General features: G+C 38.3%; 3 protein-coding genes across 4 annotated transcripts; 1 reads left to right on the top strand and 2 right to left on the bottom strand.

The window, feature by feature from the left end:
- Positions 1 to 4,817: 4,817 nt before the first annotated feature.
- On the top strand, positions 4,818 to 15,809 carry dipk1b (divergent protein kinase domain 1B). The gene is made up of 5 exons (XM_063011970.1): positions 4,818 to 5,017; positions 6,836 to 6,970; positions 10,987 to 11,094; positions 11,184 to 11,327; positions 14,575 to 15,809. Exons 1-5 carry the CDS (start codon positions 4,913 to 4,915, stop codon positions 15,385 to 15,387), a joined length of 1,305 nt encoding a protein of 434 aa, XP_062868040.1. The 5' UTR covers positions 4,818 to 4,912; the 3' UTR covers positions 15,388 to 15,809.
- Positions 15,810 to 20,036: 4,227 nt separating this feature from the next.
- On the bottom strand, positions 20,037 to 27,324 carry mrps2 (mitochondrial ribosomal protein S2). The gene is made up of 4 exons (XM_063011419.1): positions 27,280 to 27,324; positions 24,208 to 24,315; positions 22,195 to 22,324; positions 20,037 to 21,792 (listed from the first exon to the last, which is right to left on the bottom strand). Exons 1-4 carry the CDS (start codon positions 27,302 to 27,304, stop codon positions 21,285 to 21,287), a joined length of 771 nt encoding a protein of 256 aa, XP_062867489.1. The 5' UTR covers positions 27,305 to 27,324; the 3' UTR covers positions 20,037 to 21,284.
- A 4,906-nt stretch (positions 27,325 to 32,230) lies between these two features.
- Positions 32,231 to 54,561, bottom strand: ppp1r26 (protein phosphatase 1, regulatory subunit 26). 2 transcript variants are annotated; one of them, XM_063011846.1, is made up of 4 exons: positions 54,477 to 54,561; positions 48,946 to 52,266; positions 36,305 to 36,401; positions 32,231 to 32,690 (listed from the first exon to the last, which is right to left on the bottom strand). In XM_063011846.1, exons 2-4 carry the CDS (start codon positions 52,206 to 52,208, stop codon positions 32,628 to 32,630), a joined length of 3,423 nt encoding a protein of 1,140 aa, XP_062867916.1. In that variant the 5' UTR covers positions 52,209 to 52,266; positions 54,477 to 54,561; the 3' UTR covers positions 32,231 to 32,627. The 2 variants fall into 2 exon arrangements, with proteins under 2 accessions (XP_062867916.1, XP_062867917.1); XM_063011847.1 differs by lacking the exons at positions 32,231 to 32,690; positions 36,305 to 36,401 and adding an exon at positions 45,556 to 48,693.
- Positions 54,562 to 63,325: the final 8,764 nt, after the last annotated feature.

The raw sequence follows: 63,325 nt of genomic DNA, 5'->3' as shown, positions 1-63,325 counted from the left end.
CATCTGTTTCTCTGCATGCTTTTTTAGCCTGCTTTCACCCTGTTCTTTAATGGTCAGGACTCTCCCAGGACCACCACAGAATAGGTATCATTTAGGTGTTGGATGATTCTCAGCACTGCAGTGACAATGACATGGTAGTGGTGTGTCAGTGTTGTGTTGATATGAGTGGGTCAGACACAGCAGCGCTGATGGAGTTTTGAAATACCGTGTCCACTCACTGTCCACTCTATTAGACACTCTTACCTAGTTGATCCACCTTGTAGATGTAAAGTCAGAGACGATCGCTGCTGTTTGAGTTGGTCATCTTCTAGACCTTCATCAGTGGCCACAGGACACTGCCCACGAGGCGCTGTTGGTTGGTTATTTTTGGTTGGTGGACTATTCTCAGTCCAGCTGTGACAGCGCTGCTGTGTCTGATCCACTCATACCAGCACAAAACACACTAACACACCACCACCATGTCAGTGTCACTGCAGTGCTGAGAATGATCCACCACCCAAATAATACCTACTCTGTGGTGGTCCTGTGGGGGTCCTGACCATTGAAGAACAGGGTGAAAGCAGGTTAAAAAAGCATGCAAAGAAACAGATGGACTACAGTCAGTAATTGTAGAACTACAAAGTGCTTCTATATGGTAAGTGAAGCTGATAAAATTGACAGTGAGTGTAGAAACAAGGAGGTGGTTTTAATGTTATGGTTGATCGGTGTATATAGAACATACAGTGGAATTAGAAAGTATTCAGACCCATTGATGTCTTTGCACACTTGATTGTGTTATGGACTAAAATATTGTGTTATGATTGTGTTATGTGTTATGGTCTAAAATTAAAGTCTCCCAAATCTAACATTAATGTGTAATTGTTCATACTGTACATAGGTTACAGTTAGGCCTATTCCCGACTAAAAAAATAAACTGACAGTTAAAACTGCACACTCATCAGGTTATGCAAAGGGACAGAGTAATGTTCATTACAACACATCAGGTGACCTTTTACCCTATCAGTAGCAAAGCAATGCCCTTTAACCACTGAAACAAACTATGTGTCAATGGTATCTTTGAACCTGATCATACGCTGGCAAAATTTGCATAACTATGGATGTACAACCCTTAATCAGAAAAAGTTGGGACAGCTCAGAAAATGCAAATAAAATGACTAAGTTTTTTACTTTAACTTTTATTTCATTGTAGACAGTATGATTTATACTTATATTATTGAATTATATAGTTAACAATCAGTATGAACCCAAGTATGAACTCAAGTTATTTCATGTTTTGTTTGGTCAACTTTATCTCATTTGTTAATATACAGTGGGGCCAAAAAGTATTTAGTCAGCCACTGATTGTGCAAGTTCTCCTACTTAGAAAGATGAGAGAGGTCTGTAATTTTCATCATAGGTACACTTCAACTATGAGAGACAAAATGAGAAAAAAAAAATCCAGGAAATCACATTGTAGGATTTGTAAAGAATTTATTTGTAAATTATGGTGGAAAATAAGTATTTGGTCAATAACAAAAGTTCAACTCAATACTTTGTAACATAACCTTTGTTGGCAATGACAGAGGTCAAACGTTTCCTGTAAGTCTTCACCAGGTTTGCACACACTGTAGCTGGTATTTTGGCCCATTCCTCCATGCAGATCTCCTCTAGAGCAGTGATGTTTTGGGGCTGTCGCTGGGCAACACGGACTCCACAAATTTAGGCCACTCCAGGACCTTGAAATGCTTTTTACGGAGACACTCCTTCGTTGCTCGAGCGGTGTGTTTGGGATCATTGTCATGCTGGAAGACGCAGCCACATTCCATCTTCAATGCTCTCACTGATGGAAGGAGGTTTTGGCTTAAAATCTCACGATACACGGCCCCGTTCATTCTTCCCTTAACACGGATCAGTCGTCCTGTCCTCTTTGCAGAAAAACAGCCCCAAAGCATGATGTTTCCACCCCCATGCTTCAAAGTAGGTATGGTGTTCTTGGGTTCTTCTTCTTCCTCCAAACACGACGAGTTGAGTTTTTACCAAAAAGTTCCATTTTGGTTTCATCTGACCACATGATATTTTCCCAATCCTCTTCTGGATCATCCATATGCTCTCTGGCAAACTTCAGACGGGCCTGGACATGTACTGGCTTAAGCAGGGGGACACGCCTGGCACTGCAGGATTTGAGTCCCTCTTGGCGTAGTGTGTTACTGATGGTAGCCTTTGTTACTTTGGTCCCAGCTCTCTGCAGGTCATTCATCAGGTCCCTCCGTGTAGTTCTAGGATTTTTGCTCACCGTTCTCATGATCATTTTGACCCCACGGGATGAGATCTTGACCCCAAGGGAGATTATCAATGGTCTTGTATGTCTTCCATTTTCTTACAATTGCTCCCACAGTTGATTTATTCACACCAACCTGCTTGCCTATTGTAGATTCACTCTTCCCAGCCTGGTGCAGGTCTACAATTTTCTGCCTGGTGTCCTTCGACAGCTCTTTGGTCTTGGCCATGGTAGAGTTTGGAGTCTGACTGTTTGAGGCTGTGGACAGGTGTCTTTTATACAGATAACGAGGTCAAACAGGTGCCATTAATACAGGTAACGAAGAAGCTTCTTAAAGAAGAAGTTACAGGTCTGTGAGAGCCAGAAATCTTGCTTGTTTGTTATTGACCAAATACTTATTTTCCACCATAATTTACGAATAAATTCTTTAAAAATCCTACAATGTGATTTCCTGGATTTTTTTTCTTCTCATTTTGTCTCTCATAGTTAAAGTGTACCTATGATGAAAATTACAGACCTCTCTCATCTTTCTAAGTAGGAGAACCTGCACAATCAGTGGCTGACTAAATACTTTTTGACCCCACTGTACATCCATTCCGTTACTTCAATCTTTTGTGGGGAACATTGTTTTTAAACATTATACATTGTCTCAAAGCAACTTTACAGCATCCAGGACCTACAGACCAAAAACCCCTGTTGAGCAAGCTGAGGGCAACAGTGGCAAGGAAAAACTCCCTTAAAATTACAGGAAGAAACCTTGAGAAGATCTAGACTCAGCAGGGACCCCTATCCTCCTTGAGTGGCCTGGAGGATCATTTGAATAAGTAGGATTTACACAAATCATACATACACAAAATTAAATTGAACTAAAAGTTATAACTAACTTGACAGTGTCGAGTCATATGGTGGTCCCTTTTGATTGATAAATGGAGTACACAGGTGCGGAGATGTACAAAGTCCATCTGTATGTTAGATGTAGCTTATAAAACAATCACTATAGCTTATAAAACAATAAATGTATGTGCCAGATGTGTGTACCTAACAAAGTGCTCAGCAAGTATGTGTGTGTGTGTGTGTGTGTGTGTGTGTGTGTATATTGTATGTCCTTTATTCTGCATAGTGATTCTGCATTCTCCTTTTCCATGGACCACAGAATGTGAATTTATGGTGAGAGACCATGTTTACATTATACAGCTCTGGAAGAAAATTAGAGAGAAGTTTTTTAGGTTTTATTGAGTTGGTATATTCTGAGTAAAATGAATATTTTTATTTGATTCTATGAACTACTGACAACTGGTCAAAAATATGCTTGTGTCAGACCTTGAGTAATGCAAAGAAAGTGTTGTATTCATTTTAAAAGAACACAATACTATTTTTAACTTAGTAAGAGTTTAGAAATCAGTATTTGGTGAAAAACCCATATTTTTAATCAAAGCTTTCAAATGTCTTAGCATGCTCACCACAAGTCTTTCACATTGCTGTTGGGTGAATTTATTCTTCGTAGGCTTTGTTTGATGGCTTTTGACCACCCATCTTCATTTTTATGACAATCCAGAGGTTTTAAATGGGGCCAGGTCTGGAGATTGGGCTGGTTATGATCTGGTGATCATACATCCACAGCATTGTCCTGCTGAACAGTAGGAGATGAGGAAAGCAAGTTTTTTTTTCAGTTTAACCTAGTACACGGCTTAATTCAGCTGATCTTCATGAAGACAGCTTACCTGATTTCAGCCTTGCTGAAACCCCCAAGATCATCACCGATTCTCTAGGCCTCTCCAGGTCTCAGTCTAACCATCACAGAACCAGATGTTGGGTCAAGCTGAAAATTGGATGCATCATAGAAAATGTCCTTACTACAGTCCTCTACATTCTGACCCTTATGGTATTTTGCAAACTGCAACCTGGCTCCTTTTAAGTCCGTTTTGATAAAGCATTTTTTTAAAGCTTTACATGACTTTAGCTGTGCCCCTAGGAACCTGTTTTGAACCTCACATGTACTTTATGCCAGCTGCTGTTGGTAATTCTTTTTGTAGGTCATTTGATGTTATCATGTGGATGTTAAGTAACATTCAAATGAGGTTCCTATGCAACACTAACTGGTAATCTTTTGTTCTTTTTATTATTTTCAGCAAGCGCAAAACTATCTTGTGAAAATTTATTTGTGTTCTTTCTAGATTTGCAAGCACATGAGAACAGAACCCCAAATGTGTAAATTTGATTTGAATGTGTTCACACAGAACCATCCCTTTAAGAACATCAGATTTATTCGGAGGTCTCAAATCACCCCTCCCCCGCTAAGCCTCGACTCAGTAGACTTGAGCGAGGCAGAAAGATTTAAAACGTTCGGTCATTCGTTTGTGTGTACGCAGGCAGGGAAGCTTATATTGTATTTAAATTTAAATAGAGACAAAATAATTAATTCATTAAGCAGAGCGCGAAATGAAGGGTCTGTCATGAGCGCGAGAGCTCGTCCTCAACAGGGATGCGAGAGTGGTAAAGGACGGTTGTTCGCGAGGATGAAAAGGACATCGGTTATCCGCGAGCTAAAGGAACAAAGCTCCCTGTAGCATCCCTCTTCTGTTCCACAGGGGTACTGTAAGGTTCGGTGGTTTAAAAGGGGAGGTACCCGATGTCGGCTCGAGCTTTAGAATCACGATGAGAGGCCGCGAGCGGCTAGCGGAGACAGTCTCGAAGATGCCGCGCGCTCTGCGGAGGCTCGTGCACCTGGTGCTGCTTTGCCCGCTATCGAAAGGCTTGCAGGTAAACTAAATTTTTACTCGATTTATTACAGCTTTATGTATTTACATTACATTTTTGTATCGTTAATATACGACATGCAGAATGTATTTACGTTTAATTTACTGAGAACAGTTACATCCTAATAAAAGGCCTAATTGAACCTTCGTAGCAAAACAAAAACAAACACTATGAATGACCACAATGACTGAGTTTATGTAACATGTTAACTGTTTAACACGTATGTGTAATACTTGGGCAGCCACATCAAGTATATAATACAATCACACGTAGGCTTTACTTCACAGTAAAACTGTAACAATTATTTGTACCCCCATTGGAGTAGTACCAATTCTATATAAATTATATGGCAGATATTTGTTGATGAATTAAAGGAAAGGTCACTGATTTTTACTATAATACTGATAACAAAATTGACCTCTTAATTGTTAATAAAAACAAACAAACAAACAAAAAAACCAAATGATTTGCCTAAAATATATTTTAGGATAAATTGGAAAATACATGGTCTATTTACTAATCAACACCCACTAAATCCAGTTAAGGGTTGATGGCCATTGGAATTGGTGGGGCCACCAGAAAACACTTGAGCTTGAGGTAGCAATACACTGCAATGCACCACTCACTTACATTTAGTTATTTAGTTATGAGGAATTCCTCCGGTCCTCCCACCCTCGGGACTAGCCATTTATTGTCCACATAGGTGCCTGGCCAGCTGCAAAGTCAGCACTAGTAGGTTTGCATGCTTTAACGTTGTGGCACCAGAACACCCCTGCAGATATACTTTTTTGTTTATCTGAGTTTCTTTCTTTCCTCTGTTTCCGAAAACTGGTTTGTCGCAGACAAACTTTTGTATCTTTTGCATTCTGCCCTGTTACGGTATGCCTCTCTGTCAATGGTAACTTCACACCTTTGCCATGACAGAAGTTGACTTTCCCTTCTTCTTAACTTAGAACAATCTCAAAGACAAGAGGAAATGTGGCCTCATTTGACAACAGCAATGTGGCCTCATCTGACAACAGCACATTTTCAGTGCCTTTTAGTCCATCCAAGAAAAGCTTTGAGCTTGGGCCCAAAAACTCAGCAATGCTTCTGCATAGAAATAATTTATGGCTTTCTCTTCATGTAGTATAGTTTTGCATGTCTTGATTGATGTCTGTATTAAGTAACAGTGGTTTTCTGAAGTACTTCTAGCTATAATATTCACAGTATCATGACATTTAAGTGTGGTTTTGGCCCTGCCCTACACTTACTGAGATTTCTCCGGATTCCTGGAATCCCTCACAGTATCACATATGGTAGATGGTGAACTATCTAATTTATTTGTAATCTTGCATTTTGAAATGTATAAAGTGATTGACAATTATATATTTGCTTACAATGACTGAGCCTTTCTTGGATCCTCCTTTAATGTCCAGTCATGACAAGCTTACTTATTGCCTGTTACTTATACTTACATGTTCACCTGTGAAATGTTTTAAAACTACTTTAATATTCTGTAAATTTTTCATCTTTTATTGTTCTTACTTGAGTAAGGAATTTATGTATTTCTGCTTACTTGTTATTTCAACTTTCAATTCCCTGTAGTGTAGATAGGAAACCTATTATGTTACTGTCCCAAGCATTGAAACAACACAGCTGGCACTGTGTCTCAGTAAGTTATTGCGTTATTCACTGCTAGTATATCACCTTGTGTTTATTAGTGTGTTACTCTACTCTAGAGATGCATGTAGTAAAAGGTGAATTTGTAATTGTGTCATCTGCTTTTCCATGATTTTTTCCTCATAATTTGTTGTCTTTTTTGTATTTCTTTTTGCTTAGACGCGTCTGACTGCAGTTAAAGTAAAGTACCTGGTGGTTGCGTGGTTGGGTATATTGGTGGCCAGCTGGGTTGTCTACATACAATACTCCTCCTACTCAGAGCTCTGCAGGGGTCATGTCTGCACCATGATCATTGTAAGTTACATCACTATATCCAAACAGAAAAGTTCATGCAATTATGTTGTTTGCCCTCACTTTGTCTGTTATATTTCAATATTAGGACACTACTGGACACATACTGTAGTATGAATATTACAGGGCCATACACAAAAGGCAGGACAAAAAAACAAGATACATAAGGCTCAGAACTTGCTGTGGTATCACCCAGACATCACCAGGCTTAATGGCAGCATGGTCCTTATATACAAGTGTTAATTAAGTCATACACTTTTAATAGTTACTTAATTTTAAATGTTAGGCACTGAGTTTTACCATTAAAATTACATTTAAACTGTAAAATACGGCCTTTAGTGCTTTTCTTATAAAAGAAATAGGGAATTTCACTGTATGCACAATGTGGCATGCATGTCTGTACAGTGTGATATTTTCAAAATTGGCATAGCTTGGAGTGGTGAGGCCCAGTATGATATTCTTTTATGAGGCCAAAAACTTGGCAGTACCCATGTACATCATACATACACATTTTAATTTTGTAATAATCATGCATTAATATTAAATAAACAAGAAATAAATCTTTTTTGTTCTGGTGAAGAGTGTTTGCTAAATGCCGTAAACATGAATGTCAGGTGATGTGAAGAGTATTATGGGGCTCGTAGTTCTTACAATGATAAGCAGAGTTCTACTTTTATACTTTGGCATTGGGCAAAGATCTTATACTTTGGCATTAGGCACACAGATCCACATGTGCTGAATGTGCAGAGCACATACAGCCTGACTTACATCTTCCATTTTTTATTTTAGTGTAACAGTTTATAATTTAGATCATATAAATGCATAAAGTTTAACTGCTCAGGTCAGAACACCAGAATGCTCTCTAAACATCATTGAGCATGCATTAAGGTTGTGTTTATACTTGTCAGCTAAGGTTTGATTATAGCAAACCCTAGTACGATTGCTCTGTTAATGTGGTTTGTTACAGTAAGTGTGAATGCTTCTATTCGAATTCTGGTGCGCACCAAATAAGCGGATCAAGACCGCTGGAGCAGGGGTTTTCTAAATGAATTCTGGTGTTCTAAACAAGTCGTTTCAGGGGTGAACACAATACAAACCAACGGCATCTAGACGAACCAAACACAATACAGTGTTACAAGATGCAACACTAAAAACGTCATGAGAGATCAGTGTACATTGAAAACAATTATTGTTATTATAAAGTTAAATATGCAGTATAGGAATTTCTGGCCATGTATTGACTCTTTTGTCCATTTTACCACCTCTTGCGGTGTTTCCAGTTGGTAAAATACCACCAGGTAAACACAACTCCGATAAGCCCAGCATGGTGCATTGTTTTGACTGAAACTGACCACATTTAGGATTTGCTGAACTTATAAAGTAAGAAAAAGTGTATTGAGTTATGGGGAACAGAACTGTTTTTTTTAATGAATATGTTAAGGCGCAAGACAGAATACAGAGAGAGAGATGAACACACTTTTCCATTATTTGCATTTTTGGAAACCCCAAAGGGACAAAATTCAATATTCAAGCTCATACAGTAAACATTCTCAGTCTACTGCATTATAGAAAAGTCTGTTACACAACAACAGGCTCACAAAATATGTCATACATGTGACATGTGACACTTTTTTGGTTTTGGTTTGAGAGTAACTTTGTAAGTATAATTGCTAAATGAACAAGGACTAAAATGTAACAATGTATCATTTTCTTGGTTGGTCCAGAGCAAGGGAACTAAACTGCAAATATAAACACAGCCTAAGGGTGGCTTAGTCTTAAGTCTGCTTTTGTTTTTCAAAACTGATGTGAAATCTAGTTTCACTCTTGATTTAAATCAACACCTCAGCTGCTGGAAACAGGGGCGTAACTACAGGAGGGGCAGGGGGTGCAGGTGCACTGGGGCCCATGGCGGGGGGGGGGGCCCATCCACGACATGAACTCAACCACCCACCTCACTGCCCGCCCATTGGCTGCACTCACCAAGTCGTTATTATTATATTACAATATTTTCGTTAAGTAAAATTAAAATAACTAAAACTGTGCATTGAAAATAAATTTTTTTTGCACTGGGGCCCATGAGCTCCTAGTTACGCCACTGGCTGGAAATAAAATAAATTTTTGTTTTCATTTCAGAGCCTTATTTGTCCATTATTGGTTAATCAAACCCTAATTAACACACATTGGGTGTGTTCGAAAACCTAGGGAGCTCTCTACATAGACAGCATTTTACGTCATCCTACGCATGCTCCCGAGAAGGAGGCTGTTTGAAATCGTAGATGCCTTAATATGCTCACTAGTATGGTATCTTAAAATTTCAATGGTATTTTGACTCAAGAACGAGTGAGCCTCCGATGCTGCCTTAGCGGTGAAGACAATCCCAGCATTCAGTGCGGCACAACTTTTGGCGGACGGTGTGGAGAAACAAACTGAGTTATTTTCAAATGTAAATAAATTATTATTGATTTTTAATTTGTATAAACTTCACAAGTGTTTTTATTTGCAAATTCGGGCTTGTCAGCGAATTTAACTGTTTTCAGTACACGGAGGGAGATTGACATGCTAGCGCGTTGTGCCACCCCATCCCTTTGGTTTGAATGGCATGAGGCTAACTGTGTTAGCTTAGTTAGCGAAAACTGATGAAATCGCCGTCTAAGTTGCGCGTTCGAATAACCTGACTTATAAGTCGATGACTTATTAGAATTCTCTCTAATTAGGCAGCTGCCTATGTAGGCAGTAAGACAGCAAGGCAGCTCACTAGGTTTTCGAACACACCCATTGTGTATGACAAAAGAAAATAGTTCTAGACTTTAATTGTAAACCTACAATGAGTACTAACTGTATGTGTTCCTCATAAAGAGGCCAGCAGGTTTAAACAATACAATATTAATTTAAAACTATAAAACTGTTATGAGTGTACCTTTACCTGGTACTCTCATAACAGAACAACACATACTTCCATGTCATTGGCATGTTAGTGTATAGCAGTGATGGGAATTTTACCTTCCAAATATTATCTGGTTAGAGTTATTTAATAGTGGATCTTTTTGATTAATAAATGGGGTACAGGGGTTGACAGAATGTACCGTCAGTCAGTAATTGTATACCCACAAAGTTAATCTGTAGAGTAGATATAGCTTTTAAAATAATCAATTAATGTACTTACCAGTTTACCTACAAAAGTTGTCTGTGCATGTATTTTAGTAGGATTTTTTTCCTTTTGGTACTAAAGTAGTCTTCTCCGTGTCCACTACTCTACACCATTCTAAATAGAGTCTAAATAAAGATAACAGCAGCTAATGCAAACCCACAGTTATTTTTATTTTGTTTTGCTGATAGCTAATTTGTCGATCATTTGCAAAACATTTGGATGGAATCAGAGCGTGACCTGTTTGGCATTTATGATTTAAATACAAATTACAAAGGGAAAACAGGCTGTCAGACACAAGAAGCAAAAAGCCCTATGATGCCGCTCAGGTGGCGCAGCAGTAAAAACACACGCTAGCGCACCAGAGCTGGGATTTTGAATACATCGTATCGAATCTCAGCTCTGCCATCCGGCTGGGCTGAGCGGACACATGAACAACGATTGGCCTGTTGTTCATATAGGTGTGGGGATTTAAGCCGGATAGGGACTCCTCATAACTGATGCACTACTACCTCTGCTGGCTGGTTGATGGCGCCTGCACAGAGGCAGGGAAAGAGTGCTGATCAGGGTGTGTCTCTTCGTACACAAGGCTGATTCGCATATATGCACTCGCCTAATGTGGGTGACAAAATGCATACAGCTGCTGCCCATGTGTCGGAGGGAGCGTGGGTTAGCTTCGTTCTCCTCAAATCAGAGCGGGGGTCAGCATTAGTGGAGAGGAAGCGTGATGCAATCGGGCAATTGGACGTGCTAAAAAAAGTCGGGAGAAAAAGCATGCATAAACAAAATATATAAAAATAAATAAATAAATAAATAAATAAATAAATAAAGCCCTATGATGTATTAACATTGTGTCTTTATGTGTGTATTTCAGTGTGACCACTACCGCAGGGGGATTATCTCTGGTTCTGCTTGTAAGTCTTTGTGTGAAGAGAAAACTCTGACTCTAAAGCACTGCCTTTCAACTTCTCCTACCCAGCAGGTAAGCACACACACACACATACACACACACACACACACACACACACACTTTTTAATCCTTACAAATGTGTGTGTGTGTGTGTTTTGCAGGTTTACAGTGCAGTGTGGAAGGAAAAAGCAGTGGTATTGAAGTGCGCCCTAGGAGAGGCTCAACGTGATGCCAGTCTTTACAAAAAGCCCACTCGGGGCACGTCTATGGATGAGTTCCATGAGATGCTCCACTCGTTTCTTAAGGTTCTGTCTATCCTTTGATAAAACATGTTCCATATGGTCTATCAAATTGCTTTTGCAGACATGACCTTTTGAGTCTGTTACGCAAATGACCAGGCCAGGGGCACTGCTGAGACATAAACTTTGGTCTCTGTCGTGGTGGGCCACATCATTTGACTGCTGCACCACCTTAGTTCCCCACCCACCTGTTGTTATTTGAATGAACCATTGAAATTACAAAAAATTAAATGCTTTACTTACACTTACACACTGGCAAATTGTATTATCATAGTTTTTTTTCTTTTGGCTGCTCTCATATTTAGGAGTAACTACAGTCCACATACCTCAATTGGCACAGTTTTTATGCCGGATGCCCTTCCTGGCACAACTTCTCTTGTTTTTTATTCAGGCTTGGGCCAAATAAGAGTGTACTAACACGTGCACCTTTCAATGGCTTGGCTGTTTGTCCACCTTTCCCCCCAGAGATTGCCAATCATGTCTGTGTAGATGCCTGAGTGGCCGATAGTGCAGAGATTCGGGGTTTAAATCTCAGCGGTAGTTGGAAAGCATATTTTACTGCTGAGCCACTCAAGTACCCATTTTATTATCATTTTATCAAACTGATTTATTAGGTTTCCCCACTAAAGGCATGGTTCCCCCACATTTTCACTCACAAAACAACTTAACAACCTCAACAATGTTTTAAATTAATTCATTTAAATTCAGTTACTTTTTGAAGTCCCACCCAACATGGTGGTAATAGTGTGATTGTACTTTAGGGCCTGATTTTCCAAAAATATATATTCAGCTTTAGTTCTTTTAAAAGTTTATTGTTTTTTTTTTAAATATTACATGCCCTGCTGTTGCTACATGCAGCAACTTAGATTTTTTATTTTAGACTACTATAATGTTGAATTTTAACTTTGTGCCATGGCCTTAATTTTTGACTACAGTTGGTGACTTATGTGCCCAATGATAAAGGGATGGTTTGACTGAACCTATTAGATTGAGCCATGGTAATTACAAGCTTTGTAATCTTGGGATGTGGACTTTATATTGTTAGTAAGTCAGGGACATCGCTTGGAGCTAGTTTTAAGTAAGTTTGGATCCCAGGATCAATTGCACAAACAATTGTCCACGTGTTCAAAGTACAGTTTTTTTCCACCAAAGTAACGTAGAAAATTGTTTGCAGCTTTGCTGAGAAGAAACAAACTGTGGGACATTTAAAATAATAGGTTTTGTATGCATATTTTTGACTTTTCAGATTGTCACATTTTAGAAAACCCACAAAAGTTCTATGATATGATACACTATATTGCCAAAAGTATTCGCTCAACTGCCTTCACACGCATATGAACTTGAGTGACATTCTTAATCCATAGGGTTTAATATGATGGCAGCCCCCACTCTTCTGGGAAGGCTTTCCACAAGGTTTAGGAGTGTGTTTATGGGAATTTTTGACCATTCTTCCAGAACGCCTGGCTCGCAGTCTCCGCTCTAATTCATCCCAAAGGTGTTATATTGGGTTGAGGTCAGGACTCTGTGCAGGCCAGTCAAGTTCTTCCAAACCAAACTCGCTCATCCATGTCTTCATGGACCTTGCTTTGCACACTGATGTGCAGTCATGTTGGAACAGGAAGAGGCCATCCCCAAAGTGTTCCCACAAAGTTGGGAGCATGAAATTGTCCAAAATCTCTTGGTATGCTGAAGCTTTAAGAGTTCCTTTCACTGGAACTAAGGGGCCAAGCCCAACTCCTGAAAAACAACCCACACCATAATCCCCCCTCCACCAAACTTTACACTTGGCACAATGCAGTCAGACAAGTACCGTTCTCCTGGCAACCACCAAACCCAGACTCGTCCATCGGATTGCCAGACGGAGAAGCGTGCTTTGTCACTCCAGAGAACATGTCTCCACTGCTCTAGAGTCCAGTGGTGGCATGCTTTACACCACTGCATCCAACGCTTTGCATTGCGCTTGGTAATGTAAGGCTTGGATGAGCTGCTCGGCCATGGAAACCCATTCCATGAAGCTCTCTACGCACTGTTCTTGAGCTAATCTGAAGGCCACATGAAGTTTGGAGGTCTGTAGCGATTGACTGCAGAAAGACCTCTGCACACTATGTGCCTCAGCATCCACTGACCCCGCTCTGTCATTTTACGTAACCTTGCTGTCATTCCCAATCGCTTCCACTTTGTTATAATACCACTGACAGTTGACTGTGGAATATTTAGTAGCAAGAAAATTTCACGACTAGACTTGTTTCAGAGGTGGCATTCTATCACGGTACCACGCTGGAATTCACTGAGCTCCTGAGAGCGACCCATTCTTTCACAAATGTTTATAGAAGCAGTCTGCATGCCTAGGTGCTTGATTTTATATACCTGTGGCCATGGAAGTGATTGGAATACCTGAATTTAATTATTTGGATGGGTGAGTGAATACTTTTGGCAATATATGATTTGATATATTTTCCACTGCACAGTATCATGTGGTATGGTATTAAATCCATGACCCCAAATCGCAAATGTACCTAATCACCCGTGCTAAATTTGGTTAGTGTTCTAAACCAGTCAAAGTGTACTGATGCAAGCGATATAGGTGAAGCAGGAAACACGAGTCATATTTAAACCCAACTCCATTTAATTTTATTAAAACTGTGAAAAACATAAAACTTAAACATGGCTACAGAAAATTACATTTTACAATTTAAATTTTACAGTTACTGTGACAGTTTTACTCTTAGCTGAAGCTATTATGTCACAACGTCAACGTTCAGGGAGCTCCTACTTTCATGGATAACCAGTGCATCTGGAAAACAACAGACAACAGCACAATAGGTACAGTACAAATACAACCCCTCACCATGGATGCGAACTGAAGCGTACCCTGCAATAAAACGGGTGTAAGGAGACCTCTATGGTAGAAAGGTGCTAATGGAATTTGTGGGGGAACACTTCTAAATATGTTGTGCAACAAGCTTTCTTTTTTATGTGGTTAAATGTGATAGCCGGTCTTGCTATGCACCAAATGATTAAACCTGTAAGGTGTAAACCTGACATACTTTGATACAGTAGTACACGTTGATATGACACAAGAAACCATACTGTTTAGACTTGATTAAATCCTGTCTTAACAAATAATCCTACATACTGCAGCCTTAAACAGGTTAGTGACACGTCTAACCTGCTAGTGGCTTTGACTTCTAGTGACCATGCCACACAACACTTCTTACATGCTTACCTGTGCATTTCTCTGTCTTTAATTTAGGAAAATCTGGGTGAGCAGCTGTCCCTTGGCTCGCTTGTCTTGCGTGTAATCTCTCTGGCTGATGTTAACGCTGATGGTAAGGTCTCTCTAGCTGAAGCAAAGTCTGTTTGGGCCCTGCTGCAGATTAACGAGTTCATGCTGACTCTGGCGCTACAGGACAAAGAGCATGCCCCTCGTCTGCTGGGCTTCTGTGGGCAATTGTATGCCACAGAGCATGTGGTCCATGGTGCACTTTTTAGTCTGGAATTGCCATCCTGGCTCCATCCAGTGGTGCCTGAGGCCGTGAGCAATGCCCTGAACCACTGGTTGGCGCCCGCCTGGCCACGTCGTGCCCGTGTTGCCATTGGTCTGCTTGAAATGGTTGAGGAACTATTCCATGGAACATATGGAAGTTTCTACATGTGCAATGCCACTCCACAACAAGTGGGCTACAGCACTAACTACGACTGCAAGATAGCTGACCTGGGAAGCGTGGTGCCAGAAGCAACTGTGCGGGCGTTTTTACGCGGACGAGCTTGCCAAACCAACACAGACTGCACATTTGGACATGACTGCACGGCCACGTGTGATCGCCTGGCTAAACAGTGCAACACAGAAGTGGTGCGGCCAAATTTGGCCAAAGCCTGTGCCCTTCTAAGAGATTTTCTCTTATTTGGGACTCCTGTTGACTTGATGGATGACCTGGACAAGCAGCTGCGCACTTGTGTGACTTTGAGTGGCCTGGCCTCACAGATGGAGGTTCACCACTCACTCGTGCTTAACAACCTCAAAACACTGCTGTGGAAGAAAATCTCTAATACTAAATATTCCTGATTAAGAATTATACTAGGTTTAAGGTCTAATAGTGACAGTGGTAAAAGGAAGGTATTGAAAGAGATTGCTTCAGTATGGTTGCCAGTAATGTACATGCAACTGTGAGTGTGGCAGAAATTTTTTTAGTCCCACAGAACAACAATACAGGGAGGAACACAAAGACTGAGTGTTCTGTACACTAGTTATAGCCACTTACCCTTACACACAGTCTTAAAAACAAACTTTCAGGAAATGTCTTTAATGGAACACCGCAGCATTTTTCAGCATAATGTTTATCAGCATTATGCATTTTTTTCAGCAAAAATATCCAATATGTATATTACCGTGGGCAATGTATATCAACAAGTGCAAAAAGTTTCTTCCTGTACTGAGAACTGAGAAAATAGCAGAAAGCCTGCTTAAATGCTATTAATAATTTAAGCCTGAGGACATAAATATTACAGTGTAAATGTAAAACAAATGTACATATTACTTTTTTTATCTAAAATCCATTGTGGATGTGAATCTTTGCACTGCAAAGATTCACATCCACAATGGATTTTAGATGAAAAAAGTAATATGTACATTTGTTTTACATTTACAGTTATTTTAGAGTTGGCTATTATAGAAAAGTGTCAGTACACATAGTGCATCACAGCTTGCTGAGTATGTGGCTGCAAAGCCAGTGCCCTTGTTGGCACATCCACTGCTGAATGTGCATACAATGGGCACTTTTTGAGCATTTTTCTTAAATTTACTGCAATGTGTTTATTACAAAACCTATAACCAGCATAACAATTTGGCACTGAACGTTGCTAGCCCCATATCTACTAGGTTGCTATTGTTGGGCCCCTAAGCAAGATCCCGAACCCTCAGTTGCTTGGAATATTTTCACTCACAATTTAAAATTCCTTTAAATAAAGTGTGTTAAAAGCTATAAATGCAATGTAAATGTATTAAAAAAGCAATCACATTTGTGAAATTGACCTTGGCAATTCCTTTTTTTTTTTTTTTTTTTTTTTTTTTTTTTTTTTTTTTTTTTTTTTTACAAACATCCACATTTCCTTGAGTCCTTTATTAAAACATATACTTAGATAAAGCTGACTGAACTCTCATGCTGTTAGGACTTCTATTTGCATCAGCTAGGTTTATCATACCAAGTCATAACTCTCATTTACAGGTATTTGCAGCTGTGTCTTAATCAGCTTCACAGGGTTTAAAATCTGATCCCATAGATTCTGTTAAGTGAGATTATATTCCAAACCCTATCATTAGTCATCTAGATTTTATACAACCCCAAATCAGAAAAAGTTGGGACAGTATGGAAAATGCAAATAAAATAAAAATGCAATGTTTCTTACATTTACTTTGACTTTTATTTGATTGCAGACAGGATGAACCTGAGATATTTCATGTTGTCTGGTCAACTTAATTTCATTTATTAATAAACATCCATTCCTGCATTTCAGGTCTGAAACACATTCCAAAAAAAGTTGGGATTGGGGCAGTTTAGGGCTAGTAATGAGGTGAAAAAACTACAACTCCAAATCAGAAAAAGTTGGGACAGTATGAAAAATGCAAATGAAATAAAAATGCAGTGTTCCTTACATAAAGAAACTCTGTGTTTTTTTATTATTTGCATTTTCCATGCTGTCCCAACATTTTCTGATTTAGGGTTGTAGAAAAGGTATGGGTTTTATTCATTTATATATTAAAAATACAAACTAAATTTCCAGAAAAGTTAGAACACTTGTGTCCTAATGTAATAAAAACTTAAAACTCTAATTTGTTTACTTGAATTTTTATTTAACCAATAAAAGTACAAATTTAATTGTATTTTGTAAACATTAACACACTAAAAAAGTTGGCACAGAGCAAAACAAGGTTAACATTATCCAAGTAACACTGTTCCAGTAGGTTCCACAATTAGCAGTTTAACTGGTAAAACAGGTCATCAAGATTAAGTATAAATGGAGCATCCACCAAAGGCTTAGTCTTTGCATGCAAGGATGGGTCATGGTTCACTGCTTTGTGCCAAACTTCATGAGAGAATTCAGTCAGTTCTAAGACAATGTTTTTCAGTGCAAGATTCTAAAGGATGTACTTTCACGGATGACTTTCATCATCTATAGTTTTAAATATCATAAAAAGATTCAGCGGGTCAGGAGAAATTTCAGTGTGTAAAGGCCAGGGGCAGAAAACGCTGCTGAATGTGCATGATCACCGAGCCGTTAGGCGAAAGCGTCTGAGAAATTGGCATGCTGCTGTGATGACCCAGTGGTAATCATGCTATTGGGGTTTTTTTTGTGTGATGCAGGCATCCATTTCTAAATTTGTTTATATTTAACACAATTGTTTGTCCTTGAAAACACTGAAAATCTTTTCTTTGTACTTTTGTCTGTTAAATAAAGGTTTTTATTGCATTGGAAAGTGTACGAAAACTTTTAAAAATGCCGTTTGTATTATTTAGCAAGAAAAATTAGCTTAACTGAAAATCTTGATACCTCAAACAGACCCTCATATTGTGGTACTATCTGAAACCTGGTTTAGATGCACGCTGAGCGATTCTGAGGTAGCCTTGACTAGATGACTAGAACCTTTATAAAATGGCCAAAAAATTCAACAGGAGGAGTGGTAGCTTTTTACACAAGAGCTTGCTTTACTTGCACTGCTCTTAATTCAGTAATAATAGAAAAATACACTGATCAGCCATAACATTAAAACCACCTCCTTGTTTCTACACTCACTATTAATTTTATCAGCTCCACTTACCATATAGAAGAATTGTAGTTCTACAATTACTGACTGTAGTTCATCTGCTTTTACCCAGTTCTTCAATGGTCAGGACCCCTACAGGACCACCACAGAGCAGGTATTATTTAGGTGCTGGATCATTCTCAGCACTGCAGTGCCAATGACATGGTGGTGGTGTGTTAGTGTGTGTTGTGCTGGTATGAGTGGATCAGACGGTGTCCACTCACTGTCCACTCTATTAGACACTCCTACCTACTTGGTTCACCTTGTAGATGTAAAGTCAGAGATGATTGCTCATCTATTGCTGCTGTTCGAGTTGGTCTTCTTCTAGACCTTCATCAGTGGTCACAGGACACTGCCCACAGGGTGCTGTTAGCTGGATATTTTTGGTTGGTGGACTATTCTCAGTTCAGCAGTAAAAGTGAGGTGTTTAAAAACTCCATCAGCGCTGCTGTGTCTTATTCACTCATACCAGCACAACCACCATGTCATTGTCACTGCAGTGCTGAAAGGGATCCACCACCCAAATAATACCTACTCTGTAGTGGTCATGACCATTGAAGAACAGCATGAAAGGGGGCTAACAAAGCATGCAGATGGACTACAGTCAGTAATTGTAGAACTACAAAGTGCTTCTATATGGTAAGTCGAGCTGATAAAATGGACAGTGAGTGTAAAACCAAGGAGGTGGTTTTAATGTTCTGGCTGATCAGTGTATGTACCAAGTGTACCAACCTCATTTTGCTTCCTCTTTTGCTATTGACCAAACAGCTGACCGTTTATGGAGCCAAATCAAGTACAAAAATTCGTTAATTTGAGAAAAAAAAAACCCTGAAATTAAAGTTTAAATCTTGAGCTTGTACTTCAAAAAATACAACAATGTAATCAAATAAAAAAAAATTATTTTAGTTTAAATATAATGTTGATAACTCAATTGATAAAATTGAATGTTGTTAATTCTGGGATTATAATTATTAATTATTATAAGTATTTTATTTTGATTTTGCACACTGATTTTTTTTTGTGGCTATTTCATGTGTTAAGTTTTTAAGTTTTTTTTTTTAAAGTTTTTGCAAGTTTTCTGTCCCGCTTCTTTATTGACACGTCAATATATTTTCTAATTGGCTGAAAGATGCCAATACACATGAATTTTTGCAGTCTACAAACTTAATTCATTTACATGTGGACACGTAATACTTTCACGTGTCCAGGTGAATGAATCCAAAACCTTTGGCTTCAATTGTAAAAAATGGGGGGAAACAGCTTAAAAATACTCGAAAGTAAAACACATGGCCTTTCTGGGCCTCTGTAGAAAAAAAGCAGCGTCCTTTAGTGTTTTTCTGTGGCAGCATGAGCAGCCAGGTTAATTCACATTTGCAAATGCCGTTTTCTAATTATCCAGTCAATCAACCATTTTTCTCTCTCCCAGTCTCTATAATACTGTCTCCCTTATCCCCCCCCATTTCTATTTAAAAACATCTGCAATGGAGGGCAACACGGTGGCTGAGTAAGTAGCACTGTTGCCTCACAGCAAGAAGGTCCTGGGTTCGATCCTCAGGTGGGGCGGTCCAAGTCCTTTCCGTGTGGAGTTTACATGTTCTGTCTGCGTGGGTTTCCTCCGGATGCTCTGGTTTTCTCACACAGGACAAAATTGTCCATGACTGTTCGATATAACCTTGTATACTGATGAATCTTGTGTAATGAGTAACTACTGTTTTTGTCATTAATGTAACCAAAGAGTGTAAAACATGACGTTAAAATCCTAATAAACAAACATCTGCAATGGAAAAATATAAGACCTCATATCAAAATATACATCAAAACCTAATAAATATTATTAAAGATAATTCCAAAATAAATCCAAATGTATGAAAATATTTCAACTGAAAAAAAAAAAAAGATTTATTTTGAATACATTGTATTTTTTATTTTATTGTAAATGAGGTCTGTATCTCAATGTATTTCAGAGTTTAAATAAAGATTTAATTATGTGGATTTAAGCTAGAGGTTTGTTTAAGTTTATTTGCAGCCAAAGGTCACCTATTATAAATGTGGCTGCACAAGTACAATTTACTGATAAATCCAAGTTTGAGATTTATGGCAGTAACAGAATGGTTTATGAGTGCAAGAGAAACATTGATACCACAGTGCATCGAAGCATTAGAAGCATGATGATGGGAATATTAAAATCCAAACTATTAGGACAATCAGGAAACAATTAGGATCCAAACAATCAGGATGCCCGTATAAAGAATATAGTGAAATCATGCCGGGATTACATGGATCATATATTTCTGAAATGTATGTACATTTTTCAGAAATGCAACAATTTAATCATTTTTATATGATTTTGAAAACAAAATATAGCATTTTTGGGTTAGGTTTTTTAGCCCCCATTGTGCAAACATACAAAAACACAAAATCTCACCCTCCAGCATCATTTCACCAATTTTACCAGTCCTCTCGCTAAAATCTAGTCCTCTTGCTAGATGTACATACTCGCTTTATTATTAACATGTTTTACACACAGTGTGTTCTACTAAGACAAGTTAAGTTTTTTAATTAAACAAAAATATTCAAGGAGATTAAACAGCAACAGTCAGCATTGAAAACAAACAGTAAAGTTTACTTTCAAGGACAGGAAAACAATGACATGCTTATTAATTCATTTAAGGATCCTGTAAGTCTGTATATTTCACTTTTTTTCCAGAGTGTAACCAGTCAAAATCAGGCTTACTAAATAGATAAACACAGTAAAACTATAATGTGATTTGTACATTACCGTGAAAATGAATGTTACAGGTTTTTGGTAACGACACACAAAGCATGACACATTTAAGGGGCTGGTTGGAGTGAAATCGGTACAAAAAATACTGTAATGTCCAATTAAGTACAATGAATGACTAATACATGACAGCCATACTTAAACATGACAATGTTAACAATAGTATCACACTGTTAATTTGACATAATATGACAGTACTGGTGTCCAGATCTATTTACATTTTAGCTGTGATAACTGTTAACATTATCGAATTTTAGAAATAAAGCTGAAATGTTGTACTGATTGTGGTATAAATTGATAATCAACCAACTACACTACAGCACATGGTACACAATTTAATTTTTGTCTGACTGCCTACCTCTTTGCCTATCTTACTCATTTATAACCCTTTTAGCAGCTCCATTTGTTTCCTCTTGTCCTTAGCACGATTGATGGCTGTCCTGAACAGCCGGCAGTACAGCTCCACTGCAGCTGGTGTGTCATCATTGCCTGGTACAGGATAAGTGATGAGACTTGGGTCACAATCGGAGTCGACAATGCCAACCGTCGGTATATTGACCTTAGCAGCGTCACGCACACCCGTGTGTGTCTGGAAGACGCTGTTTTGAGTGCAGAAAAAAACGATGAGGTCGGGAAGGCGCACCCCGGCAGCGTTGGTGAGGACACCTCCCTGCCAGTATCTTGCATGAGAATACTCGTCACACTGATGTGCTGTAGATTCAATTAGATGTGCAAATTGACGCCGGCGACTGACGAAAAGCACAATGCCGCCTCGGTAAGCAATGTGGGCTGTGAAGTTCAAAGCCTGCTGCAAGTGGTACGCAGTCTCCTCCAGGTTGATGATGTCCACGTCTAAACGTGTGCCAAACAAGTAAGGCTCCATCAACCTATTAAAAGAAACAGAAAAAAAGTTATACAGATCACAGACACAAGGACAACAAAAAGAAATTTACAATACAATAAATCCTGTGCTGTTATCCCGTAATACTCTTCATGACCAGCAGTGGGTGTTGTACGATTTATTTATCTCTTTCTTTCTTTCTTTCTTTCTTTCTTTCTTTCTTTCTTTCTTTCTTTCTTTCTTTCTTTCTTTCTTTCTTTCTTTCTTTCTTTCTTTCTTTCAATCATTCATTCATTCATTTGTTCACTCGTCTGTTTTACCACTGCTTTATCTTACTCAGGGTAGCAGTGAGTGAGTTAGCGCATTAGAACACTTCAGATTAAACTGCAAAATACAGCAATAATGTAAACATTTAAATAACTGAGTAAAGTAAAAAAAATCTGTCTACCTGTTTCTGCAGCCTTTTTTGTGGCCAAGGTGCACGCGTGCATCAAACAAGTCCTTAATGGTAAATAGTTCAGACACACTGAAGAAGTCTGGCTGTGTAAGTGGATAGTTCAGATGTTTCTCATTTACACCTGTGTGCAAAGACAATATACACAGCAAAGATAAGATCACAAAAAACTTAGCATATTACAAACATATTAAACATGTTTCATCATCCTACTTGTACCAATACACAAAAAAACATTCTTCATAAATTGTCAACATTTCTCCTATGTAAAATATATGGAATGATAAACTGTGTGTGTACAATGAAATTACAGAAGGTAATGTGTTATTTCTCTGTCATTGTAGCCCTGAGGCAATTTATTTTTCACCCACAGGAGGCATATTTGATAAGACTCGCTGACCACACATACACGCAATGGTAGTGTTATCCAGCTCAGTTTGGAAAATGTGGCTAGCAAAATCTAAAAATAGGGCTAACAATTTTTGGTAAAACAGACGCTAACAATGAAGATAAATTAGTGACAAAAACAAAGACTGCGCTGCTTTAGCCGAGGACTCCATTAGCAAGGCCACCCATTCCTAAACCATTGATGCCGATGAGCCAGACGAACCTAGCAATTGATGTACTTTTGCCTCAACTTGGCTCTGTGAAGCAACATTTTCTGCATACACCAACATCAAAAGCAGGTACCGCTCACGTTTATTGACGGTGGATGACTGTCGTTGCATTGAATAAGGTAGGGTTGTATAATCTTTTTGAAGCAAATATTTAAATAAGCAAAATTGAATAGTATGTATAATGTGCACAACGTAAAATTATATTATTCTAGCATGTCAATAGCTTTCATGAAGGTTTCTAGACGAGGGTTGGTGGTGGTGGTGGTGGTGTTGGTGGGGGGGGTAGTCGAGGGTTGGTGGTACGGGGTTGTTTGGCAAGTTCAAGGTCGGCACAAGGGGGCGCATGTCCAAAAAAGTTGAAACAGCTTTATGGCTACACTTTTTATTCCTTTATTTCACCAGTGTATTTAGGTCATTTATTATTACACATACTTATTTAAATATAGAAAAATTTTTAATCAAGATACATTTTGTTGCTCCATTTTAAACATTTATTAGCATCTGCAGATATGTATTTGAGGGCCACTTATTCAGGATTTAGACGGGTAAAATTAAACATGAATGCATTTACCCTTATAGTGTGATTTGTTTAAGCGTGCAATAAAGAAGCAATCACAGACCAAAATAACCAGAATGTGAGCACTTTAAAGAGGAAGTTTTAAACAAACAAACCCTGTTGTGGTTTGATTGCAAGTAAAAAGTTATTTAAATGCAAAATGGGTTGCATCCATTACGGGTTGCAGTCAGACGCTGTCTTTGGCTGGTAAGAACAGACAGAGCACTGTGGAAATGAAATGTCTTCTGGATATTGTTAACCAGTGTTGCCACTCTCCACTTTTAGAAGATCTTGCAAAAATCCCTAGATTGTACTAAAAATGACAAAACTGTGAAGATTTATATAAAGTACTTTCACAATTATTCACAAATATGGCCTGCAACAACCAAAGGTTATTATTAAGTAGTAGTACGCTTTGTCATCCTTATTTATGACTGTAGACCATAAAATTGCATGCAGATTTTAATTGCTTTAGTGCAAATTAAAAATCCTAATATTGCTTGGCAAGATCCCCAAATCCCAAGTGGATCCCCGAAATCCTAAAATCTTGGGAAAAATCCCAAGGAGTGGCAACTCTGTTAACCCTAGAATCATTCATGTTATTTATTTGCAAATAACAATTTACCAATGCTATTATTTTGCTGTTATGGTTTTATACTGTATTACATTTGTTTTAATGTCTTATGCACTATCCCTTTTTAGTGTGGCTTAGAAATTGTTTAGTTACAAAAATTGCAAAAAAACAAGCTATATAAAAATGGGACCAAAGTAAATTTATGGTGTGTTTTTTGACATCACAAAAAATGACAAATACGCAAATTATTGAGCTCCTACCAGTATCCTCATTTTGAATTACAGGTGCAGAGTAGGGAGCAGCTGTGAATGTTCTGCCACAGGATAACCCTGCTCCCACGTTCCGAGCACTGCAGATACTGTGGACCACTAAAACAACAAAAGACTTTATTAATGCATTGTCAATATGCTATTGTTTTTTATATGTGCATTTTTGGAAAGGTGTGGATTGGTACAACTGTTGTTACAGGACAGATTTTAATGTTTCCAAAGAATTATTCTGTATTATAAAAACATAATAGTGTGCTGTTTAATTTAATATTAAACATTTAATGACCAAATGATTTTGTTGCCTTTAAACATTTTCAGTGTTAATACAAACATGTTTTCTTTGATCCAGCAAAACTGGAACAGTGAAAAAGTGGCACAGCTATTTAAACCACGAAAACAGGTCAATTCCATTTTGTGTTTATAAAATTAAAAACGTTTTTTATATATTTTTATAATTACATTATTTTTGGAAGAAGCATAGATGTTTAGTACAAAGTAGGGCTGGGCGATATGGATCAAAAGTAATATCTCGATATTTTTTCGCTGAACCACGATTTACGAAATATATCTCGATATTTTTTCATCCCATAAGGTAATAACAAAAAGACACTTCTGAGACAAAGCTACATGTTCAAAATTTTTTACAGGCACTTTTTTTAACATTCATGCTGGGGAAGCTTCACACAAGAACTATTTTTCCTTTAAAAAAAAAAAAAAAAAAAAAAAAAAAAAAAAAAAAAAAAAAAATATTCTAAGAAAAGGTTTGTTGTTTTCTAACGTCTCATCTGTCGTGTAATGTGAATTACAAATATATTGTCTGGCCCTTTAAGAATGTTAAGTGCACTATAGGGCGCAGGGAGCGAGTGTGTAGGGAAGGTGTCGGAATTTATCGTTTCCCTCTGTGCTCGTGTTCTTCTGTTGTTTTGCACTGAGCTTGTGTGACATTAAATATAGCGTTCTCGTTAAAGGGGGTCACATCTTTGGACTTTATACATTATTTTATGTATATGTCGCCACAACATTAACATTAATATTTTTTTTACCATATAGAACTCAGTTCTGTAATACAGGCAGAACTAATCCTTCATGTTACTGTGTAACTATTACAACATTTCATGCATTTTAATCAGCGTTCTGCTTAATGCACTTTATTATTATTTAACAGCTTTATTTGTTGTTTAATTGCTGTTTGCTCCTTGTTTACTGCAGAGTTAGTTAATGCAATTTTATTAATTTTTGGTTGTTCATTGGCCAAGAACAAGAAATATTATAATACATGATAAATAAATAAATGAGTCTCGGACATCGGGCAAATAACGACTCGTTTTCTTGTTTATCAACTTTGGGATTTGAAGTGAAAAACGAATGATCAAAGGTACACGGAGCTGGAACCTTTTGTCTGGACTTGTTTTCGACGTTCTCTACAGAATACATTATTCTGCTGCTCATCTGACACTTCTCCACCACTGAATCCGAACCATCTCCAAATAACTGAGCCATTATTATTCTTTCTACTAAGCAGCTCCTCCACCGTCTCCATGCTATCATGGGAGTTTTACTTACAGAAATGTGTTCTGAGGGCAGAAAGAATTGGCGGTGGGGAGGGGCGAGTTGTGTTCAGTGAGGGAGAGAGGCGGGGCAGGTGAACATGTGCAGAGACAAACTGGGAGAAGAGAAAGACGAACTGTCGGATCTAACTGGAACGCAACTTCTATATCGATATTGTCTTATCTTATATCGCGTATGAAAATATATCGATATTTTATAAAATCTCGATATATCGCCCAGCCCTAGTACAAAGCATTTTAAATGGTAAAAGAAATGCAAAAGGTAAGCCATACATCAGCTCTATGCATAAATACTAGTGAGTTCTGTGCCCAAGCTCATCTAAGATGAACCAAAAACAGATACATCCGTTTAGCTTGGGAATAAAGATGTCAAGTTCTCGCTGTCAAAGCCAAAAAGGACCACTCAAACTGTTATTAGCAAAAGTGCAAATGCCAACGTGTGTCATGGTGGTGCATCAAGGCCCATACCATTAGTGCCTTGCGTAGTATACAACATAAATTTATATATTACAAAGACATCTACTGCCATTAAGATTTTAACATCATGTTTTTACACTTTTAGGTTACATTCATGACAGGAACCGTAGTTACTCATTACACAAGGTTAATCAGTTATAAAGGTTATATCGAACACAATCATGGACAATTTAATGTCTCCAATTTACCTCACTTGCATGTCTTTGGACTGTGGGAGGAAACCGGAGCACCGGAGAGACATGGGGAGAACATGCAAACTTCACACAGAAAGGACCCGGATCGCCCCACCTCGGGATCAAACCCAGGACCTTCTTGCTTCTAGCCACCGTTCCGCCCTTTGCCATCAAGTCGACAGCATATTATTCCAGAAATTCTGTGGGTATTTCAGCAAGATAATACCAGACCACATTCCGCACGCACTACAACAGTGTATCTTTGAGTGCTTGACTGGCCTGCCTGCAGTCCACATCTGTCTCTTATTGAAAATGATTGGTGTATCATGAAGAGCAGAATCATAAAAAAGTGACCACGGACTGTTGACAAGCCCAATATCAAACAGAAAAGAAACGTTCTAGATGTTTTATAACAACGTAACTAAAGCGTTAATCCAGGTGTACACAATCCAATTCATTTTGCAAACTTGGCAAATCCATCTCTTCCCAAACCCTATACCGTGACCTTACTGTCTGTCAGAAACTGAAACAGACTTATTTGCAGTAAACTGTTTATTTAGACCAGACCTAAACATCGTATAAGAACGGAGCCTAAACGACTTCTCTGTCGTCTTTCTTATTCATGTTTCCTTTTGCAATTTAAAACTAGAGCTGAATAAAACTCAGATTTATCGACTGCAGATTAGCATACGCCGCTAACAGTTTGTTAACCTAGGCTATATAAATAACTTTATATTAACAAAAAATATGTATTTATAACATTTCTTATTGGACCATATTTAGGGCCATAACGAAATTTATACTGTAACACATTTATAGTAATAAATACAAAGTTAGCGTTTTACCTTTGCCGAGTATCCTTGTAGCCATGCTTGCGATTTCACCCTCTGTCTCCTCCCACTGAAGGTCAACAAAATGGGCTTATGGGTAATGTTGTCAAAATTGAGACTACAAGTACGACATACACCGCTAGTAGTTCATTTTCTGTAAACCTGTACGTATTTATTCAAATACAGAAAATACAGCCGTATTGAACTAGCCTAATTTACCAGACTAATTTGTCTAACTCTGCAGCAAGCAGTACCACACTCAATTCTTATGCGTTTTTAGTTTAAATACAAATAACAATCGCTGGGCACCACATTTACTGAACATAGATAATAAATGTACAGTTGGAGTCAAATGTTTAAATACACTTGTAATCGACATATGTATCATTAAAATTCACACAAATTTTTCTTTTGTGATAAAATGATTAAAACGTTTTCAAAGACAACGTTCATACATTTAAAGGTTTTGCATGCACACACATTGGTTTTGCATTGTATGGTGTCAGTGCCTAAGTGGTACCTGCACGTTCTGCAAGGCCGGTGTTACGTAGAATTCAGTTCCCCGTTTCCCCTTTAACGCGCATGTGCAAAAATCATGACGTTTTTCTCAGTCGCTTCGTTGAGCGTCGGTTTATTTGGAATATGTGTTTATAGCGGTATGTTCTTTTTAAATTTCATGTTGTATGTTAGGTAGTTTGTGATTAAATACATACTTTAAAGTACTGAGTGAACTACTGTCAGAGGTTTTATTGCTCCACCGCAAGTCAGAGGTTTTCACACTGCTGTCTTCAGCCTTGCTGTCAAACAACTAGAATTAACGTGAATTAACAGCTGCACTACCATTTACTTTCAAAAATAGTATCATTCATGGTGATCTCTCTTGTTCATTTAAACTTCACAAACTGCATCCATGTGATTTTAAAATTAACAAACAGTATGTAGAACAAGTTTAACCTATAGACCAGTCCATTACACTAAAGACCTGGGGAATATGGTTCCCCACATGTATATCACTGTGTGTGTAATTATAAAACACTACAGTGATGCTGGTGATGTATTTACCTGTTGTCATTATGTAGAACAAGTTTAACCTATAGACCAGTCCATTACACTAACAACACAGGGGGGAACACATTTACCTGGAGACCTGGGGAATATGGTTCCCCACATGTACTGTATATTACTGTGTGATGAATCTTTTTTTTTTTAATTGCAAACTACAGGCACACACATTTTAAGAACAAAATATCTGTATTAGAAATTAGTGTTAAACTAAATTATGCATATATTACAATTATGCAAATATATAATAAAGAAATCCACCTCAATGCAAAGTAAAACTTAAATACTTGAAAAACTAACATATTTATAGCTTAATAAAAAAAATTTTTTTTAAACGAAATAAAATAAAATCTGACGTGCAAATTTATTTGGGGATGGTGCCCTGAGATTGACTAGCATCACATCCATAGTGCACTCCTGCCATACGTCCAGTTTCCCCAGGAACAGTTCTGGATCCTCCACGGCCATGACCAGGATAAAGCAGTTACTAAACAGAAATTAATGATTAATTTACTATCTACTTTTTAAATAAACTAAAAAAGCAACATAAAATAAAATACAGCAACAAGCAAACTTTTTAGAAATAACGTCCCAGTTAACCTTGGTCTAATCTTCAGTACATGCCGGACAATGAAGGTCTTCCTCTACTGGTGGGTTGCCAACACATGACTGGTGGTACCATCTGTCACATCCATCACAGGCAATCTCAATGATCACACAGTCCTTCAATTGATCAATAAAAAGTCACACAATAGTTTTATGGTTACATTAGACTTCTCAATTACAAGTGTAGCTATAATAGATAGATCACTTTATTAATCCCAGAGGGAAAGTCAAGGACATATATAATAGCATGGTGCAATGAAAAAGCCAATAAAATTAAGGCATTATTACTATTTCTTTGGTACCACCAGTCATCTGTTGGCAACCCACCAGTAGAGGAAGATCTTCATTGTCCGGCATGTACTGAAGATTAGACCAAGGTTAACTGGGACGTTATTTCTAAAAAGTTAGCTTGTTGCTGTATTTTATTTTATGTTGCTCTTTTAGTTTATTTAAAAAGTAGATAGTAAATTAATCATTCATTTCTGTGTAGTAACTGCTTTATCCTGGTCATGGCCGTGGAGGATCCAGAACTGTTCCTGGGGAAACTGGACGTATGGCAGGAGTGCACTATGGATGTGATGCTAGTCAATCTCAGGGCACCATCCCCAAATAAATTTGCACATGTCAGATTTTATTTTATTTAGTTTTTAAAAAATATATATATTTATTAAGCTATAAATATGTTAGTTTTTCAAGTATTTAAGTTTTACTTTGCATTGAGGTGGATTTTTTTATTATACATATATTTGCATAATTGTAATATATGCATAATTTAGTTTAACACTAATTTTTAATACAGATATTTTGTTCTTAAAATGTGTGTGTGCCTGTAGTTTGCAATAATAAAAAAAGAATCATCACACAGTAATATACATGTGGGGAACCATATGGTCTACAGGTAAATCTGTTCCCCCCTGTGTTGTTAGAGTAATGGACTGATCTATAGGTTAAACTTGTTTTACATATTGACAACAGTTAAATACATCACCAGCATCACTGTAGTGTTTTATAATTACACACACAGTGATATACATGTGGGGAACCATATTCCCCAGGTCTCCAGGTAAATGTGTTCCCCCCTGTGTTGTTAGAGTAATGGACTGATCTATAGGTTAAACTAGTTTTACATATTGACAACAGTTAAATACATCACCAGCATCACTGTAGTGTTTTATAATTACACACACAGTGATATACATGTGGGGAACCATATTCCCCAGGTCTCCAGGTAAATGTGTTCCCCCCTGTGTTGTTAGTATAATGGACTGATCTATAGGTTAAACTTGTTCTACATACTGTTTGTTAATTTTTTAAATCACATGGATGCAGTTTGTGAAGTTTAAATGAACGAGAGATCACCATGAATGAAACTATTCTTGAAAGTAAATGGTAGTGCAGCTGAGATGAGTAACCTTAAATAATAACAGACTACTTATTGTCCTGTACCATATAGTTTATTTGTATCTGCACCAAAACTTTATCTTGTGCGACAAAACGAGAATAAACAGACTAGTGTGTGAATAAGAGCATGTCCTGTATTAGGATTTATTTACAAAAAAATCTGACACGTTCATTATAGTTGATTGACAGCAAGGCTGAAGACAGCAGTGTGAAAACCTCTGACTTGCGGTGGAGCAATAAAACCTCTGACAGTAGTTCATTCAATACTTTAAAGTATGTATTTAATCACAAACTACCTAACATACAACATGAAATGTGAAAAGAACATACCGCTATAAATACATATTCCAAATAAACCGACGCTCAACGAAGCGACTGAAAAAAAGTCATGATTTTTGCACATGCGCGTTAAAGGGGAAACAGGGGGAACTGAATTCTCCGTAACACCGGCATCTTTTGTTTCAGCTCTTATGTCAGCAGTTTTTGATCTTTTCCAAGGAACTCAGCTGTCAGCCATCAGTAAGTAACCACCCTGGATAGGCAAACTGCCTGGAGCGGGTACTTCACTGTACACCGATTAGGCATAACATTATGACCACGTTTCTACACTCACGGTCCATTTGATTAGCTCCACTTACCATATAGGAGCATTTTATAGTTCTATAATTACTGACTTTAGTCCATCTGTTTCTCTATATACTTTTTTAGCCTGCTTTCACCCTGTTCTTCAATGGTCAGGACCCCCACAGGACCACTACGAAGTAGGTATTATTTGGGTGGTGGATCATTCTCAGCACTGCAGTGACACTGACATGGTGGTGGTGTGTTAGTGTGTGTTGTGCTGCTATGAGTGGATAAGACACAGCAGCACTGCTGGAGTGTTTAAACACCTCACTGTCACTGCTGGACTGAGAATAGTCCACCAACCAAAAATATCCAGCCAACAGTGCCCCCGGGCAGCGTCCTGTGACCACTGATGAAGGTATAGAAGATGACCAACTCAAACAGCAGCAATAGATGAGCGATCGTCTCTGACTTTACATCTACAAAGTGGACCAACTAGGTAGAAGTGTCTAATAGAGTGGACAGTGAGTGGACACAGTGTTTAAAAACTCCAGCAGCGCTGCTGTGTCTGATCCACTCATACCAGCACAACACACACTAACAGACCACCACCATGTCAGTGTCACTGCAGTGCTGAGAATGATCCACCACCTAAATAATACCTGCTTACATTTTGTGTCCTTTATTAATTTATGTTATTTTTGCCACCTTTTATTTTGTAGTTTTACTTGTTTGTGGCTACCTTGTTCAAGCATTCAACATGATGAGCTCATCCTCCCTATTCTCTCAGGTACAGAGCTATACCTGACAAGTCGTGAGATGCGACCCACACTGTTAAAATTTAAAACTTACAATTTCTGTTTTGTTACATTTACATACAGTATATTCATTTTCATTTAGTGACTGAACACCTTTTAACATACCTTTGACCCTCATGTCTTTTTTTAATTAATTTTGCTGTAGTGAACCAACCTATAACAAAAATGTTAGGTGGGAGGAAGGTGGAAGGAAAAAAAGAGTACTGTGATAGAAAAACCCATACAGTCACAGGTTGAATGTGCTACAATATGAGCAGCACAGCAGCAACTAATTGTGCTGTACAGAGTCCTTACTTAATGTTACTGTCTGTGTGGAGCATGTTAATTTTAGGTCCACAAAGTTTTCTTTTCGTAGTACTTGTTTTGTTATAAATCTACAAAATGCAAGTTGATGGTAAATGAATGTGTGATTTTATGAAATATATGATTCAACCTTGCAACCTGTTTTCTAGAATAGACCCTAGTTTAACATCAACCATGATCAATTAAATAAACTATTTAATTTTAGTGCAGGTCAAATAGAACTTTATTATAAATCAAAATACAATAAGAGCAAAATAAATAAAAAGTACAACCAGCCCTTCTATGAACAAACAATTTTATGGCATAATAAAAAAAAAACAGAAAAATACATTGTAAAAAGACAATGAACATTCTAACTGCTACCATTAATGCTAACTGAAAGTTGTGTTCTAAAATAAAGACAAATAATGAGTGAAAATCCAAAAAAACGAATTTAACTAAATGCCCACTCTACAGATTTAACTTGATTATAAACGAGTCTCTCTAATGTGTAAACTCCAGCACTGAGCACTGCCTTATGAAGAAGCTAATCTGCAACAGCTAACAATGAGCTTTAACCTTGAACAAAAGGATAGATATAGATGATGCTGTACTGCTCCATAATTGTGTTCACCAGGGTGTGCTTACCACATACTGCAGTTTCCTCTTGATGCCATTTAGCACTCTTTTTCTCTGCAATATATATACACACAGACAGTCTTAACATTACTCAGAACTCATCCTCAATCACTGACTAGAAAATGGGCATAGAATAGTATGATTCATTGCATAATTATCAAAATAAATCTAATGACACTCTAAAACATGAAAGGACAGTTGGTAGCAGTGAATAGTGGTTGTCCCAACCTTACATTGATAAACAAAAAATGTAAATTGTTTTTCTGTTTTTCCAGCCTAGATTTAAACTGTGATGCCAGTAAGAAAATCACTATATAAAATACTAGTTTTATAACAACACTTGGCAGGCAGAAAAAAAATTCAAAATTACTTCATACAGAAATACAATTTTAGCAGACTGATCATTAGCATGCATGCAGTTTAGTGTCAGTTGTGTATGTGTGTTTGCATGTCCTAAGATTTCATTGTTTGTGTGTTGTAATGTGTAACTTAAAGGTACTACAGTAAGTCTTGTAAAAATTCAGCTAAATGCCATAGTGGTAGACAAGTCTAAAACAATATAGTGCTGTAGACATTGCAGTAAAAAGTAGAATCTGTGATTTGTTAATTCTCTTTGATCTATATTTGACTGGCAAAGGTAGAAAGAAAAGATTTCCAATGTTTTCACTGATCAACTACACTGTATTTTGTAAATATAAACACATTTAGAATGTAATGCCTGCAACCCAATCCAAAAAGTAGTGAAAAGTTAGAATATCCAAGTTACAGTGCTTCACAATAAGCACATAAATTGTTAACAGGTGAGGAAATCATGATTGGGTATTAAAGGAGGATCCACCAAAGGATCAGTCTGCACAAGCAATTATGGTTTGTGGTCAAACTTCATGACAGAATTGTCAATCATTTCAAAAAGAACATTTCTTCATGCAAGATTGCAAATAATTCAATCTTTTGCCATCTGCTGTTCATAATATCGTCCATGTTTCAGCTTGTTTTTGAGAAAAAATGACAGTTATCTCTACCAAAGATGAGAAGAACCATCCTGACTGTTACCAGTAAAAGGTGCAAAAGCCAACATAATATGGGGGTGCATCAGTGCCCATGGCATGGGGCACCACTGATGTGAAGGCATATGTCAGAACTTTTAAAGAGGGACACATGCTTCCATCAAGATGACGCCCTTTCCGAGGAAGTCCAAAATTATTTTAGCATTACGATGCCAGCCTGTAGGTAGTACAACAGCGTGGCTTTGTAGACACAGAATGTGTGTGCTTGACTGACCTGCCTGCAGTCCAGATTTGTCTCCAATTGAAAATGTATGGTGCAGCACAGGGGCGGCTCGTTCCTTAGGGCGATCGGGCGACCACCAAAGGGCGAAAGGGAAGAAATTTTTCTATCACAGCTGTGACTGTTCTGGATTTAGTCTTGCCTCGGAATAATGTAGTCCAATCAGCGTCAAGTTGTGTTCCGTACAGTACCGCCCCTTTCGGGGCGACATCAGCCTGAAAATCGCCCCGGATTGCTCTCATAGACTCTCATGTTAAGGCTCTTTTTTTTTAACTGCAGGCGCTGCAATACATTCTGAAAGGCTTCTGGGAGGGCACGCACTTACGTGCTTGCGTCACACGTAACCTGGTGTCGCGATCTCGTCACTATGACTACCATTACCTCAGTTCTGAGCAACTCCATCGTGTAATCAGGATAAATTAGCAACTTCAGAATTAGGGCCACCCAGACCAAATTTAAACATCAAGTGTCTACAAAGGGGGGAAAATCATATAAGTTACAAGTAAATTTCAAGTAAGTAATGTAATTTTTAAATTGTAAATTGTGATTGCACTTATTGTATCTCCCCAATTGTTTAATTGTACTTCTTTATTGATTGCACATCAGCCCCGATGCCAATCTTTATTCTGGATCTGCTGCACCTAAAATAAAATGCTATCTGATGAAGGCTGAATTAAATTGTTAGTGTAAAGTCTTTACTTAATTTTATGATGAATGGTTAAGCTGGTCTCTCTCCATGTTCAAAGTTATTTGTGAGGGCAAACTGACAGATGACTTAAGATGTTAATTATTTAAGCTTTAATTTACCCATTGAACGTGTCACCTTGGCCATCATCGCAACAGTTGCCCCCCCTGAGAGATTTGGCAGGAGCCGCCACTGGTGCAGCATATGAATAGACAAAAATTCCACTTACAAAACTGCAACAATTATTGACCTCAGTTAACCATTAAAAAGTCTCATTAAGTCTCATTAACATGTCCAGGTGGCACAGCGGCCCAGGTGGCGCATAAATGACCGGACTATGTGGGTGGGGTCTTAAAACACTGTGTAAGGACCCTGATTGGCAGATAGAGAGGCGCCTGTGCAGAGTACATGGGTGAAAAAGGGTTCTGCTAAGGGCTGCGCGTAGGTCGGAGGAGGCGTGAGCAACAATATACCCACCTCGACTGCAATCAGGGATCCCCCAGCAGCGGAAGACAAACTGACCAAGCTAAATTGGGAGAAAATGCATAACTAAAATAGAAAAAAAAAGTCACATTAACAGAAAACGGAAAGGTGATGGAACACAGGGGTAAACACACCTCTGTCCCAACAGTGTGCTGGAGCAGGGGTTTTCAACCTGTGGGGCGCGCCCCCGAGTACTTGTCTGGGGGGGCGCGAGTGCCTGACCGGGGGGCGTGGCATTACGAGATTTTTTTACTTCTAAAACTAAAGCAATTCATTTTTCTCCCACAGGAGACATATTTCATTACTCTTACTGACCACGCTCACACCACACGTTTAATGTTATTCAGTTCCGTCTGAAAAAAACCTTCAAAATAGGGCTCACAGCGAAGATAACCGGTGTCAAAAGCAACGACCGCTGTTATAGGACGTGTTTGTGTCTTTAAGAGAGACGCTCTGTTCACAGTATCGATTATAAGTGACTCGGGAGTCAATTCATTTTAAGCGCAGCGTAAGTTTCTTTTCTCAGTCATCTCTCCGTGTTTACTGTTATAATGAATGTTGCGGTTGTAAATAAACACCAACTACTACAGAACATTTTGTGTGACTCGCTTACCTTAAAAAGCTCAGGCTTAATTATACTGAGTATTACCACAGAGTCAGAGTTGTTCTGCCTGTGGAGCTAAACGTTTTCAGTCAGAGCAGATGATCCCGAACTAACCAACTTAGTAATTGATGAACTTTTGTCTATGCTCTGTGAAGTAACGTTTTCTGCTCTCATCTACATCAAAAAGCAAGAACCGCTTATGATTTACCAAAGTGAACCACAAATTTATATAATGTGCTGATAGAATCGGCTCAGATGGGGTCGGACTGTATTATCTTTTTAAAATAATATTTTCAATCAGCAAAATTATATAATGTGCACAACATTAATTACGTTCTTTTAGCTTGTCAGAAGCTTTCTCAATGATTTCTGTGTGGTGGTTGACGAAGGGGGAGGGGGGCGTGGTGCAAGTTGGGGGAGGGGGCGCGCAAGTTCACGGCTGGCACATGAAGAGGGGAGCATGTCCAAAAAGGTTGAAAACCCCTGTGCTGGAGTGTTTTGCAGGCACCAGAATCTAAATGTGTTTATATTTACAACATACAAGTTGTTAAGTAAAAACATTCTACTTTTATCAGTATAAAAATATAAGAGAATTACAGTTTTCTTTACCTGGTTAATGGACATGAATTTTTGCCTTCTTTGCTCTGTATTTAGGGTAATGTAGGGACTAATAATCTTGCCTGGATCAATGCAGGTCGACAGAGTTCTGTAGAAGCAACACAAACACAGAGGATTTAAATTTTTAAGTATTGGTTAACTGTTTAAATTCAGCTTTAGGCACCCCTATTAGTTTCATTTAATCTGGTTAAAATATTTTGCTACTACAGTTTTACTAGTTTTCACCCAATAAACACATAAAAAAGTAAAGCTGGACTGTCACAGTACATACACAAACATTTAGCTTTGTTATACAACAATTTTAGTTTTTACATGTAGAATTAAATTTATGTCTGGTCTTGAGTGCATACAAAATGATTATTAGTTATGAAACACCTACAGCTTCATCAAAACTATTCACTTAAAAACAATAAACAATGACAATATTTATCATTTTATTTAGTGGTTACAATTTAATGATTGGGCCACTCAAAAAATCACCTTTTTTCTTTAGTCTGCAGTGTTAAAATGTCTTTTAAGGAATCACTGTTAAACAAATGAGGAGCAAGGGCACCTTATGCAGCAATTCATTTAATGCACTGAAAACAGCATCTAAGAGGTGAAAGGAAATGAAGCTGCAAGAGACACAGGAAGATCGTGCCTGTGTGGAGCTGTGCAGTGCTTACACTATCTGCTGCATAGCTGTTTAATGCTGCATAATATTTTTAAATGAAAGGTGTCCTTCTTAACTTTTAAAGGTTAATGTGTAAAATTAAACGTTTCATTGAGTCTTGTGTACAATATCTTTTACACACAAGATTAATATGTTAACAGACCAGTATTCAGTTTTATAAAGTAAACCTCAGCACATTTTCATACATTTCCTTATAAATGTATGAGTTAGATTTTGTACCATCTTATCCTGACCAGGTTCATGGTCACAGAAAAGCTGGAAGAGAAGACAGTAATAACCTCCATGTGTATGGTGGGAGGGGGGCGGCACGGTGGCTAAGTGGGTAGCACTGTCGCCTCACAGCAACAAGGTCCTGGGTTCGATCCCCAGGTGGGGCGGTCCGGGTCCTCTCTGTGTGGAGTTTGCATGTTCTCCCCGTGCCTGCGTGGGTTTACTCCGGGTGCTCCGGTTTCCTCCCACAGTTCAAAAACATGCAAGTGAGGTGAATTGGAGATACTAAAAAAATTGTCCATGACTGTGTTCGATATAACCTTGTGAACTGAAGAACCTTGTGCGAAGATAAACTACCGTTTCCTGTCATGAATGTAACCAAAAGTGTAAAACATGACGTTAAAATCCTAATAAACAAACAAAAAGTATGGTGGGAGGATATATGAAGCTTTATGCTGACTGAAACAAAAGCGGGAATTGAACCCAAGACTCGAAACTACCAGTTGTTACTGAGATTTGCTAGTCCTGAAGAGCCATATTTTATGATTTCCACATAACTACGATGCATTTGTCTGTGAAACAAAATTGTTACGACAAATGACTTTTCTACTTGTCCTATTTTATACATTAAACCTTGATAATGTCATTGACAAGTGCATTTTTTTTGTTGCATTGCAGTAATCAGAGTTTATTTACTAAGTAGTTGTAGTAATTTGACAGTGTTGTTACACAGGCAGGTACAATGCTAGAGGACATCTGGAAATGTTTAGTATGATTTTATTAAATCCGAAATGCAATGCATCATGTGAGCAATTATACATTTTAATTCTTAAAAACAAAAACAAATACAGTATGTTTAACATTATGTGGAAAAATAGACCAGCAACAAAAGAATGAATTGTCATTATTTGACAAAACAAATGGCAACCATATGGATGGTGTTTCTCCAAAACATTCTGTCTTCTGTTTGGGTCTTTAGGCTTTTAAATGGCTTATACATTGTTCCTCTAAGTGTATCCATCCATCCTGTTTCTGGCTTCTTTCTCTCTTACCTTTAACTGTTCCAAGCAAAACTGTCTTTTATACTAGGACTTCAAATCTTACCATTTTTTTTCAACAGGTAACCAACCAATCATTAAACGCTGACTGACAAGCTTTGGCTAATTAAAATATTATTGTCACAATGCATTACAGAGTCTTTATGCTTTATTAATTTAAACAACAGTGTAATGTAGTGAATGTGGCAGTAATGTACTGTAGAACAGTACTACTACGAGCAGAACACTTTTAAAACATAGATTTTACAGTAGTGTTCAAAAAAATAGCAGTGATTTTAAAAAAGAGAATAAAGCACAAAGTCATTATAATAACTTTTATTTCCATAAATGCAAATGCACTGAAAATACTACACTTTCAATTCTAAATCAAAACATTAACAAAATTTAGCCAGTTTGTGTTAATCCTTTACAGAAAGTTAAGAAAAATGAATATTAGGCTGTTCAAAATAATAGCAGTGCCAGCATTTTTCTTTAAAAACTTAAAAAATTTATGTATAAACTGAAAAAAATGTTTGAGGTTTCACTTTACTTTAAATTACTGAACTAATATTTAGTGGCATAACAATTGTTTCCAAGATCTGTGTTGTATGGAGTCGACCAACTTCTGGCACCTCTGAACAGGTATTCCAGTCCAGGATGATTAGACTACATTCCACAGTTCTTCTGCAATTTTGGGTTTTGCCTCAAAAGAACGCATTTCAGATATCAGCCCACAAGTTCTCTATGGGATTGAAGTCAGGGGATTGGGCTGGCCACTCTATTACCTCAATCTTGTTTGTCTGTAACCAAGATGTTTTGGGTCATTGTCATGTTAAAACACCCATTTTAAGGACATTTCTTCTTCGACATAGGGCAACATGATCTCCTCAAGTATTCTGATATATTTAAACTGATCCATGATCCCTCGTATGCCATAAATAGGCGTAACACCATGGTATGAAAAACATCCCCATATCATCATTTTGTACCACCATGATTTACTGTCTTCACAGTGAACTTTGGCTTGAATTCAGTGCTCGAGGGTCGTCTGACATACTGTCTACGGCCACTAGACCCAAAAAGAACAATTTTGCTTTCACCAGTGCACAAAATGTTGAGCCATTTCTCTTTGGACCAGTCAATGTGTTCCTTGGCAAATTTGAACCCATTCAGGACATGTCTTTTTCTTAACAACGGGACTTTGCAAGGAGTTCTTGCTGGTAAATTGGCTTCACTTAATCATCTTCTGTACTCACTGGTAACTTCAGATGTTCCTTGATCTTTCTGGAGGTGATCATTGGCTGAGTATTTGCCAATTTGGCTATTCTTTAATCCTTTCGAACAGTAGTTCCACGCTTCCTTCTGCGTCTTTCAGGTTTTGGTTTTCACTTCAAGGCATTTGAGATAATTTTAGCTGAACAGCCGATAATTTGCTGCACTTCTCTGTATGTTTTTTCCATCTACAATCAACTTTTTAATCAAAGTACGCTGTTCATCAGAACAATGTCTGGAACAACCCATTTTACCCAGTATTTCAGAAGGAAATGCGCTATGACCAACCTGTGCAACATTTGCCACCCTCCTACCTTAAATAAGGGCCAAAATTGACACCCGTTCTTCTGCAGAATGAATGACTTCACCATCTGAACTCCTCACTGCTATTATTTTAAACAACCCCCTTTCAATCAATGATTCGATTACTCAGAATGAGCGGCATGCATGTCCTAATTGTTGGGTTTGTTTTGTTTTCATTACTCTACTACACTTTCAAGTAAATTATTTGCTACAGTGTATCACAAAAGTGAGTACACCCCTCACATTTCTGCAGATATTTAAGTATATCTTTTCATGGGACAACACTTGACAAAATGACACTTTGACACAATGAAAAGTAGTCTGTGTGCAGCTTATATAACAGTGTAAATTTATTCTTCCCTCAAAATAACTCAATATACAGCCATTAATGTCTAAACCACCGGCAACAAAAGTGAGTACACCCCTAAGAGACTACACCCCTAAATGTCCATATTAAGCACTGCCTGTCATTTTCCCTCCAAAATGTCATGTGACTCGTTAGTGTTACTAGGTCTCAGGTGTGCATAGGGAGCAGGTGTGTTCAATTTAGTAGTACAGCTCTCACACTCTCTCATACTGGTCACTGAAAGTTCCAACATGGCACCTCATGGCAAAGAACTCTCTGAGGATCTTAAAAGACGAATTGTTGCGCTACATGAAGATGGCCAAGGCTACAAGAAGATTGCCAACACCCTGAAACTGAGCTGCAGCACAGTGGCCAAGATCATCCAGCGTTTTAAAAGAGCAGGGTCCACTCAGAACAGACCTCGCGTTGGTCGTACAAAGAAGCTGAGTGCACGTGCTCAGCGTCACATCCAACTGCTGTCTTTGAAAGATAGGCGCAGGAGTGCTGTCAGCATTGCTGCAGAGATTGAAAAGGTGGGGGGTCAGCCTGTCAGTGCTCAGACCATACGCCGCACACTACATCAAATTGGTCTGCATGGCTTTCACCCCAGAAGGAAGCCTCTTCTGAAGTCTCTACACAAGAAAGCCCGCAAACAGTTTGCTGAAGACATGTCAACAAAGGACATGGATTACTGGAACCATGTCCTATGGTCTGATGAGACCAAGATTAATTTGTTTGGTTCAGATGGTCTCAAGCATGTGTGGCGGCAATCAGGTGAGGAGTACAAAGATAAATGTGTCATGCCTACAGTCAAGCATGGTGGTGGGAATGCCATGGTCTGGGGCTGCATGAGTGCAGCAGGTGTTGGGGAGTTACATTTCATTGAGGGACACATGAACTCCAATATGTACTGTGAAATACTGAAGCAGAGCATGATCCCCTCCCTCCGGAAACTGGGTCGCAGGGCAGTGTTCCAGCATGATAATGACCCCAAACACACCTCTAAGACGACCACTGCTTTATTGAAGAGGCTGAGGGTAAAGGTGATGGACTGGCCAAGCATGTCTCCAGACCTAAACCCAATAGAACATCTTTGGGGCATCCTCAAGCGGAAGGTGGAGGAGCGCAAAGTCTCGAATATCCGCCAGCTCCGTGATGTCGTCATGGAGGAGTGGAAAAGCATTCCAGTGGCAACCTGTGAAGCTCTGGTAAACTCCATGCCCAGGAGAGTTAAGGCAGTTCTGGGAAATAATGGTGGCCACACAAAATATTGACACTTCAGGAACTTTCACTAAGGGGTGTACTCACTTTTGTTGCCGGTGGTTTAGACATTAATGGCTGTATATTGAGTTATTTTGAGGGAAGAATAAATTTACACTGTTATATAAGCTGCACACAGACTACTTTTCATTGTGTCAAAGTGTCATTTTGTCAGTGTTGTCCCATGAAAATATATACTTAAATATCTGCAGAAATGTGAGGGGTGTACTCACTTTTGTGATACACTGTATGTAGACATATCACTTCTACTAAAAACAGTGATTCATCAAGTTAATGGTGTTGGACTGCTATTTTTTTGAACACACCACTGTAAATAGTCATTCTGGATCAGTCCGTAACTTAACATGCTGATCTGAGAACAGAAAGGCTTCAGTTACAAGCTCATCCTGACAACACTAGTCTTAGATGACAACACTAGATGATAAAAAGAGTTTCTAGCTTCTGTTATAGCTTAAAAGATTACCCAGAGGTCACTCTTTTTTAATACCATTTGTTTTTTAAATGGAATATCCAATAAGCTTATGGTCAGGTGTCCAAATATGTTTGGCCATATAGTGTGTGTGTACATTTATATACAGTGTATCACAAAAGTGAGTACACCCCTCACATTTCTGCAAATATTTCATTATATCTTTTCATGGGACAACACTATAGACATGAAACTTGGATATAACTTAGAGTAGTCAGTGTACAACTTGTATAGCAGTGTAGATTTACTGTCTTCTGAAAATAACTCAACACACAGCCATTAATGTCTAAATAGCTGGCAACATAAGTGAGTACACCCCACAGTGAACATGTCCAAATTGTGCCCAAATGTGTCGTTGTCCCTCCCTGGTGTCATGTGTCAAGGTCCCAGGTGTAAATGGGGAGCAGGGCTGTTAAATTTGGTGTTTTGGGTACAATTCTCTCATACTGGCCACTGGATATTCAACATGGCACCTCATGGCAAAGAACTCTCTGAGGATGTGAGAAATAGAATTGTTGCTCTCCACAAAGATGGCCTGGGCTATAAGAAGATTGCTAACACCCTGAAACTGAGCTACAGCATGGTGGCCAAGGTCATACAGCGGTTTTCCAGGACAGGTTCCACTCGGAACAGGCTTCGCCAGGGTCGACCAAAGAAGTTGAGTCCACGTGTTCGGCGTCATATCCAGAGGTTGGCTTTAAAAAATAGACACATGAGTGCTGCCAGCATTGCTGCAGAGGTGGAAGACGTGGGAGGTCAGCCTGTCAGTGCTCAGACCATTCGCCGTACACTGCATCAACTCGGTCTGCATGGTCGTCATCCCAGAAGGAAGCTGACTCACAAGAAAGCCCGCAAACAGTTTGCTGAAGACAAGCAGTCCAAGAACATGGATTACTGGAATGCCCTGTGGTCTGACGAGACCAAGATAAACTTGTTTGGCTCAGATGGTGTCCAGCATGTGTGGCGGCGCCCTGGTGAGAAGTACCAAGACAACTGTATCTTGCCTACAGTCAAGCATGGTGGTGGTAGCATCATGGTCTTGGGCTGCATGAGTGTTGCTGGCACTGGGGAGCTGCAGTTCATTGAGGGAAACATGAATTCCAACATGTACTGTGACATTCTGAAACAGAGCATGATCCCCTCCATTCGAAAACTGGGCCTCATGGCAGTTTTCCAACAGGATAACGACCCCAAACACAACCTCCAAGATGACAACTGCCTTGCTGAGGAAGCTGAAGGTAAAGGTGATGGACTAAACCCAATTGAGCACGTGTGGCGCATCCTCAAGTGGAAGATGGAGGAGTTCAAGGTGTCTAACATCCACCAGCTCCGTGATGTCATCATGGAGGAGTGGAAGAGGATTCCAGTAGCAACCTGTGCAGCTCTGGTGAATTCCATGCCCAGGAGGGTTAAGGCAGTGCTGGATAATAATGGTGGTCACACAAAATATTGACACTTTGGGCACAATTTGGACATGTTCACTGTGGGGTGTACTCACTTATGTTGCCAGCCATTTAGACATTAATGGCTGTGTGTTGAGTTATTTTCAGAAGACAGTAAATCTACACTGCTATACAAGCTGTACACTGACTACTCTAAGTTATATCCAAGTTTTATTTCTATAGTGTTGTCCCATGAAAAGATATAATGAAATATTTGCAGAAATGTGAGGGGTGTACTCACTTTTGTGATACACTGTATATGAGCAGCTCAGTGGTTAAAGTATTGGACTAGTAATCAAAAGGTTGCTGTTTCAAGCCCCACCACCACCAGGTTCCCACAGTTGGGCCCCTAAGCAAGGCTTTTAACCCTTTATTGAGTTTAGTCATATTTGTAAGATGCTTTGAATTAAAGTGTCTCCTAAATGCAGCAAATGTAAAAAATACACATACATACATACAACTACACCAATCAGGCATAACATTATAACCACCTTCCTAATATTGTGTTGGTCCCCCGTTTGCTGCCCCATACGCAACAAACTGCGATGCACTGTTTATTTCTAACAGAACCAGCATTGACTTCTTTAGCAATCTGAGCTACAGTAGCTCGTCTGTTGGATCTGACCACACGGGCCAGCCTTCGCTCCCCACGTGCATCAATGAGCCCTGGCCGCCCATTACCATTTTGATAGATATTGACCACTGCAGTCCGGGAACACCCCACAAGAGCTGCAGTTTTGGAGATCTAGCCATCACAATTTGGCCCTTGTCAAACTCGCTCAAACTCATTTTTTCTGTTTCTAACACATTAACTTTGAGGATAAAATGTTCACTTGCTGCCTAATATATCCCACTAACAGGTGCCGTGATTAAGAGATAATCAGTGTTATTCACTTCACCTGTCAGTGGTCATAATGTTATTCCTGTTCGGTGTATATCTATAAAACCACTGACACCAAAGTTTTTTTTTACCTTAATATTATCATTATTATTGTTGTATTGTGCTTAAGGTTTAATGATGAGGCTGGAAGAGCACTTTTTATATGAGCAAAAAATATATTAACCCAGTGTACAGTGGGACTTATGAGAGACAATGCACTCACATCTTAGGTCCGAATATCAATTGAAAGTTTATGGCGGCCCTAACTGTGATGACACTTGTTTTTACAGTTTGAGTAGGGCAGTCTCTTAGATGTATTTTCTGGATGGCAGTTTATACCTGGGCTCCAAGTGCTGTGAAATCAGACATTTTTCACTATAGAGAGGGGTTGGTCATTGAGCTTGGCTGTAATCCCTTCAACCTTTGGGTTGTCTACTGGGAGTCTGCTGCCTGGTGCTGTCTTCTGTCTAACAGCTAGCATAAACTCCTAGTTCTCTTCAATGTAAAACATATGCGGGTGCTTGATCAAACTGGTTGTACTGTACAATGCAACCATACTTCCACCCCTCGGCACACTGGCTTTACTCACATTAGCGGTCATGCTTTTTGGCATTTCCAGACCAAATATCTTCAAACAAATTACATTTTACTCAAACCAAAAGCTAATGTTACTTTCTCAGATACAGACTAAAGTTCACCACTTCAAAATTCAGTCCCATACACAGAAGAGTGTGATAAAGTGCAGTTTTCATTTAATTTTCAAAACTGAATTTTTTTTCTTCAGGTATAATAATTTAATTTTAGTAAAAATATCCTCTAAGCCACCCAAAGAGGGTTTCTTCCTTGTAATATTTAGGGAGTTTTCCCTCTGCTTATTTGGGTGTTCTTGTCTTAGAATCTGTAAAAGATGCTTTGAGACAATGTATATAGTAAAAAGTGCCATACAAATAAATTTGACTTGAAAAACCATAGTGTCCAACCATCCTAGAATGCAGTCATCCAGTCTACTAAATGTAGTTTGTAATAATAGTCTTAGTCTATCATCAAGATACCCAATTATTTGTTCTTGCTCGTTCACAGAGCTAATCATTGATGTAAAACTGATATCCTGTGCTGACTAAGAACTTCTTGGGTTCTTCTGGAAAAAAAACTTTCTCTGCCTAAAAGCTTATCAAAATAACTACTCTTAGTTGCCTAAAATGCAGAAGAGTGCGCTAAAACCAGCTGACTTATTCACTCCATAACATCTGGCACTGTAACAAAAATGTATTAAACCAAGAGCAACAATTTATTTACAACTTTATTCCTTTTATAAAAAGAGAACACAATAAAGATGCAGATTTCCTGCTGCAGTAACATGCCAGATAGGGATGCATTAATCTTAACTTTTAGATATGATTATTTCATAAATATTCAAGGTCTATGTAAAATATCAAAGGCATGACAGTTATAAGCTATACCTATGCCAATTAAATACATCAGCTGCAACAGCACTACTCCATATCAGATTGGTGCATCCCTAATGCAAAAGAATCACTTCTTTTTAATTATTGGCTTTGACATTTTATACAAAGCTTTGCAAAATTCATTACTTAAAGCAATATCATGGTTTGCTGTTTACAAATCAAATAATTGAAACAATGTGTACTTGAAATGTTTAATGTAAAGCACAAAACATAAACTTATTTAAAAAAAACTACCTATGCCATCAAGGCAGAAAAATAGATGTTGAAGCAAACAATTGGGATTCTTACAATTCTTAAGCCTATGTAAGGAACTCATACATTAATGTATGCAAAACCCAGCCTTTAAAAAAGAAAAAGCACAAACATAAAATGCAGATGGAACAATACAGCTACACAGAGCAAACATGGACTCGATGCTTTTGCTTTAGTCAAACATTTAAAAACACTTTCAACCAATATAAAGATATGTGATGCATGATACATTTATTTTTAACAGAATCATTTTTAAAATGGCACATTGTTAATATTCAGTTCTCTAATTTAACAACTGTGCCAGCAGCAACCAAATCAGAGCATGTCTACAAATAAAGTACCTGGAAATTTGCATCGTCAACCAATCTAAGAGACTGGATTACAAACCCAATTTTGTAAAATTTAATAAAAACAAAAAACAGTGATTGTGATTGCTCTCTTGAACCTTTATTTAACAAAAAAATTTTTTGTTACTGTTTTGGATGACCAACTTGCTTTTAATTTACAAATATAAACTAAACAAATGTTAGGACAGGGGTAAAATGACATTAAAAGTCAATCAATTTCATAACATTCTACAATAAACAAGTGAATCGGTAACAGGTAAAGTTATCATGTTGTTATACATAATATTTTGAAACAATTCAGGAAATTAAAAAAAAATAGGGCAAGGCCAGAAAACACTGTCACTGTGCAAGACCTCAAGTGGCACTGCATTAGAAACTGTCCTGCTACTTTAGTAGCCATCTGGGCTCATAAGTACTTCGCTAAACTGTTGTCACTTACTACAGTCCACTGCTGAATAAAAAAAAATGCAACATCACACACAAAGAGAGAGTCATACATCAGTTTATGCAGAAACACTGCAAAGTGTTCTGGACTGAAGCTTATCTCAGATGAAGTGAAAAACACTAGTCAAATAAGTTGGTGTTTTAGCTTGTTTTCAGGAAAAATAAACATCGAGTTCTCTGTGCCAAAGACAAAAAAAACCCATCCAGGCTGTTATCAGTGAAAGGTTATGTTATCGGTCATGGTATGTATTTGCATTAGTCCCCTTGACAGAGCTGACCATTGAAAATGTATGGTGCATCATGAAAAGAAGCAAACAACAGCAACCGGGGAATGTTGAGCAGCTGAAGTCTTGTATGAAGCAAGAATAGGTATTAACTCCACTTGCAGAATTGTAACAATTAGTATCATCAGTTCCTAAACACTACACTACTACTACTACTACTAAAGTGTGATTTATAGGCAAGACTATCCCAGTGGTAAACATGCCCCTCTCCCAACCTTTTGGAGTGTGTCACCAGCATCAAATTTGTTTAACTGTTGTTTACATTAACAAAAAATAATCAAGTTGGTCAGTGGAAAAAAATGCAGCTATTTTCTTTGTACTTAGTTCAGTTAAATAAAAGTTCAAAAGAAACAACAAATCACATATTCTAGTTTTTATTGAATTTTATAAAATGTCCCCACTTTTCTGAAAACAAACATGTTCCACAAACATAACACGTGTTTTGTTTTACTACCTATAAGTGCCAAGTTACCTTTTCTGGCCAACAACCAGGTTGGCAAGTGAGTAAACAAACTTTGAAATGTATAAAACAGTGTATTTATAAGATGACATTTAGTGCCCGAATCTCATTTTTAAAAGTTCAATTGCATTTATGAAACTGCTCAGAACTAAAATATGAGTAATTCACAAACCAACAGCTGACAATTTGCAGTTATAACAAAGCCCACACACTTCTTGAAAGAATTTTGGAGAATGTCTTACATTTATACATTTATTTATGTGCCCAGTTATTAAAAAAACAGATTTAAAAGGACATTAGGATATTAGATGACTTGCAATCAACATTTTTATTTTCAAAACATTTAATAGGTTTGATGTCAGTGTTCTGTGGAGGGCACTGGAGTTCCTCCACACCAAACTTGCCAAATTGTGTTTTTACAAACCTCATTGTTTGCAAAGTGGATGCTGGATTGGGCCTGTTTTAAATAGTTGCAACAAATTTAAAGGCATATAATTTATTTTGTATAACTGATGTAATGCAGTGGGTTAGCAATAATTCTTTAACAACAATACCTTCATGTGTTCAACATTTGAGTATATTATTAACTGTAAGACTGGGCATGCATGCTGGAGTATTTACTTGCCTGAAAGGCTAGCTTATGATTTTGTGCCAACTCATGTACACACATATTAAAAAAACATTGTGTGACAAAATGAATAGTTGGTAAGCATCTTTATTCTAATTGTCATCACATAAGAAGTTTCCTAATTCACATTTTCCCATATTTTGCCCATCTCATCAAGTAAACCAAGAAAGTTGGGCTGCTGATCTGCTAAATGATTTGTGCAGGTAAAAATACATGCATGGGCCTATGCTGTCCTTTTGCAGGTTAAGGTAATCAACACCTGTTAGAATGCCCTTATAGGACATACCATAATGATCTCTGTGCCTAACCTGGAAACTGTTCCACACTTTTCCACTGCAAAAGAGTCAGATGCTCAAGGGAGTCATTTTTGACATGACAACTTAAGTTATTGAAATGACAACCAAAGTAGTGCAAAGATTTAAGACTGTTGGGTGGAGGGGAGAGAGGTTTTAATCATAAATCAGAGGTCTGGCAAAGAAACAATTAACAGCATAGCTCTATATTTTAACCATTCATACTTTGATCCAACAGTGAATGGACAGAACGGGAAAGAAGATATTTGGTTCAGATCATGTGCCATTTGGTTCTGCAACAGAAAACATATTGTATTGTGGAGCAAAAATAATAATATCTATTGTATGGCATAATTTGTGTATCATTACATCCCTAACAAAGCAATAAAACTATTGCCATTTTAATATGGCATATTAGTAAACTGGTTTGACTCTTCAGCAAGTGGAAATGTGGGTCACTTCTCCAAATGATTCCCTAGTGTTCCACTGTCTTAATGAAAAAGTGGTAAAAAAGCAGAAGGTGAAGAAAGAAAACCTGTACTCACTGGCTGGACTTTTTATCTGTTCTCTGCTGCTCTGGTCTCCTTTCTTCACCTGACTCTACATCTGTCTCATCTATGCACTTCTCCTGCTTTTTCTCTTTCCCTTCACTCATCCTTTCAGTTTCTTCCTGCACGTTTCGGAGCTGCACATGATTGGTCTTAATAGCAGGCTGTGCTAAGACTGTAACCTGATCTCTCCGCAGTCGTTTTACACTAGCACCGAAATGTGGCTGGGACAGAGAAAGGGGCAAGGGAACACATGAGAGGTGAGAGGGGTTAGAGAGCGGTTGTACAGACTGGTGTGGGGGTTTTGAGGATGAGTGTCTGGACAAGCAAGTTGGTTGGTCCCGTTGTCCTCTCTGTACACAACTGTGTAAACTGTGCTGGTCGTACGAATCTGTTGAGGGTGCCCAATGTTCCCTTGCAGCTATAGGTGTCTCTAAGGGGAAGCTAATAGGTTTATTTACAACAAGAGGGGAAGGACATACAGTACTTATAACCTCTTTAAGAGGAATTCTATCTCTGTTCTGAACGTTGCTTGGCAAATCCAGTGGTGTGGTTTCCCTAACTTTGTCAATATTGTAGTTCTCAGGCTTCATCAGAAAGAGGTTCTGGTGCTGTGCTTGGCATTCAGGCTCCTGAGGGGCCATAGCACAAATAACTGGTGAGTCAGAACTTGTTCTGTCTCTTTGTCTTTCTGATTCTGAAGCCTTATCTATGTCTAAACTGTTACGTCTCTGCTCATTGAAGGCCTTTTCCACTTGTCCACATGTCCTTTTCTCCTTTGTAACACAATAATTGGTTGATATTGGTCCTTCAGTCTTCACCTTATTGTTATAAAATGATCTCGGCTGGTTTGCAGGCACTGATGTGATTTGTTGTGGTCGCTCTTGCACCAGCATTGGGTCAGTGTGTTGGAGTCCGTGTGTGGTCTCAGAAGTTTCCTCCTTTATTCTAACATTATTTTCTTCATGTGTGGTTACTGTTTCTTTATCTTTATTCTGTGAACCTATTGATAATTGCATAGGTGACACTTTTGCTTTTTCAGCTAAGAACCGACGAATCTCTTGCTCAATGCTGTCATCACTATCCACTGAACTACTGTCCTCTTTCACTTGCAAAGGCTGGATAGAAGACAGAGAGACTGTCATCTTAGATCGATGTTGGTCTCCAGGGCCCTTTACGGGGTCTGTTACACTTTGTTTAGGCATTTTGCTGCTTTCCTGCGATATAAGAACTTTGTGTTTGTCATCTCCTGATATGCTTGCTGCAGATTTGCTGCATTTCAGAGTTTTTAAGAGTTTGGTCGTGACAGGTTTATGTTTTTTGTCAGGACCCGACAACTGTGTGGCCATCAGACATTTTTGTGTCTTCAGTTTTAAGTCTCGTACTTTCTTTTTTACTTTCTTCTTTGTCTTAAGCAAATCTTTAATCGCTGCGTCGAGATCTTCGTCACTATCCAATGAGCTGCTCTTATCGCTGCTATCTTTTAAGCCAATCAGAGCCCCTGAAGAATTTAAAGTGCCAATAGAGACAGAGCTAGAATCCTTGTCCTTGGTTGTGGAGTCTTCTGTCAGAGAGCATGTGGACTTCTGTTTGGGCTTGCTATGCTTCAGCATGACTGGACTACTGGTGCTGGCTTTCATAACAGGAAGATCAATCTGGGTAATGTCCTTTGGATGAGCTTCCTTTTTAAGCATATTACCAGCAATTTCTTTTTTACCACTCCTGCTATCTACCTCTCTGTGCTTTCTTTTCCGTGAGAGAGACAGCCTTAGTGCTTTGCTTTGATCCTTCACATTCTTGTTCTGTGAGGCTTTAGCACCTGAGAGTACTTTGGAGCAATCAGAGGTGGGCACCACCCCATGTTCATGCAGCTTTGCTTTGTGCTCCAGAAATTTTCTGATCTCTTGCTCGATTCCATCCTCACTATCCACAGAGCTCTCATCAGTCTTTTCATCTGGTTGGGGCAAAAGATTTGCAGAAAATAATGATGAAGTCTCTGCTACAGAGCTTTTAGCTAAGTTCCCAGTGGGTTCAAATGCTGCAGGCATGACAGTCTTGGAAATGTCCAAGATAGCCTCAGCACACATCAGCTCAGCTGTGGTGGTAACCATAAGAGTGGAGTGGATCTGCTGCTCAACAAACGGCTCTTTAACTTTTTCTCTAGCTTTTAGACAGTCTGTGGATGACATGTTCAAAGAGTGGTTTACATGTCTTGGTGAAGCACACTTCACCTCTCTCTGTTCTATCACATTTTTCTTCCTATTGTTGCTGCTCTTTTTCTTTACCAGGTTTTTATGTGGCTGAATGCTGGTGTGCTGCGTAGCCAACTGAAGACTTGGTTTGGTTTGAAGTTTATGTTCCTTTTCTTGTTGGTAGTGCTGAATGGCCTCCTCAATGCCATCATCACTGCTGGAATCTTGGTGCAAAAAGTTCTCGTGACGTTCTTTCTCCTTTTGCTGAAACTTTTGAATGGCCTCTTCAATACCATCATCACTGCTAGAATCAAACTCCTCCTGTTCCACTTTTAGCTTAATGTGAGGGGTTGTTTTGTCCTTACAGGGCAAAAAGGATGTAGATTCTCTCTGTACCCAAGAACAAGTTATAGCTTTTGAAGGCAAGATTTTAGCTCTATGAGTTTTTTTATACTGATTTTCTTTGCTTGACTTCTTTTTTAAGTCCACCAAAGGCTGAATTCCTGTTGAACCTTTCACATCACTGTTGCTAGAAGTCTGCTTGTTGATATGTAAAAGCTGTTTAGGAGAATCTGGCATACAGGTGCCTCCCCGCCGAACCTTAGTTATCTGTCCAGAACTTGCTTTTGGATCCGTTTTATGCTTGTGGTCCACTTTCTCTTTTAAGTACTCCTGGATAGCCTCCTCAATCCCCCGGTCTACAGAATCATCACTGTCAGAGCTTTCACTGGCATCTGAGCAAGATGTCTGAAGCTTAGCACTGTCTTTATCTGTTCGATGGGGCCTTGTTAATGCTTCCATGAGGTGAGGTGTACGGCCACCGTGCCTGGGCATTTCAAAGCCGGACTGGGCACTGGCATCTGCTGGCACTTTATCACTCATGTCTGAGGACTGTGTACTTCGAAGGCCATCAATGATCATCTGGACTTTGTGAGCAATGGGAGAACCACTGGAGGTGGCAAAATCACTGTCTGAAGTACTGTCATTAAAGCAGAAAGGCAGGCTTAAGCTCTTAGCAGACCTCCATTCTGAGTGAACTGCCACTGGAGGAACTGTCTTCAGAAACATTATAGACTGAGAGGAAATGAAAGGGGTTTAGGGAACCCTTTTTCTGATCGGTCACATCCTGGGGAAAAAATACAAAAAAAAGTAAGTTAGCCAGTTCAATTCTCCTTCATTCTGTAGCTGTTACAATAGTATTTCAGTACCAGCAGCAGTGTCCCCAACTAATTATCATAATAAATTATGTTACACAATTAAAAGAGAGCACTAAATTTACACGCAACTAGCAGGCCTAAGCAACAAGTAATAAATGACATGATTGTTCCTTTACTGATGAAAAAATAACTAAACATATGTTCTCTATGGGCAAAAATTTGTCATGCAGAAGTAGCTGCATTTCTTGTAGTTATTAGTTAACAAATAAAAATAATAACAATTCCAAAAACTAAACTTGCATAAATCTGTTTTGCATAAATCTATCTGTGAATTAGTTTTTCTTTACCGGGGTGGTTTTTGTCATGTAAACATTCAAAATATGTGTCAAATGGTTGCTACAGTAACAGTAATAGTAACAGGTTCATTGCTTGGATGTAGTTCAGCAGTTGGTAAGGTGTAGCTACGTGAATGCCAAGGTGCACTTGGATTACTATGCTGTAGCAAGGTGGTTGCTAGGGTGTGTCCAAGTATGCATGTGTGGTGAGGGACGTCAAGGTAAATGTGTGTGCAAGCTTGTTGTTGATGGAATTTGAATACTTTTGCTCAGATGGGTGACTGAATATGTATGCTGGGGTAAGTACTTTCCTTCACATAAGTAATAAAAATCAAGTTCATGACACGATAACGTCACAAAAAATTGTTCAATGAAAAACTACAACTAAAAGGTAACTGTATGCATAATAATGCTACAAAAATACTTACACCTTGAAATATTTCTAAAGATCTGATATTCAGGTGCATGTCTAGCAGCAGAATTCTAAGTGCCCTGGCTCAATTCCTAAAATAAAAACATTGTGATTTTGCCATTTGTAGGTATGGCACAACAGTATACAAATCATTTTAACTGCACACTTTATAATACTAATTTTATTATTACTATTGTTATTGATGTTGTATCATAGATATTTTAAATATTATTTAAAATGTATTAACTTTATGGTTAATTAACATCTTCTTGCTATTTTTACTTGTTTACATATATTAAGTCCTCAAAGCTTTAAGAGTCTCCTCCATTCAAATCAGTTTATACAAATTGCACAAGTATCGCTATGCACTCACTCTTGTTATACTAATATCCTTATTTTTATGTCTTCTAAAGCAAAAATCAGTAGCCTACGCTTTATTTATGACCGGAACAAGAAAATTATTAAATGTTATATTCAAATAGTCACGCAAAAAGACATTAACATGTTGCAACCCGCAACCCTCACATGGCTAGAACCAAACAGGTGAATCAGTCACGTGTAAAGCGATGCTTCTGTGTGTAACGAGTTTTGAATCGACAAAGCAGCACAAGTGCAGTTTTTATCATGTTATCTGTTCCTACAGACGCGGCGACCACTGGAGAAACAACAACTTGTCTAAAAACATATTCTACATTCTACACGTCAGTAAAAGCCACGGGTCATTTTTATGTCCTAGGAAACAAAATTGCTATATTTTCCTCACAAAATCGCAACTTAGATGTTACAATCTAGCAATTACATTGTGTTAATGTTCATCATTCGCACGCCATTAGCATCCGCAGCTTCGGCTCCAAGCGTCCGAAAAGCATCAAAACATCGATATTAAATTAGGTATTTCTATATATAATTGTAACACCAAAGTTGTTAAGTATTTATAAGGAAAATATCGCATAACTGATTTGTCATAACTCTAGCTTCATTCAATACCTCCAAATTGCTAGGCTTCGAAGTCTAAGCGTCACACCGCGCTGTCCGCGCATTGCTAGCGGCTCAAGCTGCACGGCTCACCGCGGAACTGAGCTAAGATACACCGCAGAGAAGCCGGCTTCCGTTTCGCTGCCTGTTCGCTCATCCAAAGATTCTAGTTTAAGGGTTTTTCTAGCCCAAAAGCGGCCACGTTCAGTCAAATCCCAGACCACAGCCTACTAACAACGTCAATGTTAAAAAATAACAAAAAAGAAACAAAACACCGACTTAGAAAAACGACAACTTTTGCTTCGTCCTCCTAGCGAGAGTCTCGGGGATGCAAGGCTCAGCGCGGGCCTCTAAGCCACTCGCGAGCCGGTTGGGTGTTTTAGACTCTTTTTGTATCGTCCACATTATGAAATTAAAAATAATACACATCATTTTCACAACCATTCAGCGTACTCACCTGTAACTGATAAAACAGCTGGTTTTTGTGCTTATTTATTAAACAGCCGCTTGCAATATTATTTCTTAAATATTCCGGTTTCCACACGGCACTATCGCGCGCAGAAAATGAACGTTCTCGCGCAGCCGTGGCTTCCTCCTTACCATGGAGAGCTCAGTTAAAGCTACAGTACCCTTTAAAACCAAGGGAATGCGCTATATTAAAGACCACAATCATTTTACTTAGAACAAAAAGTTTGCTAGCTGTTAAATGCTACATAAGGTGTTGATACAATATAATTGCTATATTTTAGACTAAAATATAAATATATACTCATATAAAGAAAATGAGATACTGACACATCACATATAAAATATTACAAGACTTGGCAATTGGCAAAAAGTTACAGCGATTACTTAATTAACTGACAATCAGCATTTTGACCCATTCTAATGATTTAAAAGTATTTTAACATAAATTGGACTTGCACTCCTGAAAAAAAACATTCTAAATGGGACTCATTTGGTGAAATAGCATTGGGTAATACAGTAGACCCTTGACTTGCAAATTTAATTGGTTCCAAAGGGCTGTTCTTAAGTCAAAATGATCATTAGTTAAACCTATTTTTCCCATAAGAAATAATGTAAATAGAATTAATCCGTGCCAGACCTCCCAAACCACCCCCTTTCTAATGTCTTAAATGGTCTTTTTTGTTAGAAAACAAGTATATTTTCCCTTAAATCTTAAATTATAGAATAGACATTCCTGTAATAAACAATAATAAACAACAATACACAGTAGTACTGTACATAAAAAACACACATCTCAGTACAGTACGTGTGCTGTACTATACACCATAATAAATTTCCTCCTTTTTTTTAATAAAATGTATCTACCAGAAACAACAATAACTCTCTATTATTTTCTTCTTTATTTCAATAGTGTTGTATTTTGTAGGTGTAATTGCATGAAAGGAACGGCCTTTCCCAAACCGTTCCCTCCTCACTAACACTCCACTACAGAGTGACACTCCATATGAAGTCACACTTTGTGCTGTGAAGGGTGCTTCCAATTAAGGGGAGGGTCTAAATTCAGGAGTCCACTCTTTGCTCTCGAGCGGAACAAGGAAGCTGCCGTCACCATGGCTAGAGATAGACGCTTTTCTCGCCTTGCCGTCATGTCTTGCGCTCCGTTATCATTTCAGCATCTCCAAGCGGAAATACGAGCTTAGGAGACGCAAGCACCTGCTACTTTATAACTAGTATAAATGTATAGTTATGTTTTAATTCTCCAAAAAATGGTGTTACATATGATAATAATGTTAGTGATAGTATTGTTGGGGTAAAATAATTTTGCCATTCATGAAGTTTAAGTTCACCGATCACAGATTTCATTACTTTCTTTAAAAAGACTGAATAAGACTGTGCCTAAATTTTCCCTAACACCTTATGAGGATAATTTAATATAATATTTTAGTGAAAATGATGTCGGACCCTACATTTGTAAGGTGTTTCCTCCATTCACCTTTACTAGCTGCACTTCCGTGGAGTGCCGTGGTTGAGGGTGCTCTTGTGTTCACTCGCTGTTGAAGGGTTTTACAGTTCACTCCCCCTCCGTCCTAATTACTTGGGACAGCCCTTAATGTGGCGAGCACTCTACGTGAACGCGCAAACGGAGACGGAGTGGAGAGGCGGAGTGAGAAGGGAGCGGATTGGGATTGGGGGAGAGAATACTTTAGGAGTTCCTTCTTCTCTCACTCACTGTCCCCGCTGCCTGATACACAGTGACAGCTACTGGCAGGAGTAATTATACAACACTAAATATTAAAAGATTTGTTCATTTTCTCAACACTTTGCTTTCTCTGCACCTATTTTGGGGATATTTTAATATTGAATGTTACAAAATATAAAGAAAACACCGGAAACACACCGTCCGCTTTCCGAATGTTTGCTCACTGTATATATATAGAGAGACAGTCGGAGTCAACTTGTTCGTGACGTCACGTGTTTTGCAAATTTCGGTTTGTAATCCAAAATTAGTTCGTACATAAAGTTGAAACAGATCGCTCGTAACCCGAAATGTTTGTATGGTAAACCGTTCAAAACTCAAGGGTCCACTGTATAGATAAACCCATCTTGAGTTGTTTTAGCATAGCAGCATTGGGTTAGTGTGTTGACCATGCTGTATTTTCTTCTAAAAACATGATTGATGAGATCAAGATATAAACAATTAACCTCCCATATGTACATGGACAACAACAACAAATCAAATTAATAATTCTTAACGATTAGATTCAGTTTTAAAACCTTTCTCAGAATCATTCTTACCCCACCAGGTGAGATCTTGCATGGAGCTCCAGAGCGAGGGTGATTGACTGTGATCTTGTATTTCTTCCATTTTCGAATTATCGCACCAACAGTGGTCTCTTTCTCACCAAGCTTCTTGCTGATGGTCTTGTAGCCCATTCCAGCCTTGTGCAGGTCTACAATCTTGTCCCTGACGTCCTTTGATAGCTCTTTGGTCTTGCCCATGGTGGTCGAGAGATTTGAACGGAAGAAACTGATTCTGTGACAGGAGTCTTTTATACAGGGACAGGACTAATTTGTGTGCCTCATGGGCACATAACCGGTCTGTGGGGGTCAGAATTCTTGCTGGTTGGTAGGGGATCAAATATTTATTTCCCTTAATTAAATACAAATTAATTTATAACTTTTATTTAATGTTTTTTTTTTTTTTTTTTTTTGATATTCTGTCTCTCTCTGTTAAAATAAACCTTCCATAAAAATTATAGACTGTTCAAGTCTTTGTAAGGGGGTAAACTTACAAAATCAGCAGGGGATCAAATACTTATTTCCCCCACTGTATCCTGCATTGCTATTTATGATTTGGCATCTAACTTGACTGAAGATATTTTGTCTTTGAGGCATGTTATTCAAGATCCTTCCCTACAGAATAGCTCATCAGGTAGTTCATCAGGTAATCCAACATGTACTCCTAGATTGGTGTGTAACAGTCTAAAATTTTCAGGTGCTACAACAGATACCTGGAGCAAGATCACCAGCACTAAAAAGTGAAAATTTGTTGTTACTTTATTTTCCTTGCTGAAGGTGCTGAATGTAATGTAAATTAACCGAATGTGTAAACAACTTACCCACACTATAAGACATTCAATTTTAAAACCACGGTCAGCTTTTGACCAAAGACACAGTTTTTGTACCTCCACTGTAAAGTTTTAATATTTCACTGTTATCTAATCAATGATTTGGCTTTGTACATCACTAGTACACCAATCATCACACGGTCTATTAGATCTCATTGGAAAGCTTTTGTTTCATCTAGTCCAAAACACTAGTCCAAGTCCAAAACACATTTGGCTTGTCACAGTAGCTCTCTGTCAATGCTCCAGTTAGGTATATGTAATGTGTATGTTGTTTTAGTTCCCTTCTTTGTTTGAATATCTGACATTGAATCAACCTTAGTGTCACAGTGGATGTTGCCTTAATGGAGTGCAGGTTGCATCTACAATCAACAACATGTACAACAGACATAATCTTTAATGATCTCTGTCAGATCTCTTTGGTATGTGAAGACAAGGTTCTTTTACATAAGTTTTTTTTCAAGCTGTTCAACTCATGGCCTCTCAAATATAGCACAGGCATTGGTTAGCCAATCAGCATTTCATGCAGTGTTAGGTGCATGTTACGGTTAGTTTGCATGCTCATTAACCCAAGTCATTTTACTGTCTGCACAGACTGTGTACTGTCTTCACCATGTTTTGTGATAGGCACCCCATTTGCTGTCTGATTCTCAGATATTAAACTATTCTTCAAAAAGTGTGCCCCACTATCTTAACTGATGTTGTATGGGATTCCAAATCTAGGAATTACTTCTCTAACTAGAAATGTTGCTGCTGACTCAACATCTTCTTTTGCTGTTGCATGAGCTTCTACCCTCCTGCTAAGTTTGTCGACCACTACTACAAAATATCTGTATTTTCCCACTTTTTTAATCCTATCTACAGTCATAGAAACCTTTGGTACTGGTATGTGTCCCAACTGTGCAGTAAAATTTCTGAGGTTGTGTTCTGCACATACACTGCTGTTTCTTAGTGTCTGATCTACCACTGATGCTTAATAAGGTGACCACCATGTTTGCGTAATACACTTGATAACCTCCATCATTGTGAAATGGTCCTGACCATGCAAATCCAAAATCAATGTGTTTAGCAAGACTATTGGTGCTACAAAATGTTCTTTAGGACCATGCCAAGCATCAGCATTGTCTTTTACTGCCCACCTTTTGTTCCATACTAAACGTTCATAAACAGAAGCATAAATATGCCTACATTTGTCTGAGAGCCATAAAATCCACATCCAGAGGCAATACTGCATCATCTGGTATTACTGGCCACTGTCCAGCTCCTCATGCTCCTTGTTTTGCTTCTTCATTCACTTTGTAGTTGCTTTGGGTCACTATTGAACCATCTGATTTATGTCCTGCACATTTTACAATGGCTTATTTCTTTGGTAGCTGCATCATGTTTAACGGATGTCCAATCGCTTCTCCATGCCAATATTAGAGCCATCTGCCCTTACAAAACCTCTTTACAAATGGCAAACTCTGTACACATATACGCTGTGTTTACCTTTTGCTAACTAACATGCTGTTGTTAAGGTTTTTACTGGGCTGAGCACAGATGAGAGAAATTAACACTAGTGTTTGAAAAGTATTTTTGTCTGGACAGTGTAGGACACCAGCATAACCATAGATTTTCAACAAAAACCATCAACATTTCTTTGTTGATTAATGGTTCAGTTTGCATGTCTTCCCATGGTTTAAGGAAGTTACTGATCATCATGTCACAATGTCACCATTCTTTATGCAGAATTCTGTATGGGGAATTCTGGGTTTAACAGGATAATATAAACTGTTTACCAAGCATTTCTTAATACAAGTGTGTTGCCTGTGAGTAGGGTATGTAATGAATGGTTAGTGTATATGTCTACTTTATGCTCCATTGTAATGGCTGTTGCTTTTTTATAAGCATATGAAACAGCTTCCAATCCATGATAACAGGGATGCATACCTTTTTCAACTTTGTCAAGTTGTCTGCTAAAATAAGGAATTTGATTCCTTTGATTCCTTTGAGGAATTTGATTTGTTTAATTACCATTTTCTGCATGAGCCAAACCTGAATTTTTATAACCTTTCTGCACAACAAAAAATGTTTAGCCAGGACTAGCAAGAGTTAAAACTGCACCTAATTTATTTTTAATAATACTTACCTTTTAAATTTGTCTAACTCGCAATATGAATACATTTTCAAAGAGGGCTTGTTTTATGACAAATTCACTGTCCGCTGTACCCTGCTATTCCTAAAAATGACAACGTCTGTCATGGTACTAGGTTTTGTTGCATTTTTGGTTGCTTTAATGTGTTCAGGCACAATAGTTCTTTGATTGTCCTTAAGTCACCTGCCTAAATAATCCACCTCTGTAAAAGAGAATTAATGCTTTCAGAACAGTAAGGAAATCCTTTTCATATGCTTTTCTTTTGTTGTACTACAAATCAAAAAATCTACATATTGTAGAACTGTACTGTTAACTGCGATATCACTTTGGTCTGCTGCTGTTATTGGTAAGATAGCTTCACATTTTGTTTAATTTGTATTTGTACCTGTTCTGCTGATGTTTTTTAGCCCTGTATTTGAGTGGTGTTTTGTTCATAACTTTTCTAGTATTTGAGCAAATACTTCTTCTTCTTGTGTAGTGAGAAGATATTGACAAGCTCTGTGACCTATTCCTTCTACACTGACTTTTTTCTGGCACGCCAGCTGATGCTTGATTGATAGCAATGTGGTAGACACATATAATAAGTTAAACACAATTCAGATATTAAGAGAGAGTAATCTGAGTTTAAGTAATTGGTTAAAACAACAAGGTTGTCTATGCCAATACCTAATACTTAACATTAAGTCTAATGTATGCCTAGATATTCTAAAATAGAATCAAATGAGATTTTAAGAGGATTTTGCTTATTTACGCCAACTATTAAATCGTTAAAGTTGATAACACTAATTTGGAAAGGAAATCAGCAAAATAATAAAGAATAAGGAACTGAGGCTGGCTAATAGAAATAAGCTTAAACATATTGTGTTTTATAATTTAAGTTTACAAAGCCATTCAAGGCTAAAGCTGTAGGAATCCAGTAAACCACAGTGGAAGCTATTATCCTTGAATGTAGAAAACATTAAATAGTGATGAATCTGCACAGGTTTAGACAGGTTTAAAACAAAAACAGACACAATTGGATTAAATACTTGAAGGAATTTGTAAGAATTACTTTTCATACATAGGTTGCTGTGAAATTGAGATTTAACACACAACATTTTGCACCGATTCTAAATTTCCAGTAGATGGCGCAAAATAATAAAAATAATTCATAGTGATCTAAAAACACATAGTTGCACCATTTTTACATACTGTATTTCTTTAAACACATTTCCCAATGTTGGCATGGATTCAGTTACCCTGTCTAATGCAAAATAGACCAAACTGGTCCAGACCACCTGGGTACCTATTAAATCTGGCCCAGATTCGACTCAGATCTGAATCCAATTTTTACATCTAGCCTAAATGTATCGTGGACTCGTTTTGCCGTAATGACATACACCGATTAGGCATAACATTATGACCACCTTCCTAATATTGTGCCGGTCCCCCTTTTGCTGCCCTATACACAACAAACTGCGATGCACTGTGTATTCTGACACCTTTCTATCAAAACCAGCATTAACTTCTTCAGCAATTTAAGCTACAGTAGCTGGTCTGTTTGATCGGACCACATGGGCCAGCTTTTGCACCCCCTTGGCCACCCATAACCCTGTCGTCGGTTTACCACTCTTCCTTCCACTTTTGATAGATACTGACCACTGCAGACCGGGAACACCCCACAAGAGCTGCAGTTTTGGAGTTGCTCTGACCCAGTCGTCTAGCCATCACAATTTGGCCTTGTCAAACTCGCTCAAATCCTTACACTTGCCCTTTTTTCCTGCTTCTAACACATCACTTATGCTTAAAATATGATGTGTCCTTATTTGTAGATGCATAGCTGTGGCTTATTTATACCCACATTACTTTGTTCAGATTATATTTAATATTAAGAACATTTAGGTGGCTGGGTGGGCAGCACTGTTGCTTCACAGCAAGAAGGTCCTGTTTTTGATTACCAGGTGGAGCGGATGGAGTTTGCGTGTTCTCCCTGTGTCTGCATGGGTTTCCTCTGGATGCTCTGGTTTCCTCCCACAGTCCAAAGACATACTTCAGGTTAATTGGAGATACTTAAGTCCTCCTAGGTATGAGTGTGTGTGTAAATGTGTGTATGTGTGTTTGCTCTGTGATGGACTGGCGACCTGTCTGGGGTGTTTACTGCCTTTCGCCCAGTGAATAGGACCCACCTCGACCCTGAACAGGATAAAGCAGGGGTAAATCAGACAATGAATGAATGAAGAACATTACATTTTATTAGATAGTAGAAATTTGATGTACATTACATTGTATAGGTTCTTTAACAAACTGTACTGTAAAGGACCTGTAAAAAATCGACGACAAATCACTATAGGGAATCATAAGTGATCATAAATAATGAATAAAGAATGAATAAATAACTTTCATCGTGTGTAGGCAGAGTTTAGCTTTCAGCCATCATAAAATCCAAATATCAACATCTTATCTGTCATTGTAGATGAGTGCAGCCCATATATACAGTAGTTTCACTATAGCACATTTTTGAGTTGGTATATACACAGGGAAGGTAAACAGGATTCTGCATGGTTAAAAACCCAAGCACATACAGTATATGCATGAACAATTACGTTTAAAAAACTAAACTGATATTGAGAAATGTGAGTAAACATGAACACATGAATAAAATTAGAACATTTGTTAAAAGCTACTATTGGCAGTTGCAGCCTTCAAATATCTGAGATAAGAAATAATACACTTTTTGCAGCATTGTGCATTAATTTTGTCTCCTTTTTTTTAATTCACTGGACAATTGTCAACATCTATTAAGTTTACATGTTTGGTTTCTATCAATGCTTATGTTCAAATTTGGAGTTAATTTCTTTGCTTTCTGTTCACCTGAGTTTTTAATCATTGCCCCCTGTTAAACATTGCCCCAAGAATTTTAGTATGTTTTCTCCTTGTCCTTATATGTAGTGCCTGATTTCCTCCCATCCTCCAAAAACAAGCAGTAGATGAATTGGTTGCTATAAATTGCTCTTAGGTGCGAGTAAGTGGGAGTTAAACAGTAAAGATAATGATAAATTAATTACTTTGGTTCCATATCACATAATTTCCCTCCCATACTTGTGTTAACTTCAGACGTGACCAGCAGCTATTCAATTTGATCTCTTTTTGGGAACTCAGCCAGTATAAAAGCCTTTTTGTGCTATGATAAGGGAACTGCCCTGAATGAGCAAGCTATCCCTGAGGCAGATTGATGGACCTTTTCCAGAGTAGGCCCACCATTTGGACCAATGCTGGGCGTGGGCTGCGCCAGTTAGTGGGTGAAGAGTGCCATTCATGTATTGCCATCCCTGGCTCATTCTGGGTTTCCTCTTGTTCCCAACTTTTTCAAAAACTGTATGGTGCGGCGGCAGCGGCACAATGGCCCAGGACCTGTCGTGTAGCATTGTCGCCTCTCAGGTCCTGGGTTTGATAACCAGCTGATGTGGTCCTTTCTGTGTGGATTTTGCATGTTCTCACCATGTCAGCGTGGGTTTTCTCCGGGTGTTGCGGTTTTCTCCCACAGTCCAAAGATATGCAGTCTGGTTAGTTGTGTGTGTATGTGTGTGTTTGCCCTGTGAT

Source organism: Trichomycterus rosablanca, chromosome 16 (assembly GCF_030014385.1).
Source record: "Trichomycterus rosablanca isolate fTriRos1 chromosome 16, fTriRos1.hap1, whole genome shotgun sequence".
Classification (NCBI taxonomy): domain Eukaryota; kingdom Metazoa; phylum Chordata; class Actinopteri; order Siluriformes; family Trichomycteridae; genus Trichomycterus; species Trichomycterus rosablanca.
Note: the sequence above shows the minus strand (reverse complement) of the source record. Positions and strands in the feature narration are given on the sequence as shown.

Bases quoted from the DNA above. Each gene is read 5' to 3' on its own strand.
- dipk1b (XM_063011970.1), top strand. From the start codon at position 4,913: ATGAGAGGCCGCGAGCGGCTAGCGGAGACAGTCTCGAAGATGCCGCGC. The intron at 5,018-6,835 runs GTAAACTAAATT...CTTTTTGCTTAG, and splicing joins CGCTATCGAAAGGCTTGCAG to ACGCGTCTGACTGCAGTTAA. The intron at 11,328-14,574 runs GTTCTGTCTATC...TCTTTAATTTAG, and splicing joins TGCTCCACTCGTTTCTTAAG to GAAAATCTGGGTGAGCAGCT.
- ppp1r26 (XM_063011846.1), bottom strand. From the start codon at position 52,208: ATGTTTCTGAAGACAGTTCCTCCAGTGGCAGTTCACTCAGAATGGAGG. The intron at 36,402-48,945 runs GTGAGTACAGGT...TTGCTTCTACAG, and splicing joins ACAGATAAAAAGTCCAGCCA to AACTCTGTCGACCTGCATTG. The intron at 32,691-36,304 runs GTAAAGAAAACT...TATATATTGCAG, and splicing joins AATTCATGTCCATTAACCAG to AGAAAAAGAGTGCTAAATGG.
- mrps2 (XM_063011419.1), bottom strand. From the start codon at position 27,304: ATGGCTACAAGGATACTCGGCAAAG. The intron at 22,325-24,207 runs GTAGGAGCTCAA...CTTTGCACACAG, and splicing joins AATTCAAAATGAGGATACTG to GTGTAAATGAGAAACATCTG. The intron at 21,793-22,194 runs GTAGACAGATTT...TTCTTTTAATAG, and splicing joins AAAAAAGGCTGCAGAAACAG to GTTGATGGAGCCTTACTTGT.